The sequence below is a fragment of the Hyperoodon ampullatus genome (assembly GCF_949752795.1).
Source record: "Hyperoodon ampullatus genome assembly, chromosome: 4".
In the NCBI taxonomy this organism is placed as follows: Eukaryota; Metazoa; Chordata; class Mammalia; order Artiodactyla; family Ziphiidae; genus Hyperoodon; species Hyperoodon ampullatus.
Genome location: NC_136917.1, coordinates 31,772,340 through 31,844,428, shown reverse-complemented (window position 1 = coordinate 31,844,428; position 72,089 = coordinate 31,772,340). Strand labels below are relative to the sequence as shown.

The window sequence follows — 72,089 nt, the reverse complement described above, 5'->3', positions numbered from 1 at the left end:
TCTATTTTGAAATTTGTCATCTGGCCCTGACCTTTCCTGGGCAGTGGTACGTCTTTCTTTCTCCTCATCGTCAGGCCAGGCCAGTCTAATTGCTACATCTTCCAGGCCAGAGCCTGGCCAAAAGTGGGCCTACAGGATTCACAGTTAATCCTCTTTGGACCCCCTGGTTTCTCCTCATTGGGTGGACCTGGTTAAGACGTTGCAAAGACAGGGACTGCTTGGCTGTGTATGGTGCTCGTCAAGTCCCAAAGGCTGAAGTGGAGAATATAGTACATCTCTGTAAATTTGTACAGATGGCCTTGTCCTCTCACAGTCCTGATCCTTTCAGGATCAGGATTAAGCATGGGATGAATGGAGAAAAAGTGAGATTTCATCTATTGATGTGAGACACCCCAATTTTCTGACCTTTGCGGGAAAACAACACCCTGACACCTTGGAAGGCATTCAACCTCAGGCATTGCAGGAAGAGGGTAAAAGCAATGAATGTTCTCTTTCACCCCTATATCCAGCTCCAAACCCATGGGTAACAATCATATTATGTGTCTGGGTCAAGCAACCTCTGCTGTTGGTGACATGGCCTCCCTCTGGGTTTGTCATCCCATCCAAGTGCTTGAAAAATGAAAAACTCATGTGACTCTGACTGCTCCTGACAACGTACGCTGCTTGATGCCATGACTGGCAGTTCCTGAAGGTGGGCTTCGGGTGCAGAGACAGACAAATGACCAGTACACCTATTATTCCTCTTAAAGATGGGTTTATGGAGGTTCAGCTGTCTTCAGTTGCTCCCCCATCTTTGTCACCACTGGGAATTACAGAAATTGAACAGGATCTGTCTGGACTTTATATTGGCTCAATTCTACCAGCTGTCAGTAACGTCCTTGGTACAGGTGTACCAACCGCACCATTATTGCCACCAGAACTAACCAGTCCCTCATTTATGTGCCACCAGTGAACCCAGCTACTGCATTACCAGGTCTGATGCATTTACCAGCAGGTATGCCTAACCTCGGCACCCTCCCCAGTCTTAAGCTTCCTGCACCCCACATCATGCAAGGTGTCAGCTAGCCAGAACTTGTTAACCCGAGTATGTTGCCCATCTTGCCTGCCTAGAACTCTGTCTAATAAAAACCTCATTTCAGCCTCAGATAAAAAGTTACACAGTTCTCATGTTCAAGCAAGCTTGGGTTACATCATGTATGGCCATCAGGGTGCATGACACTTTCTTGATGACACTTTCTTGAGGCTAATCAAACCACTGTAATGATAATCCAAATCAAGCTTAAAACAAAGCCTGGACTGGCATTATCTGTGAACCTTTCACAGTAGTTAAGATTTATTCAGAGTGGTTTTTGCGGGGAAATCTTGACATTGTATTTCTAATCTTTTTTGGTTAAAGGTGTAATAGTCCATATTTACTTTCCTGTTCTGCCTTTATCTGCCCCAGAATATTTATGCCACTGTGGGTGTGTATGTAAGACCTTCCTTATTTTCTTGCCTCCTTCATTTCCCTCATACCACTTTTGAACTGATATATTAATCATTACTTTATTATCTACCTCCTACCATCATATGGGATCGTCTAGGCCTCATACATTTTTTGTATACATTGCTCATGTCTTCTCAGTTCCTAGCACAGGGATATAACTTAATTATTTGCTGAGAGATTAAAGGAGAACGCCAGAGGGAAGAACTTAAAAGGAGATACAGGCCTCCAGGCTTCTCCAGGCTCCTTCAAGGGAACGTCAACTAGGTCAACTGAATAAAATATTTCATTCTTTTTCTCTTCATAATGCCCAGCAGCAGTTTATACTGTGTAAGCGATATATAGACTTTAAATTTTTTCTATAACCACAAGAAGGGTGAATGTGGGCTTCCCTGGTGGCACAGTGGTTAAGAATCCGCCTGCCAACTTCCGGGTAAGATGGCGGAAGAGTAAGACGCGGAGATCACCTTCCTCCCCACAGATACACCAGAAATACAGCTACACGTGGAACAACTCCTACAGAACACCTACTGAACGCTGGCAGAAGACCCCAGACCTCCCAAAAGGCAAGAAACTCCCCACATACCTGGGTAGGGCAAAGCGGAGAGATTCCCGCACAGAGGATCGGTGCCGAGCGGCACTCACCAGCCCGAGAGGCTTGTCTGCTCGCCCGCCGGGGCGGGCGGCGCTGGAAGCTGAGGCTCGGGCTTCGGTCAGAGCGCAGGGAGAGGACTGGGGCTGGCGGCGAGAACTCAGCCTGAAGGGGGCTAATGTGCCACAGATAGCCGGAAGGGAGTCCGGGAAAACTCTGGAGCTGCCGAAGAGGCAAGAGACTTTTTCTTCCCTCTTGGTTTCCTGGTGCGCGAGGAGAGGGGATTAAGAGCGCTGCTTAAAGGGGCTCCACAGACGGGCGCGAGTCACGACTGAAAGCGCGGAGCCCAGCGACGGGCGTGGGACGCTGGGGCTGCTGCTGCCGCCGCCAAGAAGCCTGTGTGCGAGCGCAGGTCACTGTCCACACCGCCCTTCCGGGAGCCTGTGCAGCCCGCCACTGCCGGGGTCCCGGGATCCAGGGGTGGCTTCCCTGGGAGAACGCACGGCGCGCCTTGGGCTGGTGCAACGGCACGCCGACCTCTGCCGCTGCAGGCTCACCCCGCACTCCGTGCCCCTTCATCCCGCCCGGCCTGAGTGAGCCAGAGTCCCCGAAGAGGCTGCTCCTTTAACCCTGTCCTGTCTGAGCGAAGAACAGACGCCCTCCGGCGACCTACACGCAGAGGCGGGGCCAAATCCAAAGCTGAGACCCAGGAGCTGTGAGAACAAAGAAGAGAAAGGGAAACCTCTCCCAGCAGCCTCAGAAGCAGCGGATTAAAGCTCCATAATCAACTTGATGTACCCTGCATCTGTGGAATACATGAAGAGACAACAAATCATCCCAAATTGAGGAGCCAGGAGTCAGTGCTGTGCCTCTGAGGTGGGAGAGCCAACCTCAGGACACTGGTCCACAAGAGACCTCCCAGCTCCACATAATATCAAACGGCGAAAATCTTCCAGAGATCTCCATCTCAACACCAGCACCCAGCTTCACTCAACGACCAGCAAGCTACAGTGCTGGACACCCTATGCCAAACAACTAGCAAGACAGGAACACAACGCCACCCATTAGCAGAGAGGTGGCCTAAAATCATAAAAAGTCCGCAGACACCCCAAAACACACCACCAGACGTGGACCTGCCCACCAGAAAGACAAGATCCAGCCTCATCCACCAGAACACAGGCACTAGTCCCCTCCACCAGGAAGCCTACACAACCCACTAAACCAACCTTAGCCACTGGGGACAGACACCAAAAACAACGGGAACTACGAACCTGCAGCCTGCAAAAAGGAGACCCCAAACACAGTAACATAAGCAAAATGAGAAGACAGAAAAACACAGCAGGAGAAGGAGCAAGATAAAAACCCACCAGACCTAACAAATGAAGAGGAAACAGGCAGTCTACCTGAAAAAGAATTCAGAATAATGATGGTAAAGATGATCCAAGATTCTATTTCCCAGATCCAAAATCTTGGAAATAGAATAGACAAAATGCAAGAAACAGTTAACAAGGACCTAGAAGAACTAAAGATGAATCAAGCATCGATTAAAAACACAATAAATGAAATAAAAAATACTCGAGATGGGATCAATAGCAGAATAACTGAGGCAGAAGAACGGATAAGTGAGGTGGAAGATAAAATAGTGGAAATAACTGCTGCAGAGCAAAATAAAGAGAAAAGAATGAAAAGAACAGAGGACAGTCTCAGAGACCTCTGGGACAACATTAAACGCACCAACATTCGAATTATAGGGGTTCCAGAAGAAGAAGAGAAAAAGAAAGGGACTGAGAAAATATTTGAAGAGATTATAGTTGAAAACTTCCCTAATATGGGAAAGGAAATAGTTAATCAAGTCCAGGAGGCACAGAGAGTCCCATACAGAATAAATCCAAGGAGAAATACGCAAAGACACATATTAATCAAACTGTCAAAAATTAAACACAAAGAAATCATATTAAAAGCAGCAAGGCAAAAACAACAAGTAACACACAAGGGAATCCCAATCAGGATAACAGCTGATCTCTCAGCAGAAACTCTACAAGCCAGAAGGGAGTGGCAGGACATAATTAAAGTGATGAAGGAGAAAAACCTGCAACCAAGACTACTCTACCCAGCAAGGATCTCATTCAGATTTGATGGAGAAATTAAAACGTTTACAGACAAGCAAAAGCTGAGAGAGTTCAGCACCACCAAACCAGCTTTACAACAAATGCTAAAGGAACTTCTCTAGGCAAGAAACACAACAGAAGGAAAAGACCTACAATAACGAACCCAAAACAATTAAGAAAATGGGAATAGGAACATACATATCGATAATTACCTTAAATGTAAATGGACTAAATGCTCCCACCAAAAGACACAGATTGGCTGAATGGATACAAAAACAAGACCCATATATATGCTGTCTACAAGAGACCCACTTCAGACCTAGAGACACATACAGACTAAAAGTAAGGGGATGGAAAAAGATATTCCATGCAAATGGAAACCAAAAGAAAGCTGGAGTAGCAATTCTCATATCAGACAAAATAGACTTTAAAATAAAGACTACTAGAAGAGACAAAGAAGGACACTACATAATGATCAAGGGGTCGATCCAAGAAGAAGATATAACAATTGTAAATATTTATGCACCAAACATAGGAGCACCTCAATACATAAGGCAAATATTAACAGCCATAAAAGGAGAAATCGACAGTAACACAATCATAGTAGGGGACTTTAACACCCCACTTTCACCAATGGACAGATCATCCAAAATGAAAATAAATAAGGAAACACAAGCTTTAAATGATACATTAAACAAGATGGACTTAATTGATATTTATAGGACATTCCATCCAAAAACAACAGAATACACATTTTTCTCAAGTGCTCATGGAACATTCTCCAGGATAGATCATATCTTGGGTCACAAATCAAGCCTTGGTAAATTTAAGAAAATTGAAATTGTATCAAGTATCTTTTCCGACCACAATGCTATGAGACTAGATATCAATTACAGGAAAAGAGCTGTAAAAAATACAAACACATGGAGGCTAAACAATACACTACTTAATAACGAAGTGATCACTAAAGAAATCAAAGAGGAAATTAAAAAATACCTAGAAACAAATGACAATGGAGACACGACGACCCAAAACCTATGGGATGCAGCAAAAGCAGTTCTAAGAGGGAAGTTTATAGAAATACAATCCCACCTTAAGAAACAGGAAACATCTCGAATAAACAACCTAACCTTGCACCTAAAGCAATTAGAGAAAGAAGAACAAAAACATCCCAAAGTTAGCAGAAGGAAAGAAATCATAAAAATCAGATCAGAAATAAATGAAAAAGAAATGAAGGAAACGATAGCAAAGATCAATAAAACTAAAAGCTGGTTCTTTGAGAAGATAAACAAAATTGATAAACCATTAGCCAGACTCATCAAGAAAAAAAGGGAGAAGACTCAAATCAATAGAATTAGAAATGAAAAAGGAGAAGTAACAACTGACACTGCAGAAATACAAAAGATCATGAGAGATTACTATAAGCAACTCTATGCCAATAAAATGGACAACCTGGAAGAAATGGACAAATTCTTAGAAATGCACAACCTGCCAAGACTGAATCAGGAAGAAATAGAAAATATGAACAGACCAATCACAAGCACTGAAATTAAAACTGTGATAAAAAATCTTCCAACAAACAAAAGCCCAGGACCAGATGGCTTCACAGGCGAATTCTATCAAACATTTAGAGAAGAGCTAACACCTATCCTTCTCAAACTCTTCCAAAATATAGCAGAGGGAGGAACACTCCCAAACTCATTCTACAAGGCCACCATCACCTTGATACCAAAACCAGACAAGGATGTCACAAAGAAAGAAAACTACAGGCCAATATCACTGATGAACATAGATGCAAAAATCCTCAACAAAATACTAGCAAACAGAATCCAACAGCACATTAAAAGGATCATACACCATGATCAAGTGGGGTTTATTCCAGGAATGCAAGGATTCTTCAATATACGCAAATCAATCAACGTGATACACCATATTAACAAACTGAAGGAGAAAAACCATATGATCATCTCAATAGATGCAGAGAAAGCTTTCGACAAAATTCAACACCCATTTATGATAAAAACCCTGCAGAAAGCAGGCATAGAGGGAACTTTCCTCAACATAATAAAGGCCATATATGACAAACCCACAGCCAGCATCGTCCTCAATGGTGAAAAACTGAAACCATTTCCACTAAGATCAGGAACAAGACAAGGCTGCCCACTCTCACCACTCTTATTCAACATAGTTTTGGAAGTTTTAGCCACAGCAATCAGAGAAGAAAAGGAAATAAAAGGAATCCAAATCGTAAAAGAAGAAGTAAAGCTGTCACTGTTTGCAGATGACATGATGCTATACATAGAGAATCCTAAAGATGCTACCAGAAAACTACTAGAGCTAATCAATGAATTTGGTGAAGTTGCAGGATACAAAATTAATGCACAGAAATCTCTGGCATTCCTATATACTAATGATGAAAAATCTGAAAGTGAAATCAAGGAAACACTCCCATTTACCATTGCAACAAAAAGAATAAAATATCTAGGAATAAACCTACCTAAGGAGACAAAAGACCTGTATGCAGAAAATTATAAGACACTGATGAAAGAAATTAAAGATGATACAAATAGATGGAGAGATGTACCATGTTCTTGGATTGGAAGAATCAACATTGTGAAAATGACTCTACTACCCAAAGCAATCTACAGATTCAATGCAATCCCTATCAAACTACCACTGGCATTTTTCACAGAACTAGAGCAAAAAATTTCACAATTTGTATGGAAACACAAAAGACCCCGAATAGCCAAAGCAATCTTGAGAACGAAAAATGGAGCTGGAGGAATCAGACTCCCTGACTTCAGACTATACTACAAAGCTACAGTAATCAAGACAGTATGGTACTGGCACAAAAACAGAAAGATAGATCAATGGAACAGGATAGAAAGCCCAGAGATAAACCCACGGACATATGGTCACCTTATCTTTGATAAAGGAGGCAGGAATGTACAGTGGAGAAAGGACAGTCTCTTCAATAAGTGGTGCTGGGAAAACTGGATAGGGACATGTAAAAGTATGAGATTAGATCACTCCCTAACACCATACACAAAAATAAGCTCAAAATGGATTAAAGACCTAAATGTAAGGCCAGACACTATCAAACTCTTAGAGGAAAACATAGGCAGAACACCCTATGACATAAATCACAGCAAGATCCTTTTTGACCCACCTCCTAGAGAAATGGAAATAAAGACAAAAATAAACACATGGGACCTAATTAAACTTCAAAGCTTTTGCACAGCAAAGGAAACCATAAACAAGACCAAAAGACAACCCTCAGAATGGGAGAAAATATTTGCAAATGAAGCAACTGACAAAGGATTAATCTCCAAAATTTATAAGCAGCTCATGCAGCTCAATAACAAAAAAACAAACAGCCCAATCCAAAAATGGGCAGAAGACCTAAACAGACATTTCTCCACAGAAGATATACAGACTGCCAACAAACACATGAAAGGATGCTCAACATCTTTACTCATTAGAGAAATGCAAATCAAAACTACAATGAGATATCATCTCACACCAGTCAGAATGGCCATCATCAAAAAATCTAGAAACAATAAATGCTGGAGAGGGTGTGGAAAAAAGGGAACACTCTTGCACTGCTGGTGGGAATGTGAATTGGTACAGCCACTATGGAGAACGGTATGGAGGTTCCTTAAAAAACTACAAATAGAACTACCATATGACCCAGCAATCCCACTACTGGGCATATACCCTGAGAAAACCATAATTCAAAAAGAGACATGTACCAAAATGTTCATAGCAGCCCTATTTACAATAGCCCAGAGATGGAAACAACCTAGGTGTCCATCATCGGATGAATGGGTAAAGAAGATGTGGCACATATATACAATGGAATATTACTCAGTCATAAAAAGAAATGAAATTGAGCTATTTGTAATGAGGTGGATGGACCTAGAGTCTGTCATACAGAGTGAAGTAAGTCAGAAAGAGAAAGACAAATACTGTATGCTGACACATATATATGGAATTTAAGAAAAAAAAATGTCATGAAGAACATAGGGGTAAGACAGGAATAAAGACACAGACCTACTAGAGAATGGACTTGAGGATATGGGGAGGGGGAAGGGTAAGCTGTGACAAAGTGAAAGAGCGGCATGGGCATATATACACTACCAAACGTAAGGTAGATAGCTAGTGGGAAGCAGCCGCATAGCACAGGGAGATCAGCTCGGTGCTTTGTGACCGCCTGGAGGGGTGGGATAGGGAGGGTGGGAGGGAGACGCAAAAGGGAGGGGATATGGGAACATATGTATATGTATAACTGATTAAATTTGTTATAAAGCAAAAAAATAAAAAATAAAAAAAAATAAAAAAAGAAAAAAAAAATGGTTCTGAAGAACCTAGGGGCAGGACAGGAATAAAGATGCAGATATAGAGAATGGACTTGAGGACATGGGGAGGGGGAAGGGTAAGCTGGGACAAAGTGAGAGAGTGGCATGGACATAAAAAAAAAAAAAAAAGAATCCGCCTGCCAATGCAGGGGACACGCGTTCAAGCCCTGGTCCAGGAAAATCCCACATGCTGTGGAGCAACTAAGCCCGTGTGCCACAACTACTGAGCCTGCACCCTAGAGCCTGTGAGCCACAACTACTGAGCCCGTGTGCCACAACTACTGAAGCCCACGCGCCTAGAGCCTGTGCTCTGCAACAAGAGAAGCCACCGCAATGAGAAGCCCTTGCACCGCAACAAAGAGTAGCCCCCACTCGCCACAACTAGAGAAAGCCTGCGTGTAGCAACGAAGACCCAACACAGCCAAAAATAAATAAATAATTTGTTTATAACCACAAGAAACCAAAAAGAAATAACTGAGATCTTTTTCTTTTTTTTTTTTTTTGGCTGCGATGAGTCTTTGTTGCTGCACGCGGGCTTTCTCTAGTTGTGGTGAGCGGGGGCTACTCTTCGTTGTGGTGCGTGGGCTTCTCATTGTGGTGGCTTCTCTTGTTGCAGAGCATGAGCTCTAGGTGCGTGGGCTTCAGTAGTTGTGGCACGTGGGCTCAGTAGTTGTGGCTTGCGGGCTCTAGAGCGCAGGCTCAGTAGTTGTGGTGCACGGGCTTAGTTGCTCTGTGGCATGTGGGATCTTCCCAGACCAGGGCTCGAACCCGTGTCCCCTACATTGGTAGGTGGATTCTTAACCACTGCGCCACCAGGGAAGCCCCTGAGATCATTTTTAATAAATTTTATTTAACCCAAGATATCCAAAACATTTCAACATAGTAAGTGGTAGCGGAGCTATTTAAAGCCTTCATATGGAGTATTCAAAATTCACTGGATACTATATATTCATCAGATGTAACTGATTTGTGTTTAGATCTCAAAAAATTACAGTTGAAAGGATAGCTTCCAATACCCAACATATTTGCAATAATTTTCTGCATACAGGTGTGAGGCCAGGCACTCTGGAGCCCTGCGTGCAGATTTAGCCTCGGACTCTGGTGTCCTGAGTAGTCATCACATGGCCTCCAGACCCACCCTCTGACCCAGAGTGCCAAGAGTCACCACAGGATGAATACAGCACATCAGTGAAGGGTGTGTGTGTCTGAACACATTTACTGACCAACTGGAAATATCCAAATATCTGTGGATAAGGAAAATGTGGCACAGCCATACATTTGAATACTATTGTACAATTATAAGGAACAAAGTACTGATGTGTGTTTTTCACATGGATAACTATGAAAAATCATTCTGCTAAGTGAAAGAAGCCAGATACAAAAGATCATCTATTGTGTGATTCCATTTATATAAAATAGCTAGAAAAGGCCAGTTTATAGAGACAGAAGCAAATAAGTGGTTGCCTAGGACTGAGGTGGCCATTGATATTACCTGCAAATGGGCACAGGGGAACTTTCTAGGGTGATAAAAATGTTCTAAAACTGGATTATGGTGATGATTGCATAAGTAAAAATTTACCAAAACCATTGCCCTTATGCTCTCAATGGCTGAATTTCATGATATATAAATTATCCCTCAATAAAGCTATTAAATAAATTTTTTTAAGTTTTATTCTGGACTCACTCAAAGTGAATTGAAAAGTTCCACCTTTGTTTTCAGCATGCATTATTACACACCAATATTATTATGGTTACCACTCTGAATTGCAACGTGTTTACCTCTTTGGTCCCCAGTTTTGTTCATATGAAGTAGGCAATAAAAACACTATGGATTAAACTTAGTGGAATCAAGTTGAATTAAAGCCACACTGAATATCTTTTTCCCAAGGGGGGAAAGCGGGGTGGCGGTGGTGGGATGAATTGGGAGATTGGGATTGACATATATACACTAATATGCATAAAATAGATAACTGATGAGAACCTGCTGCAGAAAAAAATAAATTAAACCCCACTATGGATTAAACTTAGTGGAATCGAATTCAATTAAAGCCCCACTGAATATGTTTTTCCTTACTAATACATTACGATTTTCCAGTAATTTGAAGATCTTACTATATACCCAGTATTTGTTTTGTGTTTGTTTTTGTCGTTTTTGCCCCCAGAGTCCTTAGTTCCATTCATGGTATTGTTTGGATATTCTTCATAGTCTTCATCATGTGTCTCAGCTTTGGTTCCCTGGAAGCAGGTGCCGAATCAAGGATTTATTTGGAAGCACATTATTGGAAGAAGCAAGGACCATGGAACATAGGTTAGAGAAAAGGGAAGTGATACAGGGCAGAAAACACATGCAATAAAGCTCATCTTAAGTTAGCTTGCACACGAGTGAGCAGAGTTTTCATCCTGTAGGAAAATTCTGGAAAATAGCACAAAATCCAAGCTTCAGAATGATCCCAGCTAAGGGGTGAAGAAGACGGTATACCCCGCAACTGTCCATCAAGAACTGTCCCTCGTGGGGCATAATTCTCCATCAGGTCTGTCGTCACACATTGGGAAAAGTAGGTTCTACCTGGTGCTGACAGTGGCAGTCAGGCTGCTGTGCAGTGGAGATGGTGAAGGGATCCCAGGGAATGTAGGAGAAATGCTGACAGCTTCTACCACTCCACCCTTTGCTGCAGACTCAATTCTATCAATATTCTTCTCAAAAAGTGGACTAAGTTCTGAAAACACTCCACAGGTGTGTGATTACCACTCCTGCTGGCACCTTCAAAGAGTGCCCTCCCCCCAAATAAGCCACAGGAGAAAACAAGTTTTATTCTACTGCATTCATTATTAGATGTTTTAGGATATTGTGGTGTATCTTAAAACTGCAATGATAGCAAATAAAGGTCCAGCAAAACAAAAGAAAGAGGAAAGGAAGGGAGGGAGGGGGAGGGAGGGAGGAAGGAAGAAGGCAAAGAATGAAGCAATATCTCATAATTGTTCTATGCTATATACTTCTATGAATCATGTGAAAAAACTAACGTTCAAAACTAGATTCCCACTCTTGAAGCTGAAAATCTCACAGTTTTCAGGAAAATGCTGGATAGCAAAGTTAGGAATGTGGGCATAGTGTTAGGTTTTCAGGGTAGACTCCATTCCATTCCCAATCTGTTTGAAAAATGAGATAAATGAGAGAAAACACCTTTTGACAATTTTGTCAAGATAACATAAAACGTACACAAAACAAGAACAGCCTTGGTATGCGAATCACTTTGGTTATGACTGTTGTGTGATTTTCATACCATTTCTTCCAGAGAAAAGCAAACACACAAACAAATTAACGTGAAGAACATGAACATTTGAGAGGATAATTTTGGGGGAAACCATGCCATACGTGGTATAAGTGCTTCAAACCTAATGTTGGAAATCGCCAGAATGGCTGTAAGAAACCCAGCCCAAGATGGAAATGTATGGGCTGCAAATAGGAACAAAAAGTCAAAAGGAATTACTGAGGAGGGTGTTGAGCAGGAACTAATACAAACACAAATAAAAGCAAAGTCATAGGTGCTTTGAGAATGGAAGAAATGAAGCATGTCTTTTAAAGGAAAAGAAAATCAGGAGATATAAATTCACAAAATTTGTTTTTGCAGCCCACAGTGTCCACTTAGTTTTGAGGCCAGTGGCCCCTCACAGACGAGTGGTACCTAAACCGAGGAGCCTTCCCAGGGCCCCCTTCACATCCTTGTTCCTCAGGCTGTAGATGAAGGGGTTCAGCATGGGGGTGAGCACGGTGTACATCACTGAGGCGATGGAGCTTCTCTGGGGAGAATGGGTCACAGCAGAAGTGAGATGGATCCCTACACCTGTCCCATAGAACAAGGAAACCACAGAGAGGTGAGACCCACAGGTGGAAAATGCTTTATATTTTCCCGCTGCAGAGGAGATTCTCATTAAAGAGGAGACAATTCGAGAGTAAGAGAAGAGGATTCCAATGAGGGGAACCACACCCAGCAGGGCAGTGGCCACAAACAAGACGATGTTATTGATGAGGGTGTCAGAGCAGGCCACCTTGAGAATCTGAGCCAGTTCACAGAAGAAATGTGGAATTTCAGTGCCAGTACAGAAGTTCAGCCGCCTCAACAGTAGAATATGAATCAGGGGAACCCAGAAAATGAGGAGCCAACACATCAGAACCAGGAGGCCACAGAAGCGGGGGTTCATGATGACCGTGTAGTGCAGTGGATGGCAGATGGCCACAAACCGGTCATAGGCCATCACAGTCAGGAGAAAACTATCCATTACAGTAAAAATCATAAAAAAATACACCTGAGTGAGGCACCCTATGTAGGAGATGCTTTTGCTCTGTGTCTGGATGTTCACCAGCATCCTTGGGACAGTGGTGGAGATGAAACAGATGTCCACCAAGGAGAGGTTGGCGAGGAAGAAGTACATGGGGGTGTGGAGGTGGGGGTCTGAGCTGACGGCCAGGATGATGAGCAGGTTCCCCAGCACAGCGACCAGGTACATGGACAGGAACACTCCAAAGAGGAGGGGCTGCAGGTCAGGATCGTCTGAGAGGCCCAGGAGGAGGAACTGTGATACTCCTGTGTGGTTTCCTGCTCCCATGTCGCTGGTGAGTCTGCTGGGGAAGGAGGCAAAAGCAACATTCAGGGAACAGCCAGGTGACACCTCAGCTAGTCATCACTTATGATTCCACCTTTAGGTTGATATCCTTCACCCTCTATTAGTCCTTGCAATGACAGTGATTCACTCAAGCCAAATGGTAAACCATTTCCATTTTAAATGTATTTATTTAGTAGTTTTAAAATTTAGCAGAAAAAATATTTTTATCTCCTACTCATTGGTTCTAACTTTTTTTGTTATTGGAGTATAGTTGATATACAATGCTGTGTTAATTTCTGCTGTTCAGCAAAGTGAATCAGTTACACACACACATACATTCTTTTTTATATTCTTTTTCATTATTTATCTCAGGATATTGAATATAGTTCCCGTGGTATGCAATAGGACCTTATTGTTTACTCACTGGTTCTAATTCTATATGAAGCTCTGGACATAAACCGATTTCTTATATGATATGACACTTGCAAAATGAATGAAGACATTTAGTATCTTTTCTTTTTGATCTCCGTAGTTCCTTCTTTCAAATAGTTCAATAATAGTTATTTAGACGGGGATTCCCAACTCAGACAAACTTAATTCTATGATCTGATGCCCCTTGTTGTTCTGATAGTTATCTCTCAAATGCCTTAAGTGCCTTATTATTATTTATTTTTAATTTTTAAAAACGTAGCAGTGCATCCTGGGTCGGCGTAACCATGGCGGCTCGTGTCCTTTGCACCTGTGTCCGCCGACTGCCGGCGGCCTTCGTGCCACTGCCCAGGCTCCCCACACTGGCCGCGGCCCAGCCGCTCAGCACACCCTGTTCCTCGTGGGGGCCCGGACGAGGCCTGGGGCTCCGCAGCTGGCCTCGGTGCTCAGTGCTCGCGCAGGTTCCAGGTGGAGTTACACAGCTGTGCCGCCAGTATAGTGACTCTCCCCCTTCGACATTAGAGGGAATCAAGGACCATGTTCTTTACGTCTTGAAACTCTATGACAAGACTGACCCAGAACAGCTCTCAGTAAATTCCCATTTTATGAAAGACCTGGGCTTAGACAGTTTGGACCAAGTGGAGATTATCATGGCCATGGAAGACGAATTTGGGTTTGAAGTTCCTGATATAGATGTGGAGAAGTTAATATGCCCACAAGAAATTGTAGATTACATTGCAGATAAGAAGGATGTATATGAATAAAAAATCAGACCCCTTTTCTTCACTGAGAGAAGACTCAGAAGATGCTGGGAAGTGTCTGGAAGTGAGAACGCATCTCTGCATCATAGCTGACTTTGACAGAGTAATTCTGTTTAGACTTGTATTTAAATTGTCTTAAGTGTTTTTGCCCTTTGAAAATAAATCTATAAAACCAAAAACAACAACAACAGCAGCAAAGTGTAGTTACTGCTATAACCTTCTTTGTGAGAATTGAAAATGCCTTTGTGCACAGTAGGATCCCAGTAAATGATAGCTATTATTATTACTAATCTATTAATTTTATGACAGTTATTTTTGATACATAACTCTCCCAAAGTATGATAAAAAGATGCCATTCAGATAATGGGATCTTGACTCAGAATTCCTAGAAGAGGATTTTGGTCCACCACCTTAAGGTCTGTGTGACCTAATCTCTCTTAGCTGCAGATACCTCACCTCTACAATGGGAGTAATAAATATTCCCAGCATTGTAAGACTGATGAGTGAATTAAATGAGATGATGCATGTAATTTTTCTAGTGTGGTTCTTGTGACATACAGCAGACACATGATAAATGTGAGCTTCTTAACAAAACAATAAATCTGTCTTTAGTGACTATCATTAATCATTATTCCCCTTAAACAGGGGCAGCCAGTCTGTTATCTCTTTGGACTGCAATGCAGCACTTCTAGTTAATGATGATCCCTATGACTTCCTCTTTCAGATACCGCCTGCCAGGTGGATTCTGCCAAGAAGATGGAAATCCGTGTGGACTACACACATAAGAAGGGTAAAGAAAATCCCAAAACCATAAAATAAAATGCAATGGAAGTGTCAGAGTGTGTTGTATTAAAAATCAGCACAGTGAAGCATAAAAAAAAGACTAGTAGATTTGATTTAAAATACTCAAAGCTTCTATAAAAAAATCTAACAAATCATTCTTTAAAAAATGAAAGGCAAATTTAAGATAATTATAAATGTTTACATTCTCCATGATAGAAAAAAGCTCAGCGTTATTATGCCTACAGAATGCAGTTTATATTTTTTTTACATAAGCAAAGCAGGATTTATTGAGCGATAGTACACTCTCAGGAGGGGAAGCAGGCAGGCTTAGGTGAGCAACTGCTGAGAATGCATTTAATTAAGAGAAAAAAGTAACTGGGGATCAATTTAGTCTGGGACGGTGGATAGAAGAATCCTCTCTGAAGTAAGAATATTGAGCTATGAGAGGAAGGGTGGGTAATTGTTAATCAGAGAAAATAAGGAAAGGACAAACATTTTGGGCTGACAGAACAGAATTCACGGTAGCCCTGGGGTTGGTGAGCTTGGTAATGCAAGGGATGTGAGAGGCCAGTGAGATGGAGAACAGAATGAGGGTAGGAGGACAGAGTGTGAGGCCCACAAGTTGAACATCCTGTACTGTTCTTGATGTGCCTCTCATGTTGGTAATTTTATATTTATTTGTGGGTCAGAGATCATGACCATTTTTGCTTATCATTGTCTTTCCAGGGATTTACATGGTGCCTGGAACATAGTAGGTGCTCAAAACATGCAAATGTTAGATATGTAATAAAGAATGAGACCAAAAGTATCAACTGTAACACAAAAACAGAACCCTCTAAGCCCATCATATGCCTGAATATAGACACAAATTAGAATAGTAAAATTAAATTGCATTCATATATAGTTTAAAAGAATAATATATCATGAACAAGTAATTCCTACTCTAGGAATGGATATCTGGTTAGATATAGGATGTTTGCTAACATAATTCATCTCAAAAATAGGCCAGTGAAGAGGAATCATAACCATAATTACAGTAGAAAATGCTTTTGAGAAAATGTGACAACAGCCATTACTGTGGTTAGCAGCCAGGACACAGCCCCTTGGTAAATAAGGAAGCTAAGGACAATTTCTTTCTTTTTTTAAAAAATTTTATTTATTTATTTATTTTTGGCTGTGTTGGGTCTTCGTTTCTGTGAGAGGGCTTTCTCTAGTTGCGGCAAGCGGAGGCTACTCTTCATCGCGACGGACAATTTCTTAACCCAGTAAAGAATAGGTATTTTAAAACTGCAGCCAAAAGGCTATTCTACATTAAAGCACTAAATAATTGCATTAAATTCATGAAGAAGACAAGGCAGTCTACTCCAAATTCAATCACTTGATATTCTCTTAACGATTTAAACAGATGGTAAAATGAGCAAATGAAATAAGCCTGAGTACCAAAGGTCAGTAATAATTACATTGTTTGTAGTTGATATTGTGGACACAACAAGGTGGATAAGGTGAAACAACAACATCAATACAGAGATATCGGGTCCTGTCAGAAACTCTAATTTGCCAGCAGAAATAGGGAATCTAAAAGAAAAATCCAATCACACGAGGAACAAAATACACAATACCTCATGCATAACAAATCTCCAGTGAGTAGTTAATGAATAAGGGATTGGACACAGGAAATCTAAGAGGACCCTAGAATTGTGGGAAAGATCAGAGAAGAGGTGGAGAATCTCTGGAAAATAACTCACTGGGGAGAGGGTCTAGATTCCAAAAAAATGAGAGAAAGAAACAGGACTGGGTTCAGTAGAAACTAAAGTATCTTAAAACTACAGACTTCCCGTAATAGACTAAATAACTATGAGACTGTCCCAGTCTCACTGTTCTAGAGGTAAAGCCCAGTACCCACCTTCACTCCTGTTTTCCTTCTTACTCCACCAGCCTTTACTGGGACACGGTCTCTGATGGTCATCAGTGAAGCTTTTTGTTTTCGGCAGTCTGTCTCTGGGAAACCCATGTGGGTTTTCACTGAGGCTGGGAGCAGAGGATTATAGGAAAGGGACAACAGGGACATGTTATTATCATCTCAATGGTTGAACTCTCAGAGCTCCTCATTAAATAAATTGTCCTAGTGATTCTTCTCTCTCCCAACATCTCAAGTGCCTTGAGGTACAAAGATAAGAGAATGGAAATTTTTCAGCCAACCTTGTGTATAGGTAGGCAACAGTGAGGGAAGCACGTATATTCTCCAAGGAGAAATTCTTTCTTTGGTTTGACTTACATGTGACAAGATATCCCCTAAGGAATGTTTAATTTCTACAAGAAGCCTACATGGAAGCCTTTGTAGATATCAGGGAGGGCTCTGTTTATTACCTCTAAATAGAGGAGAAGGGGCGGTAATTATCCAGGTAGATTGGGTTGAAGAGTGAGTATTGAGGAAACACATGTGGCAAAAATAAATGACCTGTAAAGTTTGTCAAGGAAGGGGAGGACAGAGATAAAGTCTCTTTCAGCCTAAAGGAAGTATCTAATATGAGAGGGTTAAACCTAAGATTCAATGGAAGTTACGGGAACACATTTAATTTCAAATTGAATGATGATATTTAGTGCAGGCATTTGAATACACAGGAATTTCTGGGCATGTAATTCATAGGATGCATTATACACTCTAAAACGACAATCATAACATGCTGTATGTCCAGTTTATAGGACATGGTTCCAGAAATCAAGGGTTGGAAGCAGAAGTGAAGCCTTGTAACGTCACTCCCAGTTGCTATGGGGGAGTTTGTGCTTCAGGTCTCCACACTTCTGGCCTCTGCAGGTTTGGAGGCCTTGACACCTAAAAAGAGCACTTCCAGAGACATGGCAAAAGTCTCTTTGAACTTCAAGCTATGCTACTGCCTGACATTTCAGGTTCTTCATGTCAATAACAGGAGTCACCCTCCAGGCAGGGGTAATTGACCCTGGTGATCAATGTCATTGTATGACCCTGGCAGTGGGCAGTGCTACGCAGCTGAGCTCAGTCGGTGGCTAGAAGCAGGAGCAACCTCAGAGCAAACACAGTGGTGGATACAGATGGTGGTCAGTTATGCTCCCACAGCAAGAGATCTGAGTGGTGTGACCTTGGGTGAGGCAGCTTCCTTTAGCTGAGGGCACTTCTCAAAGAGAAGGCTCAGGGCAGTCAAATGGCTGCACTCCATATGCTTGGAAAAATAAGCCTTTAATTCTGAGGGGAGAAGTGGGCAACACAGAACTGGATTGGCTACAGCCCATCCCATTGGCTGTTTGGATTGTGATCTGTAACAACACGCAATGTGTCCCATAGTTGCTTATCTTTGATGCATGGGGGTCAGGTGCTGGGAAGGACTTTCCTTAGGATGTGAAGGCCAAACCAAGAACTGAAGCATCATTAGTAAGGCTCAGCCAAGCATAATCTTGTCTTTCTGACCTGCTTCGCTATAAAAATCCAATTCTCTCTACCACTATGGCCATTAAGACAGAACACCAGACCAACACATGCCACTGCCAAGTGGAAGTAATTAGTGGGGTGTTTCTCAGACACATTAAACTGACCCTTTCCAAGGTCAAACTAACGTTTTTTTCTTCCCCAAACAAGTTGTATTGGAGAGGTAATACCATAGATGATGTGAACAGATGCACATGTGGAATTGTGCTAGATGGTTAAATATTATTTCCATTATGTTAAAATAGTTTTCCTAATTAGTCTTTACTTTTTTTATTGGCACTTATCTCAAAATCTAGTTTTACCATTTGTTTATATGTTATTTTATTTTCTTTCTCCCAGCAGAATGTACACTCTATGAAATGTCGGCTTTCATTTTGTACAAAACTTCATACCAGTACCTACAATATAACAGTTAATAAATATTTAAAGGCACAAATCAGTCGATCACACCATTGTTATTACTAGAATTAGAAATAAACTAGTTCCAGCTTCTGGGGGAAAACAAGGAAAAAATTAGAAAAAAAAAAGAAATGAACTTGGGAGGACAAAAATGTTTCAGTTTTTCTCTTTCCTAGTCTTTGCCTGGTACTAAGCATCACCTACACAAACTGAACATTTGTAACTATCAGAAATTTGAATAATGGATGTAATTCATCTGTTAGTTACAGAATGTCTTGTTTTCCATATGTCTTTTAATGACATGTAAATTTTAGGTAATTTTTCTCTTTAAGGAAATGTTCCAGATCTAATAGTAGTGTAAATAATGGAATATAAAAGAAAACAAAACTATAGTCAAGAAGCATAAGGTTCCTCTTCTTAAGCATGTTTCTCACATGATTAAGAAGAGGGAATAGATACAGAAGGGTATATTACACATATTTGGGTACTATTTTTTTTAAAGAATTTTATTTTATTTATGTTTTATTTATTTTTATTTTATTTTATTTTATTTTTTTAATTTATTATTTTATTTTTGGCTGTGTTGGGTCTTCGTTTCTGTGCGAGGGCTTTCTCTAGTTGCGGCAAGCGGGGGCCACTCTTCATGGCGGTGCGCGGGCCTCTCACTATCGCGGCCTCTCGTTGCGGAGCACAGGCTCCAGACGCGCAGGCTCAGTAGTTGTGGCTCACAGGCTTGGTTGCTCTGCGGCATGTGGGACCTTCCCAGACCAGGGCTCAAACCCATGTCCCCTGCATTGGCAGGCAGACTCCCAACCACTGTGCCACCAGGGAAGCCCTATTTTTATTTTTAAAATTAATTTATTTATTTTTGACTGCATTGGGTCTTCGTTGTTGTGTGCAGGCTTTTCTCTAGTTGTGGCAAGCGGGGGCTACGCTTCTCATTGGGGTGGCTTCTCTTGTTGCGGAGCATGGGCTCTAGGTGTGCGGGCTTCAGTAGTTGTGGCACACAGGCTCAGTAGTTGTGGCACACAGGCTTAGTTGCTCCGCGGCATGTGGAATCCTCCTGGACCAGGGCTCGAAACCGTGTCCCCTGCATGGGCAGGTGGGTTCTTAACCACTGCGCCACCAGGGAAGTCCTATTTGGGTACTATTATGGACTGAACTGTGTTCACTCAAAATTCCTAAGTTGATGTCCTAATTACCAATGCCTTAGAATGTGACTGTATTTGGAGAAAGTGCCTTTAAAGAGGTAATTAATTTAACATGCGGTCATTAGGGTGAACCTTAATTCAATCACCCTGGTGTCCTTATAAGAAGTGGAGATCAGAACACACAGAGAGACCAGGGCAACCTGCACAGAGGGATGACCATGTGCAGAGTCAGCATGAGGGTGGCTGTCTGCAATCCAAGTGAAACGGAGCAGTACCCTATGGTCTATGTCCCCCTTTTGTCTGTGGAAAAACTTTAGTGAAAGAATAAGTTTAATCAGAGAAGTGAGAAAATGCAGAAGAAAAGGAAAACAGTTAAAGGAGACTGTTTATTATTATTAAATAATAATAGTTTAGTCATTAAGCAGAGTCAAGTAGTTTTAGTTCCTCCTCAAGGGCTATAGATAATATTCTGAGCCATATCCTGTGAACTGTCTTTTACATACTGAACCCCACACCAAGTGGAAGAAGTTAACTACGTGATGACCAGACTGTAGCCATGACATAAGCTGTCAAGATTCTGAGAACTGCCATCAAGGAAATGGGAACAAACCGACCCTGGAACTGAAGTTAACTGTACTTAAAACAATCAAGATGACTCTGATTAGATTACCACATGACCAATTTCAAGAAGACTGTCAGAGCTGACTGTACTGTTTCTGCATGTAGCCTCCTCCCTTCGTCTATAAAAGCTCTTGCCCCCTGATTGTCAGTGGTGGGGGGGGGGTAGTCGGCCTTTGGACAGGCATCTGCCCTCAATCCCAGTTGCTGGAATCCAAAGTAAAGCAAACTTTCCTGTCCACCAACCTTGCCTCTCTGCTGGCTTTTGAGCAGTGAGCAGCCAGACCCTACTTTTGGTTACACAAGGAGACAGGCCTCAGAGGAGACCAGCATTACTGAGACCTTAATATTGAACTTCCAGCCTCCAGGATTGTGAGAAAATAAATTTCTATTGTTAAAGTCACCCAGTCTGGTTTTTTTGTTTTTTTTTTTTTGCGGTACGCGGGCCTCTCACTGCTGTGGTCTCTCACGTTGCGGAGCACAGGCTCTGGACGTGCAGGCTCAGCGGCCATGGCTCACGGGCCCAGCCGCTCTGCGGCATGTGGGATCATCCCGGACCGGGGCACGAACCCGTGTCCCCTGCATCGGCAGGCAGACTCGCAACCACTGCGCCACCAGGGAAGCCCCCAGTCTGGTATTTTGTTACAGCAGCCCCAGCAAACTAATACAGGCACCAATCCAAAATCCTCATGCCTCATCTTTTACTTGAGCCATGTCTGCTGTTAATTATTTCAATGGAAGCAGTGACAAGCATTGCCCAGCTCCAGTTGGACAGCATCTTCCCACAAGCCCATGCCAAGCACCTTCTGCTTCTTGCCCTGAAGCTTCTCTGATACCACACTATGGGATATCTGAAGGAATCTGCTCTGTATTTAGGAGTGTGCAACTCAGAAATATAGGGATGCTAATCTCTCTTGGACCACCTCTGGCTCATAGAAAGCATGGGCTGATGTCTCTTCATCCACTGAGTGGAAAGTTCTGAGACACATGTCATGATGTACCTCAGAAGGGTTTGGTGGGATTTAGCACTAGCCATCAATAAAGGAATCAAATTTTTTTTTAAAAAGGAAGATAAAGGTTAAATACAGGACTGAACAGAGGAGATAGACTATCTCATGGATTGTCAGGCTTATCAATATGTGAGGATCATTCTAAGGGCTCCCGGAAGTTGAGGACAGGCAGGTAGAAAAGCCCTTGAGGAGCATCCTGAGCGGTGAGTACGCAGCCCCGTCCTCTCCTTTTAACCTCTAATCCTGGCGCTGGGCCTTGCACCGCCTCCAACATCACTTCCGGTTGTGGACCCCGCCCTCTGGCCGTAGCCCCGCCCACAGGCCTAGTTCCAGCCTCAACTTTGTCCGCTGGCCCTGTTCCTGCGCCCGGCCCCGACCCCGAATCGACCCCATGCCCCTCAACCGCAACGTGCAGAGAAACGACAAGTTTCCTCCTGCAGTGGTGGAACTTGGCTGACAGCCCCAACCTCAGAGCCCCGCCCCGCCCCGCCACGACCGAGGTAGGAAGCGGAAGTGCGTCACTGGTGCGCGGCAGTCTTCTGTCCCGCGGTTGCGCGCCTCGAGGAGGGAGTCGTTTTGGTCGTCGTGCGTTGCAGCGTGTCCTTGGTGAGGCCCGCGTTAAGGGAGTGCTCTGGGATGCACGGAGCGCATTAAAGGACAGGTTTGGCTCGGGCTTTCAGAGGGGTCTCCTTGGGCAGGCCTGGACCCTCCCCTCACGTTCGCCCGGACCTGAGCCCCCGCCTTCAGCGAGTTCGTAGGTGCGGCAAGGGGCGTCTGCGGGTTTCGTCATGCACGTGCTTCCCTATTCGGAAGCCTGTGACTTTAGTCCATGAGGACATGAATATCCGCTGTTCCAGCCAGGTTGCTCAGGCTCCTGCGCCTTCTGGTTATCGTGAAGGTAGTGATCCTGCCGTGTTCGTGTGAGTATGAGGGTGTCCACTTGAAACTGCAAGAGTTGTGAGTTGAGTTTATTGAGTGTGTTACTGAGGACTGTTGCCCAGGAGTCAGCCTCTGAGATAGCTCCAAGAAATGGTTCTGAAGAGGTAAGGGGGGATGTTAGTATATATGTGGTTTTGGAGAAGGGTATGTATAATTGACCACAAAAAATTAATCAGTCGATCTAAGAAAGAATTGGAAAATTTTATTCAAGCCAAATTTGAGGATTATAACCCTGGAAGAGCATCTCGGAACGGTCTGAGAAGTGTTTCGCCTTTTAGAAATCAAGACTCAGTTTATATAAGTTTTTTGAGACAAAGTGCTTTACATTAAATGACTTTTTTTCCCCGCCGCGCCTCGCCAGGATCTTAGTTCCCAGGGATGGAACCCACGTCCCTTGTGCTTGAAGCGTGTAGTCTTAATCACTGGAGCGCCGGGGAAGTCCCTCAGTGGTGCATTATTGACAGTTTACATAATCCAGATTGAAGCGCCATCGTGGTGGGTTCTGTGACCCTTTACAAGTTCAACAAGGGTTGTTACCTTTTAAGTTGTCTTGATGCTCAGAGAATGTTGCTGTTTATGGTTGAGCAGGTATTCCTGTGGATGGGGGAGGTGTGGTCAATGCATAATGTGGGTACACAATACACAGTGGGGGGAGAGGGGAGGCCAAAGGGTAGAGAAGAGTTTTTTATGTCTAAATTTTCCTTGTCTTGCCATAAATAAGGATTTTATTTCACATAATCAAGCATCTTGGCGCAAGGTTCCTGCTAGTCAGGAGGAACAGATACTTTAGTTAATGGTTTTCGTGTGTTTCTAAGTATAGGAGAATGCAAGAATTGGGGTTCATAAAATTTTCTTCTGAAAATATCTAACTATCTGAATGCATGCATGTTCTGCCAGTTTTCCCAGAGCACAGAGTGCCTCATTCAGAACACATATGAATTCCTTTCAGGATGTGCGAAGGTCAGCCACTATGGTGTCAATGATTCAATCTTAGTAGAACCAGCCATTCTTCGGCTGGCAAGGGAAATTGTTTCACAGGGCTCCTCTCTTCTATTTTTTTAAAATTTTATTTATTTATATATTTCTTTATGGCTGCGTTGGGTCTTCCTTGCTGCACACGGGCTTTCTCTAGTTGCGGTGAGCGGGGGCTACTCTTTTCTTATGTAAAGAAAAGAAAAGAGCCTCCCCTTTTCTTACGCAGTTTCATTTGAGAATTTGTTTTCATCTTTGCATGTGCTTTATTTTTGAACAGTACATACAGGTAGAAAGATGAGATGCTTTCTTGGGTATCCATGGTGTGCTAATTTCTGTATATTAATATATATGTATGTAGACCACAAGTCTTTCATCTAAAGAAAAGCAAGGATCTTAGCCATCTTTTCATCTGAACTTAGATCGGTACACGTGCACAGAGTTAAAACCGGGTCCTCAGGAGAAAAAGATGGGAGGATTTATGACACTGGTTCTAGAATAATTGAGCTTACCATTAACAGGATTTTTGGAGTACATGTGTCCCCACTGCACCCAGTTTTTTTTTTCCGTAATATCTTTAGGCTAAAGAAAATCTGAACATCTAGCACAATGAATGTTCACTATGGTAGATGCACTTTTTTTTTTTTTTGGCTGCGCGCGGGCTTTCTCTAGTTGTGGCGAGTGGGGGATTTTCTTCCTTGCAGTGCGCGGCCTTCTCATTGTGGTGACTTCTCTTATTGCGGTGCACAGGCTTTAGGCACGCAGGCTTCAGTAGCTGTGGCGCGTGGGCTCAGTTATTCCGCGGCATGTGGGATCTTCCCGGACCAGGGCTCGAAACCGTGTCCCCTGCATTGACAGGCGGATTCTTAACCACTGCGCCACTAGGGAAGTCCCAGATTCACTTATTTTTATTTAGTATTTTGCATGTTTGCTCTCTCAAATAAATAAATGCATTGTATAGTGAACTGTTTGAAAGTAAGTTGAAAATAAATTGCATACATGATATGAGCTTTATATATTTGGTAATGCATCTTTTAAAAAATTTTTTAATTCCATCACTATATTTATTTATTTATTTTTGACTGTGTTAGGTCTTCATTGCTGCGTGGGGTTTCTCTAGTTGCTGCGAGCAGGGGCTACTCTTCGTTGCAGTGCACGGGCTTCTCATTGCGGTGGCTTCTCTTGTTGTGGAGCACGGGCTCTAGGCACACAGGCTTTAGTAGTTGTGGCATGTGGGCTCAGTAGTTGTGGCGTATGGACTTAGTGGCTCCGTGGCATGTGGGATCTTCCCGGACCAGGGCTCGAACCTGTGTCCCCTGCATTAGCAGGCGGATTCTTAACCACTGTGCCACCAGGGAAGTCCTGGTAATGCACCTTTTAAAGATAGGAATATTGTCCTAGTAAAGCCAAAATACTATTTTGCCCACAAAAATTAAAGATAATGTCATAATCTATTGTCTACTCTGTATAAAAACTAAACTTTTCCGTGTTGTTCCAAAATATTATTTTGGTTGTTTTTGGATCTAAGACCGAGTCAAAGTTTATATGTAGTGACTGTTTTTGTCTCTTAGTCTTTTTTTTTACCAGATCAGTTCATATTGTTTGTGCAATATATTGACTTTTTGAAGAGTCACACCCAGTCTTCTAGAAAGTCACACATTTTGATAGTTCACATTTTATTTTCAGGCTGTGTTTAAATGTTTCCTCCATGTCATGTATCAATATTTCCTGTGAAATGGCAATTGGATCCAGAGCAGAGATTCGCAAACCTTTTGTCTGAAAAGGTCCAGATAGGTGTGGAATTACTCAGCTTTGCCTTTGTACTGGGTGAGCCGCCATGGGCATAGCTGTGTTCCAGAGAAACTTTATTTACAAAAACAGGCCTGTGACCAAAGGGTGCCAACTCCTGGTGTAGAGGCTTCAAGATAAGTTCAGGATATATTGAGGGTGATGTGTCCATCAAATTGCATTCTGTCAGGAAGATATAAATGTATGCCATCCTTTGATTTGTGATGCTAAGTTTGATTACTTGCTGAAGGTAGTGATCACTAGAGCAGTCTGTTTTAAATATAGAGTTTTCTGTTTGAGGAAAAAATACTGTGGGATGATACCTTGATGCTCAGAATATCTTGTTCCTCAGTAACCTTTCTAACAATTGACTTAGCATCTGTTAATAACTTGCAGTGAGTAAACTTGTGTATATATTGTTTCACATTTGTAGGGGTGTATTTTCAGGGTGAGCTTCTCAGGTTAGTTTTGTAAGTCAAAGGGAAAATATACTTTTGTTCGGTATTATAAATTCCCTTCCATAGGTCTTTGCCACTTTTCCGTTGCTGATCAAGTTTAAAAAGCATGACTAGAATTTATTACGGAGAAACATAAGGAAAATTTTTTGCCTTTTTTTTTTTTTTAATAAATCCATCCACAGTGTGGATTTTTTTTTTCTTGCGGTACGCGGGCCTCTCACCTTTGTGGCCTCTCCCACTGTGGAGCACAGGCTCCGGATGTGCAGGCTCAGTGGCCATGGCCCACGGGCCCAGCTGCTCCGCGGCATTTGGGATCTTCCTGGACCGGGGCACGAACCCGCATCCCCTGCATCGGCAGGTGGACTCTCAACCACTGCGCCACCACGGAAGCCCACAAGTAGTATCTTTTTAAATGCTGTGAATCAAGAGAAAATATGAATGTGTTTTAATTTTATGAACAACAAATTCAACAATTTAATCAGAATCAGTGGCTGAGCACTGAAAAATAACTTCTCCATGAAAATTCACTTTGTTATTATAATCTGAGCAAATGCTTATCTACGTAAACATATGGTGGTTTGGAGATACCTTTTCCTACTGAAAAGAGGCCTCTGATTCCCTAAAGGTTCATCCAGAGTAACCAGTCCTGTTTGACTCCTTATAGACACTGATGTATCTAGGGGACTAGGATCACTCCATAGGTAAATGATGAGAAGATTCCCCTGGCAATGTGGGTTGCCACAAAGCACTGAAGTGTCCATGTGATGTGGCAATTTCCATATTACTTTGTGTATTTGCCACTTCTTGGTCCGAGTGAAGTAGCTGTGACACAGTGAAGTAATTGATGAAGGTTCTGAAGATAAAGTTGGTGAGGATGTGCATATACTGTTGGTTGAGTTCATTGGAAAACAATTTAAAATTTTCACATATGCCTTCACATGTGTATCAAGATAAAAGTAAAAACTTTTCATTCCAGTGTTATCTGAAAGAATCCTAAGTTGGAAACAATTCAAATGTGGATTAACAGAAGAATGGACAAATTGTGGTATGCTTATACCATTGGAAAACTCTGAAGCAAATGGAAGGAATAAATCAAAGGTAGATGCAACAGTGTGGATAAACTTCACAAACATAATGTTGAGTGAAAGAAGCCAGACATAAAAGAGAGCATGGCCCTAATAGGGACATGAAAAGATGCTCAACATCGCTAATTATTAGAGAAATGCAGATCAAAACTACAATGAGGTACCACCTCAAACAAGCCAGAATGGCCATCATTAAAAAGTCTACAAATAACAAATGCTGGGGAGGGTGTGGAGAAAAGGGAATCCTCCTACACTGTTGGTGGGAATGTAAATTGGTGCAGCCACTATGGAAAACAGTGTGGAGGTTCCTCAAAAAACTAAAAATAGAGTTGCTGTGTGATCCGACATTCCCAGTCCTGGGCATATATCTGGACAAAACTATAATCTGAAAAGATACATGCACCCCTATGTTCATAGTAACACTATTTACAATAGCCAAGACATGGAAACAACCTAAAAGTCCACTGACAGATGAATGGTTAAATAAGATGTGATATACATATATATCTATATAGATAGATAGATAGATATAGATATAAATATCTCTATATATTTATATATATATCTTTTTTACTCAGCCATAAAAAAGAATGAAACAGTGCGATTTGCAACAGCATGGATAGACCTAGAGATTATCATACTAAGTGAAATAAGTCAGAAAGACAGATACCATATGATATCACTTATATGTAGAATCTATAATATGACACAAATTAATTTATTTATATAACAGAAAGAGACTCACAGACATAGAGAACAGACTTGTGGTTACCAAGAGGGAGAGTAGGTAGGGGAGGGATGGAGTGGGAGTTTGGGATTAGCAGATGCAAACTACTATATATAGGATGGATAAACAACAAGGTCCTACTATATAGCACAGGGAACTATATTCAATATCCTGTAATAAACCATAGTGGGGAAAAAAAGGAGCATGGCCCTCTGATGCAGACCTCATTAGGGAAGGTGTATGTATTAGTTATCCATTGCTGCCTAACATGTTAAAACAAATTTTGAGCCTTAAAACAACACACATTTATTATCTCACAGTTTCTTTGGGTCAGGAGTACGGATAGAACTTAGGCAGGTACTCTTCTCAGGATATCTCTCCACACTGTAGTGAAAGCATTTGTTGAGTTGCTTTTTCATCATGCTTAATTAGGAAAACTTAACGAGACCTTAACCAGGGAAGATACTTGTTCTACAGTCACTTGGGTAACCTGAAAAATTCATTTCCTTACAGCTGTAGAACAGCTTGCTGGTGCCAGTTTGAGGCTACCTTTGATTCTAGAGAGGCCACAAAAAGTTTCTACACACAAGGTCACATACTTCATTAAGCCAGCTATCAGAGGGTCTGAACTCAGGGCCTGGAGCCTCTGTAGAATTCTAGACTTACGCCTGGTGGTCAGCCCTCTAATATAATTCCTGTATTGGTGACTGAAATCAGCCTTATTAAATGTAGGTCACCGCTGAGTCCAAGTTTCAGCCATTCAACAAAGTAAGCTGTTAGAACCATCTCCAAGTCCATGAGCTAATATATTAAGTCCAGACTAACAAGCACACCATGTCAGTCAGTTGGCTTGTTTAGATTATATTCCAATCTTCTTGGTCTAACAACCTGAGGATCCATTCCTACACATGTTCCCTGGTCTCTTCTGATACATATTTGCTGAGTGGATTTCTTTTGTATGTAAGCGATTTTCTCCTGGCTTATGGTGCACACCTGTCCATTTGGATTTTGCACTAGTTGTGAGTCTAGAGACAACAGGAGGTAATTGTGGTGGGTCTTGAGAATGAGCATTCCTTCCAAGGCATCTGCTCCAAGTGAGATTATCAAGCAGAGGAAGGCGAGTCTCCTCAGAAACCTAAGGACTAGCTACTTCCTTGATAAGGGAGGCTCAGAGTGTCTTGGGGGGGGGTCAGGATTGTGAGTTTCATCTGGGTCCATGTAGATGTCCCCGTGCCAAGTTTCCTGTCTCATTCTTCTCTGATCAGTACCCTCATTTTCACATGAAAAAGTATGTGAGGCTGACTTTAACCGTGTTGAATAATTGAACTTTACATATGATTTTTAGCAATATCTTCCCTGTCTTACCACATGAAAAGAGTTTTTAACCTGTCATGGAATCTCTCTGGTCTCAGAATTTGACTTGAGCTCCAAGGTAGCAGATCAGACTGTGTCATTTTCTGGGTAGCTATACTCAAAAGAATCCATCACTCATCACATCCATTTTAATCATCATTATTGTTGTACCATTAAGTGTAGCATTTGCCTAGTCTCCCAAGGTGAATACCATAATCACCATAGGGGATAGCTTGACCATTGTAATTCTGTGAATGTCTTTTCCATTGGTAAGGTGCTGAGCTCTATGCCCGAGTCCAAAGGCTTCACCAAACATATCCCAAATCTTTTCTTTACTGCTTTGTCTCCAGGGATCACTGTACTCAATTCTGTATGAGTCTACATGAAATTAAGAAGCAGAAATCACACTTAAGCTGTAGAATTGTGATATAAAGATGTAAAGAGAATTCTAACGCATATCCTAGAGTTCATGGAGAGTACCTAGGGAAGGCCCAAACTTGGAGGGGACTTCTCTCCTGAAGACTGGACTTCAGACCTTGCTGGAGAAGGGGGTGTGGCAGCCTGTTAGATGGTGAAGAAGTTTTTTAGGTTGCCAGGGCTAGAAGTAGTCAGCAGTCACTGGGCAAGGAGGAAGCATCCCTCTGGGCTGCAGAAGAGCCATGACTGTGGGAAGATGTAGAGGGGGAATTGGGGTGCCACTGGCAGTGCAGGACCTAGAGCACTAAGTGTCCATGCAAACATGGACTTGTGGGAAACAAGTTAAAGATGTGCAGATAAGCTGACGCTGGTATGAGTCCTCAGAAGAAGATGGTGTTCCTCCCACCCTTACATTCTTTCTTTCTTTTCTTTCTGTTTTTGTTTTTTTGGCCACACTGTGGCTTGCAGGATCTTAATTCCCAGACCAGGGATTGAACCCCGGCTTCAGCAGTGAAAGCGTGGAGTCTTAACCACTGGACCGCCAGGGAACACCCCACACATACATTCTTAGAGTCATTAAATACATTTCCGAAGACTGAAATATATGTTGTGTTATGTACAGTTATTTAGCTATAATGTAGATGTACTTGAAGAGTGAATGTGAAGGACCTCTGGTGTTTTTCAATCACCAATCACTGAGTGACTTCATCGGGCCTGACTCTGTGCTATTCTTTGTACTGGTAGACAGCTGACATCCAAAACAGACACAGTGTTACCTATGATGTGCAAAAACCAAAAAAAAAAAAACAGACAAAAACTCTCCAAGCAAAAGCTGATCCTAATGTTAGACAACACTGTGAAAAAGCATTGCTGCAAATACTGAGGTCATTGTATAAAAGATTCTGTTTCTCCAAAAATTAAAAAATAAAATGTATATCCCCTCAATAATATTCTTGCAAATATCTCAAACACTGAATGACAGGAGTAGAAGTAGACAAATCTGCAGTTCTAGTGGGAGATTTTAATATATTTCACATATTTTTCATTAAACAGGAAAATCAACTAGTATATACATTTGAAAAATAATGTGGGAACTGCTTAATATGCATATATTGCATTGTGTATCTAGTACCTGAGTGAAATCAGAAAGTTCTTGTCTGGGAGTGAGTGTGAAGGAATGGACTGGAAGGGGCAAGAAAGCTTTTCAGGGAGATAACTGTGTTCAGTATCTTGAATAGAAAGGTGATCACATTTATATGCAGTTGTGTATATGTGTATATGTAGTTGTTAAAACTCATCCACTAAATACTTAATATCTGTGTATTTGATTAGACATTAATTATATCCAATTAAAATATGCCTAAAGTGCAACATTCTATTAGAAACCACCTGACTAAAAGACATTTTGGGCTCATTCAGACCAAGGATCTGTAGTTTGAGACCCCTAGTAGTACGTATATTTATACGAAGAATCTAAACAAATTTTTTTTTTTTTTTTTGCGGTACACGGGCCTCTCACTGTTGTGGCCTCTCCCGTTGTGGAGCACAGGCTCCGGACGCGCAGGCTCCGCGGCCATGGCTCACGGGTCCAGCCGCTCCGCGGCATGTGGGCTCTTCCCGGACCGGGGCACGAACCCGTGTCCCCTGCATCGGCAGGCGGACTCTCAACCACTGCGCCACCAGGGAAGCCCCTAAACGCATATTTTTTTATGACCATTATATTTTGAGTTTTAGTCTTCTCAACTGAAGAATAAGTACTGTGGAGTTAGTGAGGGCGAATTTGTTTCACTGATATTTATATCTGTGGAACTTTCATTGTTTGTCATCATTTGAATACCATTTTGTACATTAGCATTTGGTCTGTTGGTCTTTGTTTGATATATTAAAGGTTATTGATATTTAACAAAAGAAATTAACCCTAAATACAGAATGTTAGAAGAGAAAGGAACATGAAGGACGTCTGTGGAAGAAATGAATGAACATAAAAGTGAATTTGGTAGAAAATTGAACTGATAAATAATATGAAAAGGCAGTTGTTTGAAAAGATTTGTAAAATAGATGTTGAACAGTGTATGATAGGGCAGCAGACTTGTTTGTTTCCAACTGAGAATTATGGGGGCTTCTCAGTTCTTTCATGTATTCTGAGTTCTTTTGTAAAAGCTTTGAAATTCTTTTTTTTTTTTGAGTCAGATGTGGAAGAACCAATGATTATTTTCCTTTTGTTTCATTATTTTGCCTAGGAATCAGCAGAACATATGTGCTTTCTCTCTCTGTGTGTGTATGTGTGTGTGTGTGTGTGTGTGTGTGTGTGTGATTTTCTTACCTGCTCGTTTTCCCATATCACTGATGTTTTTTTATTTATTTATTTATGGCTGCATTGGGTCTTTGTTGCGGTGCACGGGCTTCTCATGTGGCTTCTCTTGTTGCCGAGCATGGGCTGTGGGTGCGCGGGCTTCAGTAGTTGTGGCGCACGGGCTTAGTTGCTCTGCGGCATGGGGAATCTTCTAGGACCAGGGCTCGAACCTGTGTCCCCTGCATTGGCAGGCAGAGTCTTAACCACTGCACCAACAGGGAAGTCCTCACTGATGTCTTGATATATCAGTTATTATTGTCTGTATTCTCCAGTAGGAATGTTGAATCATAATGCCTAGACATTTTCTTTGTATAGTACTATTAATAACTTCCTAATTATTTACTAAAAGAATAAAGGAATAATAAGCCTGTCATAAGATCCCAAAAGGAGGCCCAAAGCTTCATACTTCTCCAGCAGCCTACACTCTTGCTGTCCAATAAATATATAGTGTGTAGGGGGGAGGCGTAAATTAGGTGCTTGGGATTAACATACACACATTACTATATACAAAATAGATAACTAACCAGGACCTACGGTAGAGCACAGGGAACTCTACTCAATATTCTGTAATAACCTATATGGGAAAAGAATCTGAAAAAGAATGTATATATGTATATATATAACTGAATCACTTTGCTCTACACCTGAAACTAACACAACATTGTGAATACTTCAATAAAATTAAAATAGTAATGATTAAAAAACCAAATATAATGTATAGATTATACAGTGAAAATATTTTCAGTACCAACAATAACAAATGAAAAAAGTTAGCTTATTTATAAGAATATATTTTATTTTACCCTATATATCCTAAAATATTACTTAAGCATGTAATCTACTAAAAATGAGATATTTTACATTACTTTCTTCATTTAAAGTGTCCAAAATTCACTGCACTGTAAATTTTTATCAGCTTTACTTGATTAGTGTGTATTTATTTATATATATGTTTTGGCCACGCCACGCGGCATGTGGGATCTTATTTCCCCAACCAGGGATGGAACCCATGACCCCTGCAGTGGAAATGCGGATTCTCAACCACTCAACCGCCAGGGGAGTCCCTTGATTAGTGTTTAGATCATACAAAATTTACAGTTGAAAGAGCAGATTCAAATACTGAAGTTGTTCCAAATATATAAGGGACTTATAAACTCCTAGTGAGACATCTGGTACATGATGGTTGTCAGTAAGTGGCAGTTGATGTTACTGATACTCTTGTTATAGAGCACACTGTTTTAGTAGCTTTCATATATGTCATCTACACAGGAAGAACTAATTTATCATGTTGGATGACTGATAATTAATATTTGTTGATTTATGATTGATATGAAGCAAGGCTCCAGATAATGATATCTCCAGGGGGATGGAGATGGCCCCATCCACTTACATTCTTAAGCTGCCCTGAAATGATCTTGGTTCAGGAAAAGAGTGTTTATGCACATTTCACCTTCAGCCTTGTAGGATGACAGCCTATCATATGTCCCATGATAAGTCCTCGTTAATGCTTTTTTTTTCCAGAGACTCAGCTTTAGGTTCTGCCTTTACAATGCAGATTTCTTTGGTCTGGGCTGGAGTGGTCATGCTGCTTGTTGATCTAGGAGGAACTGAAATGGGCCAGAGAATGCTGTTCTCTAAGACAGCTTCCTGATCTGTACGCATTAGGTAGAGTTGTTGCGTGCGTAATCCTATGCATGTATTTTATTGCCTTGATGAGCGAAGAGTCACATTACTCAGGGCTTATGTTTCCTTACCTGTGAAATGAACCCATTACTCTTTGCCAGGTGTGCAACATGACACACCATTTACCTCTCTGGCTCCAGGTGAGACAGGACTACTCTGTTATTTCATGGCAGTAATGTGTATTTGTGAGTTTTTTTGGTTTTCGGTTTTTTTCTTTTTTTTTTTTGCGGTACGCGGCCTCTCACCGCTGTGGCCTCTCCCGCTGCAGAGCACAGGCTCCGGACACGCAGGCCCAGCAGCCATGGCTCACGGGCCCAGCCGCTCCACGGCACGTGAGATCCTCCCAGACCAGAGCACAAATCCGCGTCCCCTGCATCGGCAGGCGGACTCCCAACCACCACACCACCAGGGAAGCCCCTTGGTTTTCGTTTTTATTTATTATTATTATTTTTTTTATTTTGGCTGTGTTGGGTCTTCGTTGCTGTGCGAGGGCTTTCTTTAGTTGCTGCAGGTGGGGGCTACTCTTCGTTGCAGTGTGCGGGCTTCTTATATGCGGTGGCTTCTCTTGTTGCAGAGCGTGGGCCCTAGGTGTGAGGGCTTCAGTAGTTGCAGCACACAGGCTCAGTAGTTGTGGCACACAGGCCCTAGAGTGTGCAGGCTTCAGTAGTTGCAGCACGTGGGCTTAGTAGTTGTGGCGTGCGGGCTCTAGGGCACGCTGGCTTCAGTAGCTGTGGTGTGTGAGTTCAGGAGTTGTGGCTCACAGGCTTAGTTGCTCCGTGGCATGTGGGATCTTCCCAGACCAGGGATTGAACCCATGTCCCCTGCATTGGCAGGCAGATTCTTAACCACCGCACCTCAGGGGAAGTCCCAGCTTTTGGTTTTTAGTGTGTGTTTATCCCAAAGTTGCAATGTCGATTTTATTTTATTTTTTAAAATTTTTTGTTGATGTATAGTTGATTTACAATAGTGTATTTGTTTCAGGTGTACAACATAATGATTCAATATTTTAATAGATTATACTCCATTTAAAGTTGTTACAAAATATTGGCTGTTTTCCCTGTGCTGTACAGTATATCCTTGTAGCTTATTTATTTTATACATAGTATTTATAGCTTCTACCTCTTAGTCCCCTACCCTGATCTTACTGGCCCCTCTTCCCCTTCCCCACTGATAGCCACTAGTTTGTTCTCTATACCTCTGAGTCTGTTATTATATTCATTTGTTTCCTTCATTTTTTAGATTTCACATGTAAGTGATAACATGTAGTATTTGTCTTTGTCTTTGACGTGTTTCATTAAGCATAATACCCTCCAGGTCTATCCATGCTATTGCACATGGCAAAATTTGATTATTTTTTATGGCTGAATAATATTTCACTTTGTGAATCTTCTTTATCCATTCGTGTGTTGATGGACACTTAGGTTGCTTTTATATCTTGGCTACTGTAAATAATGTTGCTGTGAACATTGGGGTGCATGTATCTTTTCAAATTATTGTTTTCATTTCCTTTGGATATATACCCAAAGGAGTGGAATTGCTGGACCATATTGTAGTTTCTTGAGGAATCTCCATACTGTTTTCCATAGTGGCTGTACCAATTTACATTCCCACCAACAGAATATGAGGGTTTCCTTTTTTTCACATCCTCGCCAAATTTGTTATTTATGGTCTTTTTGATGATAGCCATTCTGACTGGTGTGAGGTGATATCTCATTGTAGTTTTGATTTGCATTCATCTGATGATAAGTGATGTTGAGTATCTTTTCATGTGCCTGTTGGCCATCTGTATGTGTTCTTTGGGAAAATGTCTTTTCAGGTCTTCTGTTCATTTTTTAATAGGATTTTTTAAAATCTTGAGTTATATGAGCTGTTTATATATTAACCTATTATCAGTCATATCATTTGAAAATATTCTCCAGTTCAGTAGATTGTCTTTACATTTTGTCAGTGGTTTATTTTGCTGTACAAAAGCTTTTAAGTTTAATTAAAGCCCATTAGTTTATTTTTGCTGTGGTTTCCTTTGCTTTAGGAGAAAGATCCAAAAACACAGTGCTGTGATTTATGTCAAAGAGTGTTCTGCCTGTTTTCTTCTAGGATTTTATGGTTTCTGTTCTTACATTTAGGTCTTTAATTCATTTTGAGTTTTTTTTATACATGGTGTGAGAAAATGTTCTAATTTCATTCTTTTACATGAGCTGATTTTCTCAGCACCGTTTATTGAAGAGACTGTCTTTTCTCCATTGTGTATTCTTGCCTCCTTTATTGTAGATTAATTAACTATAAATGTGTGGGTTAATTTCTGGGCTCTCTATTCTGTTCCATTGTTCTGTGTGTCTGTTTTTGTGCCAGTACTATACTGTTTTGATTACTGTAGCTTTGGAGTATAGTCTGAAGTCAAGGAATGTGGTACCTCAAGCTTTGTTCTTTTTTCTCAAGATTTTTTTGGGTATTCAGGGTCTTTTCTGGTTCCACATAAACTTTAGGATTATTTGTTCTAGTTGTGTGTTGTGAGTATTTTGCTGGGGATTGCATTAAATCTGTAGTTGCTTTGGGTAGTATGGACATTTTAACAGCATTAATTCTTCCAATCCATGAACATGGAATATATTTCCACTTCTTTGTAATATCATCTTCAATTTCCTTCAGTGTTTTATAGAGTATAGGTCTTTTTTGGTTAAGTTTATTCCTAGTAATTTAATTCTTTTTGATGTTTTTAAATGAGATTGTTCTCTTGCTCTTTCTGATAGTTATTACCATATAGAAAAGCAACAGATTTCTGTGTATTAATTTTGTATGCTGCCACTTCACTGAATTCATTTATTAGTTCTAATAGTTTTTTTAAATTAATTTTTATTAGAGTATGGTTGCTTTACAATGTTGTGTTAGCCTCCACTGCACAAAAAAGTGAATCAACCATACATTCTAATAGTTTTTTGATGGAGACTTTCGGGGTTTTTTATATATATAGTACCATGTCATCTGTAAATAGTGACAGTTTTGCTTCGTCCTTTCCCATCTGGATGCCTTTTATTTCTTTTTCTCATTTGATACTGGTGGCTAGGACTTCCAATACTGTGTTAAATAGAAGTGATAGGAGTAGGCATCCTTGTCTTACTTCTGATTTTAGACAAAAACCTTTCAGCATTCCATCGAGTATGTTAGCTGTGGGCTTGTCATAAATGGCCTTCATTATATTGAAATACGTTCCCTCTATACCAGCTTTGATGAGAGTCTTTATCATGAATAGATGTTGAATTTCATCAGATGTTTTTTCTTCGTTTACTGAAATGATTGTGTGATTTTTTTGTTTTGTTTTTTGTTTTTTTCTGTACGCGGGCCTCTCACTGTTGTGGCCTCTCCCGTTGCGGAGCACAGGCTCCGGACGCGCAGGCTCAGCAGCCATGGCTCACAGGCCCAGCTGCTCCGCGGCATGTGGGATCTTCCCGGACCGGGGCACGAACCTGTGTCCCCTGCATCGGCAGGCGGACTCTCAACCACTGCGCCACCAGGGAAGCCCATTGTGTGATATTTTTATTCCTTTTGTTAATGTGGTGTATCACATTGCTTGATTTTCGGATGTTGAACCATACTTGCATCCCTGGAATAAATCCCACTTGATCATTGTGAATGATCCTTTTTACAGATTGTTGAATTCTGTTTGCTAATATTTTGTTGAGTATTTTTGCATCTATATTCATCAGGGATATTGGCCTGTAGTTTAATTTGTTATACTGCCTTTTTCTAGTTTTGGTATCAGGGTAATGGTGGTCTCATAGAAAGAATTTGGGAGTGTTTCCACCTCTTCAATTTTTTGGAATAGTTTGAGAGTAGGTATTAAGGGACTGCTCTGGTGGTCAGGTGGTTAAGACTCCATGCTTCCAATGCAGGGGGCATGGGTTCAATCCCTGATTGGGGAATTGAGATCCCTCATGCAGCATGGCATAGCCAAAAAAAAAAAAAAAAGGTCTTTAAGTCTTCTTTATACGTTTGGTAGAATTCCCCTGTGAAGACATCTGGCCTGGACTTTTGGTTTTGGGGAGTTTTTGATTCAATTTCAACACTAGTAATCAGTCTGTTTAGATTATTCCTGATGCACTTTTGGAAGGTTGTATGATTCTAGGAACGTATTTTTTCTAGGTTGTCCAGTTTGTTGGCATATAACTGTTTATAATATTCGTCTTTTTTTCGTAGTATTCTCTTATGATTATTTGTATCTCTGTGATATTGTTGTAATTTCTTCTGTTTCATTTTTTTATGAGATTATTTTTTATTTATCTTTTTTCTTTTGCGGTACGTGGGCCTTTCACTGTTGTGGAGCACAGGCTCCGGACATGCAGGCTCAGTGGCCATGGCTCACGGGCCCAGCCGCTCCCTGGCATGTGGGATCTTCCCGGAGCGGGGCATGAACCCGTGTCCCCTGCATCAGCAGGCAGACTCTCAACCACTGTGCCACCAGGGAAGCCCTATTTATCTATTTTTTAATTAATTGATTTTATTTTTGGCTGTGTTGGATCTCTGTTGCTGCACACGGGCTTTCTCTGGTTGCTGCGAGCGGGGGCTACTCCGTTGTGGTGTGTGGGCTTCTCATTGCGGTGGCTTCTCATTGCAGAGCACGGGCTTTAGGCACGTGGGCTTCAGTAGTTGCGGCACGCAGGCTCAGTAGTTGTGGCTCGTGGGCTCTAGAGTGCAGGCTCAGTAGTTGCGGCACAGGGTCTTAGTTGCTTCATGGCATGTGGTATCTTCCCAGACCAGGGCTCGAACCTGTGCAGGCGGATTCTTAACCACTGCACCACCAGAAAAGTCTTTCATTTCTTATTTTGTTTATTTGGGTCCTTTTTTTTTTCTTCATGAGCCAGACTAAAGCCTTATCAACATTATTTATCTTTTCAAAAGACCTGCTCTTGGTTTCACTGATCTTTTCTATTTTTTTTGTGGGAGGTGTCCTCTATTTTATTTATTCCATCTCTGATGTTTATTATTTCCTTCCTTCTGCTAACTTTGGGTTTTGTTTTGTTTGTTCTTTTTCTAGTGCATTTGGATGGTAAATTAGGTTGTTTGAGATTTTTTTTTCTTGAGGTAGGCCTATATCATTATAAAATTCTCTCTTATAACTGCTTTTGCTGCATCCCATAAATTTGGGAAAGTTTTGTTTCTGTTTTCGTTTGTCTTGAGGTATTTTCCGATTTCTTCTTTGATTTCATCATTGACCCATTGGTTTTGTAGTAGTATGTTGTTTGGTCTCTACATGTTTGTTCTTTTCCCGTTTTTCTTTCTGTAATTGATTTTTAGTTTCATACCACTGTGGTCAGAAAAAATGCTGGATATAATTTCTGTGCTCTTAAATTTGTTGAGCTTGCATGTCATCTCTGTTGTTGAATGTTCTGTGTGCACTTGAGAAGAATGTTTATTTTGCAGTTTGGAGGTGGAATGTCCTGTAGGTTGTCTATTAAGTCCAACTGGCCTAATTTGTCTTTTTAAAAAAATATTAATTTAATTTGTTTATTTGGCTGCACCGGGTCTTAGTTGTGGCACGCAGGATCTTTAGGTGCGGCATGCAGGATCTTTTAGCTGCAGCATGCGGAATCTTTTTTTAGTTGGGGCACATGGGATCTTTTTAGTTGCAGCACATGTGAACTCTTAGTTGCAGCATGCGGGATCTAGTGCCCTGACCAGGGATGAAACCTGGGCCCCCTGCATTGGGAGCGTGGAGTCTTAGCCACTGGACCACCAGGGAAGTCCCTGGCCTAATGTGTCTTTTAAGACCACTGTTTTCTTATTGATTTTCTGTCTGGATGATCCGGCCACTGATGTAAGTTGGGTATTAAAATTCCCTATTATTATTGTATTATTGTCAGTCTCTTCCTTTATGTCTGCAAGTATTTGCTTTATTTATTTAGATGCTCCTGTATTAGGCCCATATATGTTAACAAATGTTATAATTGATGCCTTTATCATTACATAATGCCCTTCTTTGTCTTTTATTTAGACTTTTATAGTCTCCTCCGTCTGCTATGAGTATGGCTACTCCAGATTTTTTGTTTGTTTGCATTTGCTTGGAATATCTTTTTCCATCCCTTCACTTTCAGTCTGTGTGTGTCTTTAGCTTTACTTAATTTGTGGTTACCATGGGGTTCATATGTTGACCAGTAACTAGATCTACTTGTTTTAAACTAATAGTCATTTAATTTCAAGCACATTCTAAAAGATCTACATTATTTACTCTTTCTTCCACATATTTTGTTTTTGATGTTGTATTTCATGTTTATCCCTTAACTGATTGTTGTAATTATTAGTTTCTTTTAATCTCTGTACTAGCTTACTTAATGGTTGGTCCATAGCCTTTACTATATATTTACCTTTACTAGTGGGACTTTTCTTTCCTATACATTCTTTCTTCTTCTTGTAGTTTTTTTCTTTTCCACTTAGAAAAGACCCTTTAACATTTCTCTTAGGGTTGTTTTAGTACTGATGAACTATTTTAGTTTTTGCTTGCTTGAGAAGTTCTTTATCTCTCCTTCAGTTTTGAATGATAACCTTGCTGGGTAGAGTATCTTAGCTTGTATGTTTTTCTCTTTCAGCACTTTAAATGTATCATGCCCTTTTGTCCTCATAGTTTCTGCAGAAAAATCAGCTGATAGCCTTAAGGGGGTCCCTTGTATGTGACTCTTTGTTTTTCTCTTGCTGCCTTTAGAATTCTCTCTTTAACTTTTGCATTTTAATTATGATATATTTTGGTGTGGATCTCTTTGGGTCCATCTTGTTTGGGACTCTGTGTGCTTTCTGTACCTGGGTATCTGTTTCCTTCTTCAGGTTCAGGAAATTTTCAGCCATAATTTCATCAAATACATTTTTGACCCCTTTATTTCTCTTCTCCTTCTGGGACCCCTATGAGAATGTTAGAATGCTTCATATTGTCCCACAGGTTCCTTAAACTGTCCTCTTTTCTTGTTTTCTTTTTCATGCTGCAGGGCTTGCAGGATCTTATTAGTTCCTTGACAAGGAATCGAACCCAGGCCCACAGCAGTGAAAGCACTGAGTCCTAACCACAGGACTGCCAGGGAATTCTGAAACTGTCCTCATTTTCGTTAACGTTTAATTGGATTAATTAATTTTTTATTTTTGGCTGCATTGGGTCTTTGTTGAATGGATGGCAGATCTAAAAACACCCCAAAAATGTTTTCCAACAATGTGGAGAATTTTAGTTTTACACAGTGTAGGTACTAGATGATATTATTTTTAATTTTCTTGGGTGTTATAACTGTATTGTGATTTTTAGTAAGACAATGTCTTTTTCGTTAGCAGACACAGATCAAGTAAAGATAAAAAATCATGTCTCTGTTTTCAACTTACTCCAATAGTTCACCATAAATTTATTTATCTGGGGAGAGAACATGCAAAATGTTTAAAATGGGTGAATCTACTGTCATGGGGATTCACTCTACTATTTTTCGTTTGTTTGGTTAGTTTAAGATATTTTGAAAGAAAAATGTGGGAGTTGGGGTGTGAGGGAAACAGTCCAAACATCCTGTTAATGGCAAATTCAGTTAATCTAGTGTTAGTGTAATAAATCATCTATCCTTTCTTCTTGGGGGACTGTTTTGAAGCTTGGTGGGGATGTATAAGCCTCAGAAGACCAGATGATAAAAACCAAGTATTCTTGCCTTTCGTCAGAAGAAAGACTTGTGGTCTACACACGTTTTTACTTACATATAGATATATGTATGCCCAGGACATTCAAGTATCTTCTCTTTCTACCGAAAGTGTCAAAAGTAAATAAAGGGCAAAGCTCAATTCTCAGATGAAACCTTCTTTTGCATATAAAAGGTAATAAAGGACCCCTTGAACCATCTTTCCAGCAGTGCTCACCAGAATACGGGGGAATCGCCAGATCCATGAGGACATGAGGGCACGGAGATGGAGTCAACGTGAATCCAACAGCAGAAATTCTTTTCCTTACAGAAAAAAATGAACAAACTTGACTCTGAAGACTTCTGAACAGAGGTAGAGAATAGGCGGAAAGACCTGGTGGATGCTCTCTGGATGCATCTGCCAACTTGGTTCAGCCAATCACAGGAGTGATCTCTAGGTCACAGCTGGACCTGGAGGACCCGCGGTCCCAGCACACGCGAGCAGAGTGGGCCAGGCCTCCCCCAGGAGGCCGCTGAAGCCTCCTGGGACAAAGTTGTCCTTGGACGCCCTCATCCAGCCCAGGACCCTCTCGTTCACGCAGGCCTCACCGAGCTGGGATGGGACTGACCCCCACGAAAGTGGAATCACCCTGGGAGATGCAGACTAGGTGCCTGAAAGACAGACTGAACCGCTTGCGTCGCTTGCGTCACTTCCGTTCCCTGCCTCGGAGAGGAGGGGCAGGGCTTCAGGCATCAGCCAGGTTAGACCACTTCACACAAGTTGTACGTAGTTCCCTCCGGAGTGGATGCGGATGGGCCTTTGGCTCAGCTAAGTGCGGCAACTGGGGACAGGATCAGGCCAAAGGGACAAGGCAGAGGCTAGAAACAGGCTTGTAGCCGGGGCTACGGCTGAAGACCCTGCCCACACCCAGGGGCGGGGCTGCGGGACCAGGCCCAGGGCGGGGTTTAGAGGCTGGAAGGGCAAGACTGGGGTTGAGGGTTTACCCCATAGGATGTTCATCAAAAACTTTCCCACCACCTATCCAGTTTCCTAGACCCTTTATAGGGATTCTCCAATATTGAAAAGCCTGCTGATCCTTGAAGTGGCGGTCAATTCAGTCAATTCTGTTTTTAGGCCTTTGTTTTCCCTGATTGCTTTTTATTTATATGGACACCATGCTAAAGTCTAATAGTGGATTCCTTTGCAATTTCAATGTACAGATATATTCTGTAAATTTGAAAAATTGTTTTCTCTTCAGATACATACTTCTGAGTTTGTTTTTCATATCTAACAAGACAGGCTAGGACTTCCCCTACTATGTTAAAATAGCACTGATATCGGGCATTTTTTACCTGCTCAGGAATGGTACTAAAGTTTCTCTGATAATTTTGTTTATTGTGTCAGTGAGTGGCCTTTGAGAGTTAATAAAAATTTTAAAAACCCTCATTTACTAACACATTTTATGAGGCGTGTTCCCATACATTATTAAGAGTGTTTACATCTATCAAATGGTTATTCTCCTACATTAATTTTTCATCTTTTGCTGTAAAATTTTTTTAAGTAATTAAAGAATTCTTCAGTTACATAAAAAAATTATTTTTAAAAATAATTTCTGGATTTCTTACCTTGCTTTAAAAAGTCTCCTCAAATTATTGATCATGTACAAATTTCCTAAATTTTTTCTGAAATGTTCTGCTTTAAAAACATTTAAATAGGGGCTTCCTTGGTGGCGCAGTGGTTGAGAGTCTGCCTGCCGATGCAGGGGACACGGGTTTGTGCCCTGGTCCGGGAAGATCCCACATGCTGCGGAGCGGCTGGGCCCGTGAGCCATGGCCGCTGTGCCTGCGCGTCTGGAGCCTGTGCTCCGCAACGGGAGAGGCCACAACAGTGAGAGGCCCACATACCAAAAAAACAAACAAGCAAACGAACAAAAACATTTAAATATATAATTTTCATGGAATGTATTTTCCTCTGTGGACTGGGATAGATCCAATATATTTTCCTCCAGAAATACGAAAAAAAAATTTTAGTACCACTGATCGAAAAACTGTCTTTGCCTGCCTGATCTGAAATCCCTAGCTGATTAAACAACAAATTCTTACATATATACCTGAATCAAGTCCCAGACTATTCTGTGCCAGTAAGATATTTATTAATGCCAATATCACTGTATTTCCTTTTGATGACAATAATTTAAGTTTTAATACTAGCAGTAAAAATATAATGGTAGCTAATGTTTTTGTATGTTATTGCTCTAGGTGTTTCATACATTAAAGTTCTTAAATGTAACTACTCAATGATATGGGTACTATCATAATTTTCTCTTGTTTTGGGGAACAGCTTTATTGAAATATAATTCCTATACCATACAGTTCACCCATGTACAACTGTTTATCAGGTTTTCTTTCCTTTTTTTTTTTTTGTCACACCAAGAGGCATGTGGGATCTTAGTTCCCCGACCAAGGATCGAACCCCTGCCCGCTGCATTGGAAGCAAAGAATGTTAACCACTGGACCACCAGGGAAGTCCGTTTTTATGTCTATTAATCTGTTCCTTATATTTCCTTCATGTTCATGTATTTGGTGTGTTTTAACCCTATGAAAAGGTCAACTTTTCTTGGTTTAAAATAAATTGCAGTCTTTAATAAATCAAAATCATAACACCAGCCTAACTAGTAATCTAAAAAATGGTATTTAATGATGACAGACATGGAAAGTTCCACTCTTCATTATGCATGAACCAAATTCACTCTCACAATAACACCACAGATGAGAAGCCTGAAACCTGTAATCACGGCATAAGTCTATGTTGTCTGCCATTAGGATCTGCTTTTTTGTGTGTGTGTGTTTTTGCTGTGGCATGTGGGATCTTAGTTCCCCAATCAGGGATCAAACCCGTACCACCTGCATAGGAAGCGCAGAGCCTTAACCACTGGACCATCAGGGAAGTCCCAGGATCTGCTTTCTTATGGAGAGTTTTTGCATGTCATGGGCAGCACTATATATATATATATATATATATATATATATATATATATATATATATATATATATATATATATTATATATATATATATATATATATATATTTGGAGTAAAATTGTTTTACAATGTTGTGTTAGTTTCTGCTATACAACAACATGAATCAGCTATATGTACACATATATTCCCTCCCTCTTTAGCCTCCCTCCCCCCCCGCCTCCCACACCTCCAGGTCATCACAGATCACCAAGCTGAGCTCCCTGTGCTATATAGCAGCTTCCCACTAGCTGTTTTACACATTGTAGTGTATATATGTCAATGCTACTTTCAGTTCGTCCCACCCTCTCCTTCCCACTGTGTCCACAAGTCCGTTCTCTACATCCGTGTTTCTATTCCTGCCCTGCAAATAGGTTCATCAGTACCATTTTTCTTTTTTTTTCTTTTTTTAAAAAATTAACTAATTTATTTTTGGCTGCATTGGGTCTTCATCGCTGCGCACCGGCTTTCTCTAGTTGCGGCGAGCAGGGGCTACTCTTCATTGCAATGCGCAGGCTTCTTATTGCGGTGGCTTCTCTTGTTGCAGAGCATGGGCTCTAGGTGTGCGGGCTCAGGAGTCGTGGCTCACAGGCTCTAGAGTGCAGGCTCAGTAGTTGTGGCGCACCGGCCTAGCTGCTCTACGGCATGTGGGATCTTCCTGGACCAGGGCTCGAACCCGTGTCTCCTGCATTATTTATTTATTTGGCTGTGCTGGGTCTTAGTTGTGGGATGTGGGATCTTTAGTTGTGGCATGCGGGATCTAGTTCCCTGACCAAGGATTGAACACAGGACCCCTGCACTGGAGTGTAGCGTCTTAGCCACTGAACCACCAAGGAAGTCCCTAAAACAGACGTTTTAAACCAGCTAACAAATGAAAACTCAGATTTTAAAAGGCCTAGATTTTTAAATTACTACTAAATTCAGACCCTGAACTGAGGGATGTATTGGGTAAAAAAATGAAAAGAAAAAAACCAAACCACTCAGCCGGCATTTCACAGAAGAAAAACTGAATAAACATCTAACACAAAATAGAATTTTAAAATGCACACATGCAGTATCAGTCCTGTAGGTTTCCTGAACAGGGAGGTTAGTAGCCTCACAAGTACAGCTACTTCAGCCATTCAAAAACAGGAATGTCCCAATCCCCAGGGAATCACAGACCACCCATTATGTGTCAAGTGGCCAAGCAGTCAGGAGAGAGAAAAGGCAGGAGGAAGACAGCTGCCTGTGAGAGCGGCAGGTCTGGGTGAAGAGTGAAGACAGGACCAGAGCTGCATTGACTGCAGGGACCCAGAAAGGCCAGGGGACAAAGCCAATGGGAAACTCAAAGGATGGCACCGCCTGGGGCTGAGGGAGACAGCCAGCTCCAAAGTCGTCTGGGATAGAAACGGCCAACAGGAAGCCTTCATGACCCAGGAAAGCTGGGGAACAGTCATAGCCATTTCCATCGTCATTACTGTTATGTCCACAGTGGGCGATCATGCAGTCTCCACAGCTGTGTCCCCTTATGGTGGTGGCCAATCTTTACCTCACATTAGTGCATTAATTTCACTGTTTCTGACAAATGAACCTATTTGCAAAACAGAAATAGAATCACAGGTGTGAAAAACAAACTTATGGTTACCAAGGGAGAAAGGGAGGGAGGGATAAATTGGGAGATTGGGATTGACATATACACACTACTATATACAAAATAGATAACTAATAAGAACCTACTGTATAGCACAGGGAACTCTATTCAATACTCTGTAATGACCTATATGGGAACAGAATCTAAAAAAAGAATGGATATATGCATAACTGATTCACTTCGCTGTACAGCAGAAACTAACACAACATTGTAAATCAACTATACTCCAATAAAAATTAATTTTTAAAAAATTTCACTGTTTCTGATGATACCGAGCACTTCCCCACAGGGGTATCCAAGTCCCTGTCAGACTCTGACAGTGGCTCTGTCACTTCGCAGCAGGGACTTGGTTCTTTTTCCCACTTGGGCCTGTTTAGGCTCTTATAACTGGACTGATTTCTGGGTCTCTGGGTCAGTGTGCTGCTGAGGAGTTGACAATGGGCATTTATGTATTCACAGGTCTCAGAACACTTCGTGCAAGGGAACGTAGATGCCCCTACTCTTCTATTTAGAGGTAATAAAAGGAGCCCTCCCTAAAATCAACAAAGGCTTCCATGTTTTGGTTCTTGTAGAAATTAAACATTCCTTAAGAGATACCTTGTCACTTTTAAGTCAAACCAAAGAAAGAATAATTTCTCCTTGGAGAATGTACGTTCTTCCCCCACTACTGCCTACATACACAGTACACTGGCTGAAATATTTCCATTTTCTTATCTTCGTACCTCAAGGGAGCTGAGTTGTTTAGAAAGGGTAAAGTCACTAGAACAATTTGTTTAATGAGGAGCCCTGAGAATTCAACCCTTAAGATGGTAATAGTGGCCCCATTGCCCCTTCCCTGTAATTCTCTGATCCCAGCAATTCTCTGATCCCAGCCTCAGTGAAAACCCAAATGGGTTTCCCTGGGACAAAATACAGAGAAGAGGAAGCTTCAGTGACGGTGTCACACTAAAGCCTGGTGGAGTAAGAAGGAAAAGAGGAGAGAGGGTGAGTACTGGGCTTTACCTCTAGAATAGTGAGACTGGGACAGTCCCATAGTTATTTAGTCTATGATGGGGAAGTCTGTAGTTTGTGGGTACTTGAGTTTCTACTGAATCCAGTTCTGTTTTTTCTGTCCTTTTTTGGAATCTAGACCCTCTCTCCAATGAGTTATTTTCCAGAGATCCTTCACCTCTTCAATCTTTCCCACAATTGTAGGCTCCTCTTAGATATCGTGTGTCCAATGATTTATTCATTAACTACTCACTGGAGATTTATTCACAGGTATTATCAATTTTGTTCCTCATGTGCTTGGATTTTTCTTTTCGGTTCCCTTTTTCTGCTGGCAGATCTGACTTCCTGAGAGGACCTGATATCTCCCTACTGATGTTGTTTCACCACGGTATCATCTAAGAACAATGTAATTATTACTGATATTCGGTATTCAGGCTAACTTCACTTTGTTTTTACCATTCTCTTTAAATCATTAAGAGAATATCCAGTGATTGAATTTGGAGTAGACTGCCTTGTCCTCTTCATGAATTTAAAGCAATTATTTAGTGTTTTAATGTAGAATAGCCTGTTGGCTGCAGCTTTAAAATACCTGTTTTTTACTGAGTTAAGACATTGTTCTAAGTTTCCTTATTTAGCGAGAGGCTCTGTCCTGGCTGCTAACCACAGTAATGACTGTTACATTTTCTCAAATGTATTTTCTACTCTAATTATGGTTATGGTTCCTCTTCCTTGGCCTATTTTTGAGATGAATTATGACAGCAAACATCCTGTATCTAACCAGATATCCATTCCTAGAGTAGGAATTACTCGTTCATGATATATTATTCTTTTAAAATGTATGTGAATGCACTTTAATTTTACTATTCTATTTTGTGCCTCTATTCAGGCATGATGAACTTGGAAGTTTCTTTCTTTGTGTTACAACGATGCTTTTGGTCTCAGTCTTTATTACATATCTAACATTTGCACGTGTTCAGCACCTGCTATGTTCCAGGCACCATGTAAGTCCCCGGAAAGACGATGAGCAAAAACGGTCACAAGCTCTGTCTCACCTGCAAATAAATATAAATTACCAACATGAGAGGCACATCAAGAACATCAAATCCAGGATCATCCCCTCGGAGAAGCCAAGCAGCACCCTCCAGTACTTCCCCAAGAGCGAGAACCAGCCCCCCAAGGCCCAGCCCCCCAATCTGCATCTCATGAACCTGCAGAACATGATGGCGGAGCAGACCCCCTCCCGGCCCCCCAACCTCCCGTGCCAGCAGGGCGTCCAGCGGGGGCTCAGCATGTCCATGTGCCACCCCGGACAGATGTCCTTGCTGGGCAGGACAGGTATGCCCTCACAGCAGGGCATGGTGCCCCATGGCCTGCACCAGGGGGTCATGGCCCCTCCACAAGGCCTCATGACCCAGCAGAATTTCATGCTGATGAAGCAGCGGGGCGTGGGTGGTGAGGTCTACAGCCAGCCCCCCCACATGCTCCCCCCGCAGGGCTCTCTCATGGGTCCCCCGCCCCAGCAGAACCTCATGGTGTCCCACCCGCTGCGGCAGCGCAGTGTGTCTCTGGACAGCCAGATGGGCTACCTCCCGGCGCCGGGTGGCATGGCCAACCTGCCCTTCTAGCAGTCCCCGTTGGGGGCTGGAGCTGGGGCGATACTGCAAATACGATAACCTTAAGAAAGTTTCTTCCCCTTCGGTGTTGGGATGGCCTGGGTCAAGGGGTGGGGTGGAGGGGGTGGGAGGGGGCTTGTGTGGGGAGTGGCATTTGTGGAAACCAGATGTGCTGGCAGCTTAGGGGGAAGTGGCAGAGTGGGGTGGGGGATTTGGGATGGGGGTTGGTCCCATTTCGGCCGCCAGGACTGCCCCTCCGCGCCCACCCCCCCAGTCCTACGGAGCCTCGATTTTCCCTCTTTCTCTGCGTCCACCCTCTTCAGCTTTGCTTTCAGAGCCCTGTATCCAGTCCTTGGCAGGGAGTGGAAGGAGAGGAGAGCTCTCCCTGCCTCTCCCTCCCCTTCCTGCTGCTGTCTCCTCCGGGAGCTTCACTTTCCTCCTCTTGGTTTCTCTGCCCCCACCCCGCCGTCCTTCCTTCTGTCTTCTCCTGCCTCAGTTCCTCTCCCTGACGATGTGGCTGACCCCCTCTCCCACCCCAACCTGCAGGCGGCTGGCCAGGTGGGCAGGCGCCAGCCGTAGCTATAAATAGAGCGCTGCGCTTTTGTGCCGGTTTGTGTGTGTGCTGTATTTCTGTGTTTTGATAGAAGTCACACAAAAAAAGGATAAAAGAAAAAGAAAAAAAAAAAAAAGAACAGTACAGGATGCTCGACTTGTGAGCATCATACTCTGTCCTTCTGACCCTCACTGTTCTCCATCTCACTGGCCTCTCACATCCCTTGCATTACCAAGCTCACCAACCCCAAGGCAAACGGTGAATTCTGTTCTCTCAGCCCAAAATGCTTGCCCTTTCCTTATTTCCTCTGGTTAACAATTACCCATCCTTCCTCTTGTAGCTCAATATTCTCATTTCAGAGAGGCATTTTCTACACACCTTCCCAGACTAAATTGATGCCCAGTTACTTTTTTCTCTTAATTAAATGCATTCTTGGCAGCTGCTCACCTGAGCCTCCCGCTTCCCCTCCTGCGAGTGTACTATTGCTTAATAAATCCTCACTTTGCTTATATAAAAGAATATTAATTGCATTCTCTAGGCATAATAATACGGAGCTTTTTCCTATCATGGAGAATGTAAACATTTATATTCATCTTAAATTTGTCTTATATCTTTTTAAGGATAATGTGATTTATTTTATAGAAGCTTTGAATATTTTAAATCAAATCTATCAGTTATTTCGTTTACAATTAACTGTGCTGATTTTTAATACAACACATTTCCACTCAACATTATATATGAGCTCACACTCTCACATGGGCATTGCATTTTATTTTATGGTCTTTTGATTTTGTTTACCCCTCTTATGTGTGTAGTTCACATACTTTTCCCTCTTCTTGGAAGAATCCACCTGGCAGACGGTATCTGAGAGAGGGAGCCAAAGGGATCGTCATTAACTAGAAGTACTGCACTGCAGTCCAAAGAGCTAACAGCTGGTGTGTTTATACTGATCAGAATTCCATCTTTGCTGGCTGCCCCTGTTTAACTGTAATAATGATCAATGATAGTCACACAAGACAGATTTATTAAGAAGCTCACATTTATCAAGTGTCTGCTGTACGTCACAAGAACCACACTAGAAAAATTAAATGCATCATCTAATTCACTCATCAGTCTTATAATGCAGGAAATATTTATAACTCCCATTGTAGAGGCAAGGCATCTGCGGCTAAGAGAGATTAAATAACTTTGTCAATGTCACACAAGCCTTGGTGGATCAAAATTCTACTCTAGGAATTCTAACTCAAGATCCCATTTTCTAAGTGACATCTCTGTTATACTGTGGGAGAGTTATGTATCAAAAATAATTGTCATAAAAGTAACATATTAGTAATAATAATAGCTATCTGTTACTGGGATCCTCCTGTGCACAAAGGCTTTTTTTTTGTTTTTTTGTTTTTTTTTGAAGTATGCGGGCCTCTCACTGTTGTGGCCTCTCCCGTTGCGGAGCACAGGCTCCGGACGCGCAGGCTCAGCGGCCATGGCTCACCAGCCCAGCCGCTCCGCGGCATGTGGGATCTTCCCGGACCGGGGCATGAACCCGTGTCCCCTGCATCGGCAGGCAGACTCCCAACCACTGCGCCACCAGGGAAGCCCCACAAAGGCATTTTTAATCTTCACAGAGAAGTTAACAGCAGTAGTAACCGTACTTTAAGAAATAAAAAATAATAAGACACTTGAGAGTTAAAGTATCACAACAATAGGGAGCATCAGGTCATAGAACTGTTTGTCTGAGTTGAGAATCCATGTCTCAGTAACTATTACTGAGTTACTAGAACGAAGTAAGTATGGAGAATAAAAAGAAAAGATATAAAATGTCTTCATTCGTTTTACAAGGGTCATGTCATAGAAGAAACTGAATTATGTCCATAGTTTCATACAGAATTATAACCAGTGAGTAAACAAGAAGTTTCTACTGTATAGCACAGGGAACTAAATTCAATATCCTGAGATCAATCATTATGGAAAAGAATATTTTTAAAAATTTATAGGGAATTCCCTGGTGGTCCAGTGGTTGGGACATCACACTTTCACTGCTGTGGGCCCAGGTCTGAACCCTGATTGAGGAACTAGGATCCCAAAGTCTGCATGGGGCAGCCACACAAAAAAATGTATGTACATACATATATGTATGTATAACTGAATCACTTGGCTGTACAGCAGAAATTAACACAGCATTGTATATCAACTATACTCCAATAACAAAAAAAATTAGAACCAGTGAGTAGGAGACAAAAGTATTTTTTCTGCTAAATTTTAAAACAGCTAAATAAATACATTTTAAATGGAAATGGTTTACCATTTGGCTGAGTGAATCACTGTCATTGCAAGGACTAATAGAGGGTGAAGGATATCAACCTAAAGGTGGAATCATAAGTGATGACTAGCTGAGGTGTCACCTGGCTGTTCCCTGAATATTGCTTTTGCCTCCTTCCCCAGCAGACTCACCAGCGACATGGGAGCAGGAAACCACACAGGAGTGTCACAGTTCCTCCTCCTGGGCCTCTCAGACGATCCTGACCTGCAGCCCCTCCTCTTTGGAGTGTTCCTGTCCATGTACCTGGTCGCTGTGCTGGGGAACCTGCTCATCATCCTGGCCGTCAGCTCAGACCCCCACCTCCACACCCCCATGTACTTCTTCCTCGCCAACCTCTCCTTGGTGGACATCTGTTTTGTCTCCACCACTGTCCCAAGGATGCTGGTGAATATCCAGACACAGAGCAAAGGCATCTCCTACATAGGGTGCCTCACTCAGGTGTATTTTTTTTTTGATTTTTGCTGTAATGGATAGTTTTCTCCTGACTGTGATGGCCTATGACCGGTTTGTGGCCATCTGCCATCCCTTGCACTACACGGTCGTCATGAACCCCCGCTTCTGTGGCCTCCTGGTTCTGATGTGTTGGCTCCTCATTTTCTGGGTTCCCCTGATTCATATTCTACTGTTGAGGCGGCTGAACTTCTGTACTGGCACTGAAATTCCACATTTCTTCTGTGAACTGGCTCAGATTCTCAAGGTGGCCTGCTCTGACACCCTCATCAATAACATCGTCTTGTTTGTGGCCACTGCCCTGCTGGGTGTGTTTCCCCTCACTGGAATCCTCTTCTCTTACTCTCGAATTGTCTCCTCTTTAATGAGAATCTCCTCTGCAGCGGGAAAATATAAGGCATTTTCCACCTGTGGGTCTCACCTCTCTGTGGTTTCCTTGTTCTATGGGACAGGTGTAGGGATCCATCTCACTTCTGCTGTGACCCATTCTCCCCAGAGAAGCTCCATCGCCTCAGTGATGTACACCGTGCTCACCCCCATGCTGAACCCCTTCATCTACAGCCTGAGGAACAAGGATGTGAAGGGGGCCCTGGGAAGGCTCCTCGGTTTAGGTACCACTCGTCTGTGAGGGGCCACTGGCCTCAGAACTAAGTGGACACTGTGGGCTGCAAAAACAAATTTTGTGAATTTATATCTCCTGATTTTCTTTTCCCTTAAAAGACATGCTTCATTTCTTCCATTCTCAAAGCACCCATGACTTTGCTTTTATTTGTGTTTGTATTACTTTCTGCTCAACACCCTCCTCAGTAATTCGTTTTTAACTTTTGCTTCCTATTTGCAGACCATACATTTCTGTCTTGGGCCAGCTTTTTTATAGCCATTCTTGCAATTTCCAACATTACATCTGAAGCACTTATATTAAATGTGGCATGGTTTCCCACCACAGTTATCCTCTCAAATATTGATATTCTTCACCTAATTTGGTTGTGTGTTTGTTTTTCTCTGGAAGAAATGGAATGAAAATCATGCAGTAGTCATAACCAAACTGCTTCACATACCAAGACTGTTCTTATTGTTTTATGTGTATATTTTATGTAATCTTGACAACATTTTTAAAGGTATTTCTCTCATTTACCCCATTTTTCAAAGAGATTGAGATTGGGATGGACTCTAACCTGGAAACCTGACACTGAGCCCACATTCCTAACTTTGCTATCATACTTTTCCTGAAAAGAGTGATGTGATTTTCAACTTCAAGAGTGGGAACTTAGGTTTGAAAGCTAGTGTGTTCAGGGGATTCATAGTAATATATTGCATTGGGTAACTCTGAGATACTGCTTCACTACTTTGCCTGCCTTCCTCCTTCCTTCTTTCCCTTCCTCTTTCCTTTGTTTTATTGGACATTTATTTCCCATCATTGCAGTTTTAAGATACACCCCAAGATCCTAAAACATCTAATAATACAATGGAATAAAACTTCTTTGCTCACATGGATTATTTTGGGGGCAGGGCACTCTTTGGAGGTGCCAGCAGGAGTGGTAGTCACACACCTGTGGAATGTTTCAGAACTTAGTCTACTTTTTGAGAATATTGATACAATTGAGTCTGCAGTGAAGGATGGAATGGTGAAGGCTGTCAGCACTTCCCCTACATTCCCTGGGATCCCTTCACCATCCCCACCAGCCTGACTGCCACTGTCAGCACCAAGTGGAACCTGTTTTTCCCAACGTGTGACAGCAGACCTGACGGAGAATTATGCCCCACGAGGGACAGTTCTTGCTGGACAGGTGTGGGGTGTACCATCTTCTTCACCCCTTAGCTGGAATAATTCTAAAGTTTGCATTTTGTGCCATTTTCCCTAATTTCCCTACAGGATGAAAACTCTGCTCACTCCTGTGGGAGCTGACTTAAGCTTTATTGGATGTATTTTCTGCCCTGTATCTCTTCCCCTTTTCTCTAACCCATGTTCCATGGTCCCTGCTCCTTCAAATAAACAGCTTGCATGTAAATCCTTGGCTCAGCATCTGCTTCTGGGGAACCAAATCTGAGACACGTGATAAAGACTGTGAAGAGTATCCAAACGATACCATAAATGGAACTAAGGACTTTGAGGGGCAAAAACAACAAAAAGAAGTAGTGGGTATGTACTAAGATCTTCAAATTACTGGAAAATTATAATTCCTTAGTGAAGAAAAACATTCAGTGGGGCTTTAATTTGATTCCACTAAGTTTAATCCATAATGTATTTATTGTCTACTTTATACAGACTCAGTTGGGGACCAAAGAGGTAAACGTGATTGCAATATAGAGTGGTTAACCATAAAAATACTGGTGTGTAATAAAGCATGCTGAAAACAAAGGTAAAACTTGTCATCTCACATTGAATAATTACAGAGAAAAACTTTAAAAAAATTATGTAATAGATTTATTGATGGATCATGTATATATCATGAAATTCAGCCCTTGAAAGCATAAGATCAATAGTTTTGCTAAATTTATAGTTATGCAACCTTCAGCACAATCCAGTTTTAGAACATTTCTATCACCCCAGGAAAGTTCTCTTGTGCCCATTTGCAGGTAATATCAACTGCGACCTCAGTCCTAGGCAACCATTTATCTGCTTCTGTCTCTATTAACTGACCTTCTTTTGCTATTTTATAAAAATGGAATCATACAATATATGATCTTTCATATCTGGCTTCTTTCAATTAGCATAATATTGTAGGGTTATTCATGTGGAAAACGTTCATCAGTATGTTATTCCTTATAACTGCAGAATAGTATTCAAATGTATGGATGTACCACATTTTGTTTATCCATTTACCAGTTGATGATATTTTGATATTTCCAGTTTGGGGTTAATATGAATAATGCTATTATGAATGTTTACATATAAGTCTCTGTGCTAAAATGTGCTTTTATATCTTTTGGGTAGATATCTCAGAGTAATTGGTAGATCATATGGTAAATTTATATTTAATGTCTAAGAAAACACCAAACTGGTTTTCAAAGTGGCTGTGCTATTTTATATTCCCACCAGCAATGAACGAAGGTTTCAGTTTTTCCACATTTTCACCAACACTTGAGATTCAGAAAAAATCTTCTAATGGAAGGGTGTAGTTGAGATTGGAGTAACAAAAAATCAGTAGAATTTAACTGGATAACAGGTTTTGGAAGGAAGCAGAGAGGATAGGAGATTGGGAACTAGAGGAAGAAGAAACCACACACACACCTGCATGGGGAAATTCAAGAGTAAAGCATTTCAGGAGGTTATATGGAACTTATGACTGAGTTATACGTTCTAAGTTACTGAAGTAAGCATAGATATGTAGATGGATGCCAGACTATTGAGAGTCTAGTTTGACATATTAAGGATTCTAAAAGCAATTGAGCACAAGGGCCATGCTGTAATCATGGACATAATATGAAGATTTTAGTATTGCTATGAGCGGGGGAAACTGGAGGCAGAGTAAAGAATGAGGAGGCTGTTGAAGTAGTTCAGGGAAAGATGATGGGGACCTGACCAAGCCAGTGGCAATAAGACAGGTAGATTTTTTTGCTTCAGAGTTTTCCAATGGTATAAGCATACCACAATTTGTCCATTCTTCTGTTAATCCACATTTGAGTTGTTTCCAACTTAGGACTCTTTCAGATAATACTGGAATGAAAAGTTTTTACTTTTATCTTGATACACACATGCAGGCATATGTACAAATTGTAAACTGTTTTCCAATGAACTCCCCAGCCAACAGCATATGCACATCCTCACCAACTTTATCTTCAGAACCTTCATCAATTAATTCACTGTGTCACAGCTACTTCACTGGGACAAAGAAGTAGCAAATACACGAAGTAATATGGAAATTGCCACATCACATGGACACTTCAGTGCTTTGTGGCAACCCACATTGCCAGGGTAATCTTCTCATCATTTACCTATGGAGTGATCCTAGTCCCCTAATACATCAGTGTCTATAAGGAGTCAAACAGGACTGGTTACTCTGGATGAACCTTTAGGGAATCAGAGGCCTCCTCTGAGTAAGAAAAGGTATCTCAAAACCACCATATGTTTATGAAGATAAGCATTTGCTCAGATTATAATAACAAAGTGAATTTTCATGGAGAAACTATTTTTCAGTGCTTAGCCATGATTCTTTTTTTCTTTTATTTTTTATTTTCTTTTATTTATTTTTGGCTGTGTTCGGTCTTTGTTGCTGCGTGTGGTCTTTCCCTAGTTGCAGTCCCTGGTTGCGGAGCACAGGCTCTAGCTGCGCGGGCTTCAGTAGTTGTGGATCATGGGGTCCAGAACAGAAGCTCAGTAGTTGTGGCGCACGGGCTTAGTTAATCCGCGGCATGTGGGATCTTCCCGGACCCAGACCAGGGAAGCCCTCAGCCACTGATTCTAATTAAACTGTTGAATGAATTTGTTGTTCACGAATTAAAATACATTCATATTTTCTCTTGATTCGCAGCATTTAAAAAGATACTACTTGTTGGGACTTCCCTGGAGGCGCAGTGGTTAAGAATCCGCCTGCCAATGAGGGGACGGGGTGTGATCCCTGATGCGGGAAGATCCCACATGCCGCGGAGCAACTAAGCCTGTGCGCCACAACTACTGAGCCTGCGCTCTAGAGCCCGCGAGCCACAACTACTGAAGCCCATGTGCCTAGAGCCCATACTCCACAAGAGAAGCCACTGCAATGAGAAGCCCGCGCACCGCAACGAAGAGTAGCCCCTGCTCGCCGCAACTAGAGAAAGCCCGCGCACAGCAACAAAGACTCAACGCACCCAAAAATAAACAAAACTTTTTTAAAAAAGATACTACTTGTTTTTCCTGTCAGTTGTACATTGAAGATTAGATTCCTCCCTCAGCATTTTTCCCAATCAAGTAAAGTGCCTGCACTGTCAAATCTGGGAGTAGTAACCCTTCATGCACTCCCCTCTGTCACCCTAGAAATGTAATCAACCAAACACAGAACACTTTCCCCACCTCCTACTCCCCTCATGTCCAACATGGATAACTCCTACGCCTTGTCTTTTTATGACTTAAATATCATTCTTTCCTTACCTTCAACTACTCTCACATAAAGATAGAGAAAATAATATGGTCCTCTACTTTAGCTCCAGAACCCTAATACATTTTAATAATACGTTTATTAATAATACATATTAATAATACATTTATTTTCTTGGAAAGGTGGTTGCCTCCTCCAGTATTTTACAAGTTCCCTAAGAACAGCCCTGGGTTGAATGTTTTCACTAAGTGTTACTCAAGCATGCATTAGTTGGGGGGGTATATCCTCTAGGAAATAAATAGGTGAAGGAAATGCCCAGATTCTTTCATTTTCTCCTTCTACAAAAACTCTCATATCATTTCATCATTTTCTTTCTGTAACAACTGTGACATCTATATTGTGTTTAAAACACATGATTGTGTTTTAAAACTTATGTAACACAGGATTCTGTCTTGTGTCCATGCTTTCACTCTCAACTTTCCAAAAGCCCTTTCCCGAAGTAGGAGTTATTGGGTTCTATTTCAGTTGTAAATGATGTCAAATCACTTTCCTGCTTAAAATGTTTCAGAAGTTTCCTTGGCCTTTGAGTATTGTCCAGGGCACCTCATTCCCGGTCCTGTCCCTGCTCTCACTCTTAACTCCCCCCACTCTCCCTTCTTTTTCTGCCAAACCTCTTTCTCAGTTTAAAAAATAAAAACAATAAGCTCCCAACAATGCAGTATTTTGCTCATGAAGTGCCCGTCACCTGTAATTTTCTCCCCAATCTGCAAATCCTCACCCTAGCTCAATGACCTGACTACGTAAATCCTACTCATGCTTTATTTCACAATTTAAATATCAGTCCCTCCCAGTACATAGTATCACCTCCTAGTAAGACACTCTATGTCCATATTACAAAACTGCCAGTTTTCATTTTCAATCTGAATTCCTAGATAGACATAGTAGGCCCCATGGTGGCAGTACTATGTCTCTTTTGATGGCCATTGCTTTCCTGTCCCTGGCACACAGACTAACTCATTAAAGGAATTCAATGACCATTTGTGGATTGCCAGACAATTTGCCATTCTCCACAAAAATGTTCCAGTACAGTACACACAAAAAGAGGAACACAAAAACAGAATTACAACATAAAAATCAAATAAGGCTCACATAAAATGGGCATAATATAACAGAAACCAAAACACTGTACTTCTGGAAAAATATTTGTGTTACTTTTACTCATGATGAAATTGGATAGGATATTCTTTTTGAAAACAAATGCCTTGAAGTTAAAAGCGAAATGTTTTCCTTATGTTTCTCCATAATAAATTTTAGACATGCTTTTAAAAAGTTGATCAGCAACAGAAAAATACCAAAAGACCTATGGAAGGGAATTTGTAATATCCAGAAAAAGTATATTTGCCCTTAGACCTAGAAAAACAACCTGAGAAGCTCACCCTGAAAATACACCTCTACAAATGTGAAACAATATATACACAAGTTTACTCACTGCAAGTTATTAACAAATGCTAAGTCAATTGTTAGGTTGCTGAGGAACAGGATATTCTGTGCATCAATGTATCATCCCACAATATTTTTTCCTCAAACAGAAAACTCTATATTTATATTTAAAACAGACTGCTCTAATGATCACTACCTTCAGCAAGTAATCAAACTTAGCATCACAAATCAAAGGATGGCATACATTTATATCTTCCTGACAGAATGCAATTTGATGGACACATCACCCTCAATATATCCTGAACTTATCTTGAAGCCTCTACACCGGGAGTTGGCACCCTTTGGTCACAGGCCTGTTTTTGTAAATAAAGTTTCTCTGGAACACAGCTATGCCCATGGCAGCTCACCCAGTACAAAGGCAAAGCTGAGTAATTCCACACCTATCTGGACCTTTTCAGATAAAAGGTTTGCGAACCTCTGCTCTGGATCCAATTGCCATTTCACAGGAAATATTGATACATGACATGGAGGAAACATTTAAACACAGCCTGAAAATAAAATGTGAACTATCAAAATGTGTGACTTTCTAAAAGACTGGGTGTGACTCTTCAAAAAGTCAATACACTAGACAAACAATATGAACTGATCTAGTATAAAAAAGACTAAAACACGTAAACAATTGCTACATATAAACCTTGATTGGGTCCTAAATCCCAAAACAACCAAAATCATATTTTGGAACAACACAAAAAAGTTTAGTTTTTACACAGGCTAGACAATAGATTACGTTATTATCTTTAAGTTTTGTGAGCAAAATAGTATTGTGGTTTTAGTAAGACAATATCCTTATCTTTAAAAGATGCATTACCAAGTATTTAAAGGTTAAGTATCATGTATGCAATTTATTTTCAACTTACTCTCAAATAGTTCACCATACAATGCATTTATTTACTTGAGAGAGCAAACATGCAAAATGCTAAATAAAAATAAGTGAATCTACTATAGTGAACATTCATTGTACTAGATGTTTAGACTTTCTTTAGGTTAAAGATTTTATGGAAAAAAAATGGGGTGTGGTGGGGACACATGTACTGCAAGCATCCTGTTAATGGTAATCTCAATTATTTTAGAACCAGTGTCATAAACCCTCCCATCATTTTCTCCTTGAGGACCCTGTTTTAACTCCGTGTGCATGTACCGGTCTAAGTACATTAAGTATACTTGCTTTTCTTTGGGTGAAAGACTTGTGGTCTACATACATTTATATTAATACACAGAAATTAGCACACCATGGATACCCAAGAAAGCATCTCATCTTCCAACCTGTATGCACTATTCAAAAATAAAGAACATGCAAAGATGAAGACAAATTCTCAAATGAAACTTTGCGTAAGAAAAGAGGCCCTGTGAGCCAACTTTCCCTTGCCGGCCAAAGAATATTGCCCACCATCTGGGTCTACTAGGACTGACTCATTGACCACTGCAGTGGCTGACCTTCGCACATCCTGAAAGGAATTCAGAACACAGGTCAGAAATGAGGCACTCTGTGCTCTGGGAAAACTGGCAGAACATGCATGCATTCAGATAGTTAGATATTTTCAGAAGAAAATTTTATGAACCCCAATTCTTGCATTCTCCTATACTTAGAAACACACGAAAACCATTAACTAAAGTATCTGTTCCTCCTGACTAGCAGGAACCTTGCGCCAAGATGCTTGATTATGTGAAATAAAATCCTTATTTATGGCAAGACAAGGAAAATTTAGACATAAAAAACTCTTCTCTACCCTTTGGCCTCCCCTCTCCCCCCACTGTGTATTGTGTACCCACATTATGCATTGACCACACCTCCCCCATCCACAGGAATACCTGCTCAACCATAAACAGCAACATTCTCTGAGCATCAAGACAACTTAAAAGGTAACAACCCTTCTTAAGCTTGTAAAGGGTCACATGACCCACCACGATGGCGCTTCCATCTGGATTATGTAAACTGTCAGTAATGCACCATTGAGGGACTTCCCTGGCGCTCCAGTGATTAAGACTCCACGCTTCAAGCGCAGGGGACGTGGGTTCCATCCCTGGGAACTAGGATCCTGCACGCTGCGAGGCGCGGCGGGAAAAAAATTTATTTAATGTAAAGCACTTTGTCTCAAAAAACTTATATAAACTGAGTCTTGACTTCTAAAAGGCGAAACACTTCTCAGACCGTTCCGAGATGCTATTCCGGGGTTGTAATCGTCAAATTTGGCTTGAATAAAATTTTCCAATTCTTTCTTAGACCGACTGATTAATTTTCTATGGTCAATTATACATACCCTTCTCCAAAACCACATATATACTAACATCCCCCCTTACCTCTTCAGAACCATTTCTCAGAGCTATCTCAGAGGCTGACTCCTGGACAACAGTCCTCAGTAACACACAATAAACTCAACTCACAACTCTTACATTTTCAAGTGGACACCCTCATACTCACACGAACACGGCAGGATCACTACCTTCATGGTAACCAGAAGGCGCGCGGGCCTGAGCAACCTGGCTGGAACAGCGGATATTCATGTCCTCATGGACTAAAGTCACAGGCCTCCGAATAGGGAAGCACGTGCATGACGAACCCGCAGACGCCCCTTGCCGCACCTACGAACTCGCTGAAGCGGGGGCTTAGGTCCGGGCGAACGTGAGAGGAGGGGCCAGGCCTGCCCAAGGAGACCCCTCTGAAAGCCCGAGCCAAACCTGCCCTTTAATGCGCTCCGTACATCCCAGAGCACTCCCTTAACGCGGGCCTCACCAAAGCACGACAACCAAAGCGACTCCCTCCTCGAGGCGCACAACCGCGGGACAGAAAGCTGCCGCGCACCAGTGACGCACTTCCGCTTCCTACCTCGGTCGTGGCGGGGCGGGGCTCTGAGGTTGGGGCTGTCAGCCAAGTTCCACCATTGCAGGAGGAAACTTGTTTCTCCCCACGTTCCGGTTGAGGGGCCTGGGGTCGATTCGGTGTCGGGGCCGGGCGCAGGAACAGGCCCAGCGGACAAAGTTGAGGCTGGAACTAGGCCTGTGGGCGGGGCTACGGCCAGAGGGCGGGGTCCACAACCGGAAGTTGTGTTGGAGGCCGTGCAAGGCCCAGCGCCAGGATTAGAGGTTAGGAGAGGACGGGGCTGCGTACTCACCCCTCACGATGCTCCTCAAGGGCTTTTCTACCTGCTTGTCCTCAACTTCCTGTAGCCCTTAGAATGATCCTCACATATTGATAAGCCTGACAATCCATGAGATGGTCTATCTCCTCCGTTCAGTCCTGTATTTAAGCTTTATTTCCCCGTATTTCTTGTTATTTACATTGGATACCGTGCTAAACTCTAATCATGGATTTCTGTTAGTATTCATAGTGACATTTTTCTGCAACCTTTGTATTTATCTTCTTCAAGTATGTATTTCTGTTTTTTATTTTCCCGATCTTACCATACCGTCCAGGGCCTCCCATACTAAGTTGAGAAACAGCACTGATACCAGGCGTTCTTCACTCATTCAGGAGTAGTTCTAAATTTTCTCCAAAATCATGTTTGCTGTATATTTCAGTGGGTGGCCCCAGAGGAGTTTATAAAGGTCTTTTGAAATCCTGTTTCCTAGCACATTTTACCGAAATTGTTTATGTGCATTATCAAATGTTTTATGCATCTATTAAATTGATAATTATATTGCTACGTTAATGTTTCATTCATTGCAAACAAGATATTCACTTTTTATGTAGCCAAAGGACTCTTTTCTTTTTAAAAATAATTTCTGGGTTTCCTACTAGCCTTAAAAATTCCCTTCCAACTCTAGGTTACATAGATTAATTTTCTTCTAAAATGGAATACTTTTACTGACCTTTTTTTGGCTGTGTTAGGTCTTCATTGCTGTGCAGGGGCATGGGCTCTCTCTCGTGGTGTGTGGCGATGGGGGGCTATTCTTCGTTGTGGTGCACAGGCTTCTCATTGCAGTGGCTTCTCTTGTCGCGGAGCACAGGCTCTAGGCGCGTGGACTTCAGTAGTTGCAGCCTGTGGGCTCAGTAGTTGTGGCTCATAGGCTCTAGAGCACAGTCTCAGTAGTTGTGGCGCATGGACTTAGCTGATCTGCGGCATGTGCGATCTTCTCGGACCAGGGATCAAACCCGTGTCCCCTGCATTGGCAGGCAGATTCTTAGCCACTGCACCTCCAGGGAAGTCCCTGACATTTTAACCTTTAATCCTCAAAGAATGTACTTTGGCATGTGGTGTGGGGTAGTGGATCCAATTATTTTTGTTCTCCAGAAAGAGAGCCAATTGTTTACTGATAATCTATCCTTGACATAGGAATTTGATATTCTACCTTTATTAAACAATAAATTCCTATATATACTTATATCAGGCTTTAGAGTCTTCTGTGCCAGAAATATATTTTTTTAAATAAGATCCTCTATAAACACATTTATTTGCTACTGAAAATTGAAACAGCACATCAAAAATTTTTATTGCAATTCAACACGCTGTTCTAACAATGCTGTGGCCAAGCCACCCAACCTGGTGTTCTTCACTTTCCTTCCACACAAGTTAATTGTTTCAAAAAGTGGAACTAAAATATATTCAAGTCATTCAAATGCAAGCTACATAGATTCCTTATAAGTTACTGTATTAAGGTAGAAAAGAGATGCAAGAAAAAAAGACTACACAGAACTTATAGGTTATCAAAATGTTGGTACACAATCTTTCCCAAGCTTCATAATCCTAAAATTACCAGCACGAAAAAATAGTACAAGGATAAAGTTTATGATTCCTTCGACTCCATGTCATAATTACTGTAATACTTATTGTTGTCATAATTCTCATAATTATCCTCAGAAGTATCTCTATGAAACCTGCAAAAACGACAGCTACATCTAAATCTTTGCCCTCTTGACTGAATCTCAACATCATTCTGCCATGGTTCTCTTTCAGAGTCAGACCGAGGAACTCCTTTGCCGTAGCGTTTTTTAATGGATTGAATCAGCCGTTCCATCTTATCTCTCCGATCCGTTAACAGGGTCCTCACCCCTCTCCTGTAGGGTATGTTTTCACCAAGTAACCGCCCAATTGGTTGAGGTAGACATTCTGGTAGAATGAATGGCAATTTGATACTAGGGTTGAGCGTCAATTTACTGAGGTTCTTTATCAACACTTCAGACATAGGTTCAGAGGCAACTGGAATTGCCTGGGAATTTTCATCGATGGACATTTGAGGAGACTCCAGGGTCCAGGTTGGGTTAACCTCAGATGAATCCATTGGGAGTCTTTTCACAGCTTGAAGCTTCTCCTAGACCTTTGGGTTCCAGTGGAAGGTGATGCTTTAGACTCAAATTGCTACAAAGTAGCCTGGAAGAACTATAGAGCTGAGAAAGAGGGAGAAAAATCCAAGCTAACACCGTGGTGAGAGAAGTATCCAACCTCTGTGCCAGAAATATTTACTTGTGTCTGTATCAGACTCTTTAGATAACAGTAGATTTATGTTATTTGAAAATTTAGTTGTAAAAATATAATGGAATTTTGGTTCAATTATAAAGTACCCTTTAGTTATACCATTTTCCTACACACTTAACATCCACACTGCCATGATTCCACTTTCTGTCTCTATACATTTGCCTTTTCTAGACATTTCTTGTAAATCAAATCATAAAATCTTTCATCAGTATAATTTTTTCACGTAGTATGTTTTTCAAGACTCATATGTGTTGTCGCACATATGATTTCTTTGTATTGTAGAATGATATTCCATAGTATGAATATGTTATGTTTTATATATTCATCAGTTGATGAATGTTTGGGTTGTTTCCACTTTGTGTATATTATGAGTAATGGTGCTATGAAAATTCATGTATGTCCTTTTGTTCAGACATATCTTCATTTCTCTTGGGGATTGTTACTAGGATTATCCAGAGAAACAGAACAAATATATATACATATATATATACACACACACATATACACATATGTAGATACATATATATGTATATATATATATATATGTTGTATATATCTCCTATTATTATCTACCAGGGAAGGAAGGAAAACCCAAACAATTAAAGTAATCGTTATCGTTTTGATTCCTTTATTGATGGCTAGCGCTAAATCCCACCAAACCCTTCTGAGGTACATCATGACATGTGTCTCAGAACTTTCCACTCAGTAGATGAAGAGACATCAGCTCATGCTTTCTATGGGCCAGAGGTGGTCCTAGAGAGATTAGCATCCCCACATTTCTGAGTTGCGCACTTCTGAATATATACCAGATTCCCTCAGATGTCCCATAGTGTGGTATCAGAGAAGCTTCAGGGCAGGAAGCAGGAGGTATTTGGCATGGGCGTGTGGGAAGGTGCTGTCCAGCTGGAGCTGGGCAAAGCATGTCACTGCTTCCATTGAAATAATTACAGCAGGCACTTCCCCGGTGGCACAGGGGTTAAGACTCCATACTCCCAATGCAGGGGGCCCGGGTTCAATCCCTGGTCTGGGAACTAGATCCCACATGCATGCTGCAACTAAGAGTTTGAATGCCACAACTAATGAGCCCTTGTGCCACAACTAAGGACCCAATGAGCCACAACTAAGGAGCTTGCCTGCTGCAACTAAGGAGCCCATGTACCACAACTAAGGAGCCTATATGCCACACCAGTTGCAGCTGGTGAGCTGCAACTAAGGAGCCCCCCTGACACAACTAAGACGCAGAGCAACCAAATAAATAAATAATATTTTTTAAATTGTTGGAAAAAAAGAATAAATTACAGCAGATCTGGCTCAAGGAAAAGATGAGGCAAGAGGAGTTTTAATTGGTACCTGTATCAGTTTGCTGGGGCTGCCATAACAAAATACCAGACTGCGTGACTTCAACAATAGAAATATATTTTCTCACAATCCTGAAGGCTGGAAGTTCAATATCAAGGTCTCGGCAGGGTTGGTTTCCTCTCAGACGTGTCTCCTTGAAGATGGACATCCCCTTGCTGCCTCTGCACATGGTCATCCCTCTGTGCAGGTGTGCCCTGATCTCTGTGTTTCCTAATCTCCTCTTCTTATAAGAACACCAGTGAAATTGGATTAGGGCCCACCCTAATGACCTCATGTTAAATTAATTACCTCTTTAAAGGCACTGTCTGAATACAGTCACATTATGAGGCACTGGGATTAGGACATCAACACAGGAATTTTGAGTGAACACAATTCAGTCCACAGTAGTACCCAAGATATGTAATATACCCTTCTGTAACTATTCCCTTTTGTTAATCATACCGAAAACATGCTGAAAAAGAGGAACCTGATGCTGTCTTGACCATAGGTTTTTTTCCCCTTTATATTCCTTTACACTACTATTAGATTTGGAATTTTTCCTTAGAGACAAAAATTACCTAACATTTACATGTCATTAAAAGGTATGTGGAAAACAAGACATTCTGAGATTAAAAGATGGATTACATCCATTATACAAATTTTTGGTAGTTACAAATGTTCAATTTGTGTAGGTGAAGTTTAGTATCAGGCAAAGACTAGGAAAGAGAGAGAAAAATTGGAACATTTCTCTGCTTCCAAGTTCATTTTTTTTCTATTTTTTCGTTTTTTTTCCAGATGATGAAACCAGTTTATTTCAAATGCTAGTAATAGCAATAGTTTAATTCACTGACTCATGCCTTTAAATATTTATTATTATCTTCTGGGTATGGGTATGAGATTTGGAATAAAGTAAAGGCCCCAAAATCATAGAGTGTACATTCTATTGGTAGAAAGTAATATATAAATAAATGCTAAACCTAGGCTTTGTGATAAATGCTAATAAAAAAGTAAAGACTAATTAGGAAAATTATTTTAATATAACTTTATTATTACTTAACCATCTAGAACAATTCCACGTGTGGATCTGTTCACCTTCCCTACAGTGTTACTGTCTCTGATATAAAGTGTTTGAGGAAAAGAAAGGAAGAAAAAAATGTAGGTTTGTTCTTGGAAAGGTTCGGTTGGATGTGCCTGTGAAATACCCCACGAATTTTCACTTGGCAGTGGCATGTGTTGGTCTGGTGTTCTGTCTTAATGGCAGTAATGGTAGAGCGAATTGGATTTTTATAGAGAAGCAGGTCAGAAAGACAAGATTATGCTTAGCTGAGCCTTACTCATGATGCTTCAGTTCTTGGTTTGGCCCTCACTTCCTAAGGAAAGGCCTTCACCACTCCTCATCCCCCATGCATCACAGATAAGCTCTCATGGGACACTGTCCATGTTGTTACAGATCACAATCCAAACAGCCAACGGGATTCACTGTAGCGAATCCTGTGCTGTGTTGCCCACTTCTCTCTTCAGAATTAAAGGCTTATTTTTCCAAGCATATGACAGCCCTGAGCCTTCTCTTTGAGAACTGTCCTCGGCTAAAGGAAGCTGCCTCACCCAAGGTCTCACCACTCAGATCTCTAGCTGTGGGAGCATAACTGACCACCATCTGTATCCACCACTGTGTTTGCCCTGAGGTTGCTCCTGCTTCCAGCCACCGACTGAGCTCAGCTGCGTAGCACTGCCCACTGCCAGGGTCATACAATGACATTGATCACCAGGGTCAATTACCCTTGCCTGGAGGTGACTCCTGTTCTTAGCAGAAAGAACTTGAAATGTTCATGCAGTAGAATAGGTTGAAGTTCAATGGTGGGAATCCCCTGGTGGTCCAGTGGTTAGGACTCGGAGCTTTCACTGCCACGGACCCAGGCTCAATTCCTGGTTGGGGAACTATGATTCCACAAGCTGGCAACACAGCCAAAAAAAAAAAAAAAAAAAAAAAAGTTCAATGGGATTTTCGCCATGTCTCTGGAACTGTTATCTTTTTAGGTGTCCAGGCCTCCAAACCTGCAGAGGCCAGAAGTGTGTAGACCTGGACCACAAACTCCCCACATGACTAACTGGGAGTGATATTACAGGGGTTCACTTCTGCTCCAACACTTGATTTCTGCAACCATGTCCTATAAACTGGAGATACAGCACATTATGATTGTTGTTGGTTTAGAGTGTCCACTGCATCCTATGAATTATGTACCCATAAATTCCTGTGTATTCAAATGCTTGCATTAAACAACATCATTCTGCTTGAAGTTAAGTGTGTTCCCATAACTTCCATCGAATCTTAGGTTTAACCCTCTCATATCAGATACTCCCTTTAGGCTATGTTTTACCTCTGTCCTCTCCTTCCTCGACAAACTTTACAGATCATTTATATTTGCCACATGTATTTCCTCAATACACACTCTTCAACCCAATCTACCTGGTTAAGGGCTGCCCCTGCCCCTTTATTTAGAGGTAATAAATGGAGCCCTCCATAATATCTACAAAAGCTTCCATGTTTTGGTTCTTGTAGAAATTAAACATTCCTTAGGGGATACCCTGTCACTTTTTTTTTTTTTTTTTTTTTTTTCAGTACGCGGGCCTCTCACTGTTGTGGCCCCTCCCTTTGCGGAGCACAGGCTCCGGACGCGCAGGCTCAGCGGCCATGGCTCACAGGCCCAGCCGCTCCGCGGCATGTGGGATCCTCCTGGACCGGGGCACGAACCCGCGTCCCCTGCATCGGCAGGCGGACTCTCAACCACTGCGCCACCAGGGAAGCCCCCCTGTCACTTTTAAAGTCAAATCAAAGAAGGAAGAATTTCCCCTTGGAGAATATACCTTCTTCCCCCATTGCTGCCTCAACACACACAGCATTGGCTGAAATGTTTCCATTGTCTTTTCCTTGTACCTCAAGGGAGCTGAGTTGTTAGGAGAGAGGAAAGTCAATACAACAATTTATTTAATGAGGAGCCCTGAGAATTCAACCCTTGAGATGATAATAACATGTCCCTGTTGCCCCTTCCCTATAGTTCTGTGACCCTTGCCTCAGTTGAAACCCAAATGGGTTTCTCCCAGATAGACTGCAGAGAAGAGAAAGCTTCAGTGATGACCATCAGAGACCGTGTCCCAGTAAAGGCTGGTGGAGTAAGAAGGAAAAGAGGAGAGAGGGTGGGTACTGGGCTTTACCTCTAGAACAGTGGGACTGGGACAGTGCCATATATATTTAGTCTATGACGGCAAAGTCTGTAGTTTTCAGACACTTTAGTTTCTACTGAACCCAGTTCTGTTTCTTTCTCTCATTTTGTGGAATCTGGACCCTCTCTCCAAAGACTTATTTCCCAGAGAATCACTACCTCTTCTCCAATCTTTCCCACAATCGGCCGTTAGCTGAACCTTGCTTTTGCCTCCTTCCCCAGCAGACGCACCAGTGACATGGGAGCAGGAAACCACACAGGAGTATCACAGTTCCTCCTCCTGGGTCTCTCAGACGATCCTGACCTGCAGCACCTCCTCTTTGGAATGTTCCTGTCCATGTACCTGGTCGCTGTGCTGCGGAACCTGCTCATCATCCTGGCCGTCAGCTCAGACCCCCACCTCCACACCCCTATGTACTTCTTCCTCGCCAACCTCTCCTTGGTGGACATCTGTTTCGTCTCCACCACTGTCCCAAGGATGCTGGTGAACATCCAGACACAGAGCAAAAGCATCTCCTACATAGGGTGCCTCACTCAGGTTAATTTATGATTTTTGCTGTAATGGATAGTTTTCTCCTGTGATGGCCTATGACCGGTTTGTGGCCATCTGCCTCCCCCTGCACTACACGGTCATCATGAACCCCTGCTTCTGTGGCCTCCTGGTTCTGATGTGTTGGCTCCTCATTTTCTGGGTTCCCCCGATTCATATTCTACTGTTGAGGCGGCTGAACTTCTGTACTGGCACTGAAATTCCACATTTCTTCTGTGAACTGGCTCAGAGTCTCAAGATGGCCTGTTCTGACACCCTCATCAATAACATCGTCTTGTTTGTGGCCACTGCCCTGCTGGGTGTGGTTCCTCTCATTGGAATCCTCTTCTCTTACTCTCGAATTGTCTTTTTTATGTTTTTGCCATACGTGGGCCTCCCACTGCTGTGGCCTCTCCCGTTGCGGAGCACAGGCTCCGGATGCGCAGGCTCAGTGGCCATGGCTCACGGGCCCAGCCGCTCCGCGGCATGTGGGATCTTCCCAGACCGGGGCACGAACACGTGTCCCCTCCATCGGCAGGCGGACTCTCAACCACTGCGCCACCAGGGAAGCCCCGAATTGCCTCCTTTTTAATGAGAATCTCCTCTGCAGCGGGAAAATATAAAGCATTTTCCACCTGTGGGTCTCACCTCTGTGTGGTCTCCTTGTTCTATGAGACAAGCCTGGGGATCTATCTCAGTACCGATATGACTCATTCTTCCCAGAGAAGCTCCTTTGCCTTGTAATGTACACTGTGGTCACCCTCATGATGAACCCCTTCATCTACTGCCTGAGGAACAAGGATGTATGTGAAGGGGGCCCTGGGAAGGTTCCTCAGCTGAGGTGCCCCTTGTCTGTGATGGGTCACCGGCCTCAGAACTAAGTGGACATTGTGAGGCTCAAAAACAAATGTGAATTTAAATATCTTGGTTCTTTTTTGACCCTGAAAGACATGCTTCATTTCTTCTATTTTCAAAGCACCTATGACTTTGCTTTTATTTGTTTTTGTATTAGTTTCTCCTCAACACCCTCCTCAGTAATTCCTTTTTAACTTTTGTTTCCTATTTGCAGACCATACATATCTATCTTGGGCCAGCTTTCTTACAGCCATTCCAGCGATTTCTGACATTAGATTTGTAGCATTTATATCAAATGTGGCATGGTTTCCCCCTAAAATTATCCTCTCAAATGTTGTTGTTCTTCACCTTAATTTGGTTGTCTTTCTCTGGAAAAAAATGGAATGAAAATCACACAATACTCATGACCAAACTGCTTCACATATCAAGTCTGTTCTTATTGTTTTATGTGTATATTTTATGTAATCTTGACAACATTTTTAAAGGTATTTCTCTCATTTACCTCATTTTTAAGAGAATGAGAATGGGATGGACGCTAACCTGGAAACCTGACATTGAGCCCACATTGCTAACTTTGCTATCAGTTTTCCTGAAAACAGTGACATGGTTTTCAACTTTAAGAGTGGGAATTTTTTTAATTGAACTTTTATTTTATATTAAAGTTGATTTACAGTTATGTTAGTTTCAGATGTATAGCACTGATTCAGTTATACATATACATATATCCATTCTTTTTCAGATTCTTTTCCCATATAGGTTATTACAAAATATTGAGTAGAGTTCCCTATGCTATACAAGAGGTCCTTGTTGATTATATATATAGTACTGTGAATATGTAAATCCCAAACTCCTAATTTATCAATCCCCCATCTTTCCACTTTGTTTGGTAACCATAAATTTGTTTTCAAAGTCTGTGAATCTTTTTGTTTTGTAAATAAGTTCATTTGTATCATTTTTTTAGATTCCACATATAAGTGATATCATATGATACTGTCTTCCTCTGACTCACTTCACTCAGTATGACAATCTCTAGGCCCATCCATGTTGCTGTAAATATCATTATCTCATTCTTTTTTAATGGCTGAGTAATATTCCATTGTATATAGGTATCAAATATTCTTTATCCATTCCTCTGTTGACGGACATTTAGGCGGGAATGTTTTGACAGCTAGTTTGTTCAGGTGATTCATAGTAATATATTGCATCAGGTAACTCTGTTATATTGCTTCATTCTTTGCCTTCCTTCTTCTTCCCTTCCTCTTTCCTTTCCTTGTTTTATTGGACATTTATTTCCCATCATGGCAGTTTGAAGATACACAAAGATCCTAAAACATCTAGTAATGAATACAACAGAATAAACCTTGTTTTCCAATGTGGTTTATTTTGGGGAAAGGGATGTCTCTGGAGGTGCCAGCAGGAATGATAGTTACACACTTCTGAAATGTATTCAGAACTTAGTCCACTTCTTGAGAAGAATATTGATAGAACTGAGTCTGCAGTGAAGGATGGCATGGTAGAAGTGGTCAGTACTTCTCCTACATTCCCTGGGATCCCTTCACATCCCCACTGCACACCAGCCTGACTGCCACTGTCACCACCAGGTGGAACCTACTTTTCCCAACGCATGATGGTAGACGTGACATAGAATTATGCCCCACCAGGGACAGTTCTTTGTTGTTGTTGTTGTTTTTTCTGGTACGCAGGCCTCTCACTGTCGTGGCCTCTCCTGTTGCAGAGCACAGGCTCCGGACACGCAGGCTCAGTGGCCATGGCTCACGGGCCCAGCCGCTCTGCGGCATGTGGGATCCTCCTGGACCAGGGCACGAACCCGTGTCCCCTGCATCGGCAGGCGGACTCTCAACCACTGCACCACCAGGGAAGCCCCAGGGACAGTTCTTGATGGACAGGTGTGGGGTGTACCATCTTCTTCACCCCTCAGCTGGAATAATTCTGAAGTTTGGATTTTGTACCATTTTCCAGAATTTCCCTACAGGATAGAAACTCTGCTCACTCTTGCGGGAGCTGACTTAAGGTAAACTTTACTGGATGTGTTTTCTTCCCTGTATCACTTCTCCTCTCTCCAACACATATACCATGGTCCTTGCTCCTTCCAATAAAGTGCTTGCATGTGAATCCTTGGATCGGCATCTGCTTCTGGGGAACCAAAGGTGAGACAAGTGATAAAGACTGTGAAGAGTATCCAAACAATACCATGAATGGAACTAAGGACTTTGGGGGCAAAAACAACAAAAACAAAATAAAACAAGTATCGGGTATGTACTAAGATCTTCAAAAGTACTGGAAAATCATAATTTTTTAGTGAGGAAAAACATATTCAGTGTGGCTTTAATTCAATTTGATTCTACTAAGTTTAATCCATAGTGTATTTATTGCCTACTTCATACAAACTCAACTGGGGACCAAAGAGGTAAACATGACTGAAATACAGAGTGGTAACCATAATAATATTGGTGTGTAATAAGGCATGCTGA

At 41.7% G+C, this 72,089-nt stretch overlaps 4 protein-coding genes and 1 pseudogene across 5 annotated transcripts; 3 read left to right on the top strand and 2 right to left on the bottom strand.

Annotated features, from left to right (window-relative positions):
- Positions 1-12,207: 12,207 nt before the first annotated feature.
- Positions 12,208-13,176, bottom strand: LOC307051142 (olfactory receptor 7D4-like; the record flags this gene model as incomplete). The annotated part of the gene is made up of 1 exon (XM_079701485.1): positions 12,208-13,176. The coding sequence occupies exon 1, from the start codon at positions 13,144-13,146 to the stop codon at positions 12,208-12,210; it is 939 nt and encodes a 312-aa protein (XP_079557611.1). The 5' UTR covers positions 13,147-13,176.
- Positions 13,177-13,859: 683 nt separating this feature from the next.
- Positions 13,860-14,336, top strand: LOC307052389 (acyl carrier protein, mitochondrial-like; the record flags this gene model as incomplete). The annotated part of the gene is made up of 1 exon (XM_079703292.1): positions 13,860-14,336. The coding sequence occupies one exon, from the start codon at positions 13,860-13,862 to the stop codon at positions 14,334-14,336; it is 477 nt and encodes a 158-aa protein (XP_079559418.1).
- A 37,080-nt stretch (positions 14,337-51,416) lies between these two features.
- LOC307052187 (olfactory receptor 7D4-like) lies at positions 51,417-52,356 on the top strand (the record flags this gene model as incomplete). Its single annotated transcript, XM_079703043.1, is given in 2 exon segments — positions 51,417-51,734; positions 51,736-52,356. Coding segments are annotated over 2 exon segments (939 nt in total).
- A 10,609-nt stretch (positions 52,357-62,965) lies between these two features.
- On the bottom strand, positions 62,966-63,460 carry LOC307052761 (developmental pluripotency-associated protein 3-like; the record flags this gene model as incomplete). Its single annotated transcript, XM_079703877.1, has 1 exon — positions 62,966-63,460. One exon carries the CDS (start codon positions 63,458-63,460, stop codon positions 62,966-62,968), a length of 495 nt encoding a protein of 164 aa, XP_079560003.1.
- A 4,991-nt stretch (positions 63,461-68,451) lies between these two features.
- Positions 68,452-69,582, top strand: LOC307051527 (olfactory receptor 7D4-like; annotated as a pseudogene). Its single transcript has 2 exons — positions 68,452-69,106; positions 69,322-69,582. The product of its transcript is annotated as an olfactory receptor 7D4-like (transcript).
- Positions 69,583-72,089: the final 2,507 nt, after the last annotated feature.